Raw genomic sequence first — 69,279 nt, 5'->3', positions numbered from 1 at the left:
AGGCACGTGCAGGAGTTAGATGTGACTGAGCCAGTGCTCATCCCTACTCGTCGTGCAGAGAAGGGGCTGGCTGCCTGTAGGTTGTGTCAGCCTGAGAGACTTTCCAGGCGAAGGGGGGCTCATGGGGAGGACAGAACCATTAACTGAGAAAACAACTTTACCTGGGAAAGAACATTCCTCACTCCTTGCTCCTGCCGTCTTTCCCTCCTCCAGGTCCTGTCTCAGCAAAATGAGTCTGGAGGCCTTGATCCTGAGCGTCGAGAACACACAGAGAGCGCCGAGTCACAGGCCCGCCTGTGGCACATGCAGAGCAGGCCCCAGTCACAGGAGGGGCGGAGGGGCAGTCAGCACCCACCAGCTAAGGCCTGGTTACACGATGTCACTAAGCTCAATTCACAAGCTGGTGATCATTTACAGAGGTGTAAATTCAAGACACTAACTTATCTCAATGTACTTTAAAAAAATGAGATGTGAAACTTAGAAAAGAATAAAGCCATTACAAAGGAAAGAAAACTAAACAGTGAAAATCCATGTTAAAAGGCAGCAGGGGCTGACACAGCAACTTCCGGTCTCATTTCCCCTCCCTCAGGTCAGCACCCCCTACCCGAAAATAGAAGTGAGTGAGCCATAACCGGCTGGGGGGGGGGGTGTCTCCCTCTTCTGGAGGAGAAGGCCTGCAGACAGGGAAGGGAACCCCGGGCGCGAAAATGAGGGAAGGTCAAGCCTAATAAACAGGAGTGTTGCCCGCACTCTCCGCACAGGGGCCTGATGAAGCTGCCTTCAAATTACACTGATCACAAGTCCTCACAACTTCATCACCCACATCCCATCCACTCACCCCTCATGCGGATCTGGGTCCCCGCCCTCCTAGTTCTCCACCACCTGTTCTGCTCCAACTCTTGAACCCCCTTTCACCTCTGCTGCTCTTTCTCCCCAACCCCTGTCCCCATCTCCTGATGTTTCCTTCTCTCCCCCACCAGAGTCCTGTCTGCTCAGCGAGCCCCCAGCTGGCTAAACTCGTGCAGCGGGTTCACCCCTTTCTGTCCCAGAAGGAAAAGCTCCCCTCCTTGCCGCTCCGTGGGGAGTGCTTCGCCCCGTCGCCCCTGCTGCAGCTAAGCAAGGGCCCCTCTCCCTGTCTGCTGCCCCCTTCGTCTCTGAACTTCCTCTCTCTGCTCAGTTTCTCCATTTCCTTTTTCCTCTGACGTCTGCCCCGCGTTAGTCTCCCCCGCGTTAGTCTCCCCCCTTGCCTCTACCCGACGCCCTCGCCGGAGCCTCCCGACCATTTCTGCCTCAGTATCCCTTTCTGCCTGTCCCCCAGGCTCCTCGCGCCGCGCGGGGCCTGCCGGCTCAGGGACTCGGCCGCTCTGGCCTCAATCCTGCAACAGGGTGGTCCCCAGGAAAGGGGGAGGTTCCCTGCCCCACCCAAGGGAGGGTGGAGCTGAGCAGGAAGAGAAGCAGCTGCAGAAGAGACTGAGGAAGGAAGCAGGATGGAGCCAGGAAACCTGGAGGAGGCGCGTGGATCCTAGAGATACGTGAAGAAACTGCGCTTGTCTTTTGGTCGTGGACTGGGTGACACAGATGTGGGTGAGACCCATGGGGAGGTGACCATGGCAGCTTTTATCTTGATGTTGATTTTGCTCTTTTCCTTCCGGGCTTGTCTGGTTGTTTCTGACCCTTTTCTGTGGGTCCCCACTGGAAGATGCCTTAGACGTGTGGCAGGCTTTGGGGCCTTGTTCTGGGCCAATCCCATTTGGATGGACTTTAACCCACGAGGGGACGGGTAACTCTGGATGCTTCATTTAGAAACTAGACTCTTTGCCTTACCTGTATTGTTTCCTAGTTTTATTAAAGTTCCTTCCCATTAAAGTCTCCTATGTTTTGTGTTGATGCGGCGGATGGCAGAACCCATTCAGAATAGGCAGGTTTGCGGGGTTTGGGCTGCCCCTCTCCCTGTCCTGTAACAATCCCGGCCCCCCCGAAAAGTGTGCCCTCCAGGCGCGGGGGTCGCGGGAGGCGGTGGGGACTCGGGGTCGGCGGAACACCGGGGCGAGGGAGCGAGCCGGGAGATTTCCACGCGCGCCCGAAGCCCCGCCGGCCCGTCCGGAGCGGGGTGCAGGCCCCAGGCCCGCGCGGGGCGACCCCGCCCGGCCGCCTCCGCCGGGGCTCACCTCGAGCAGGAGGAGCGGGCCGCCGGCCGTGCGGCGCCCCAGGGCCGAGCCCCTCCGGGCGAACCGCGGAGACAAAAGCTCGCCGGGCGCGTGTGACCCTCGCTCCGCGCGGGCGCTTCCGGGCCCGCCAGAAAACGCGGCGCGCTGGATGGACGGGCTGGGGGCGGCGCCTCGGGCTGGAGCTTCCGGAAGTGGGCGCGGCGTGAGGGGCGTCAGCGAAGCAGCGGGGCGGGGCCAGCCGTGGGCGGGGCTGCCCCTCTGCGGGCTCCCGGGGACTCACTTCCGGAGTTCGGAACCTCTTGAACGTCTTTCTCCTAAGTGGGGTCCTGCGGGGCGCGGCCCTCTGGGATCAGCCCATGTCCGACCCATCTCGTTTCCAGCACCTCGTCCGCCTGCTCGGACAACAGCTGCTCGGGCGATCGGGCACATCCTCCGGTCAGGCAGCTCCCGCCCTGCCGACCGGCCCCGGGGGCTCCTCAGAGATGCAGCCGGGCCCCCCAAAGCTGAGTCACCCCTCCGCCGTCACGGACTCCTGGGGAGGCAGCCCCTGGACCCCTGAAGTCGGAAAAGTCCCGTGGCGGGTACTGCGGTGGGGCCGGTCAAGAGACCATCAAACGGCGCCCGGGTGCCGGCCTGTGTCAGGCCTTCCTGCTCGCCGAGACACTGCTGTCGCTTAAGCAGAGTTTTCACTTAAAGGCACTTAACACGGTCACATTTCACCCGATTGTGAGAAAACTCGTGGGAGACTTCAAAATGAAAGATTACTGGGTTTCTTTTCAGTGGAATGGATGACTAGGGTGCCCTTTTCTGTCTGGTGTTGGGAAAAGTTTTCTTTCACCATAAAATGGTGTACTCATTTTTCACCCTGCTGAGGTACAGGAAGATTTAATTATAATTAGTTTTAATACCCTGTGAGAACTCTTTGTACAAGACACATGTAAATATTGAAAGACTATTTCATCTTAAACTTGAAAGCATACAATGTCAGGGTTTCCAACCATTATTAATTGAGTTAATATAAACAATATACACAGTGATAAAAACTCTGTCACGCATGCTGTAATTATTGTGTGTTAATAGGAAAGTGATATTGTCAGTGTAACTGAATGAAATAGATTCTGGCTTAAGTGCTTACAATAAAATAGCTCTAAGGAGATAAGCATCCCTTTGTGGTTGCCCTAGAAACTTTTCCTTTGGAAGAAAAACAACAGTTTAAGTCAGGGAACAGATGAGATGTAAACTTTTCCTTATTAAAACGAGAAAAGCTGGGAAAGAAAGTTCTAGATGAATTCCCATTCAGTGGGCGAGCATAAGCACAAGTGATGGCGCTGAGGAACTAAACGGGACGCAAAGTTCTTTGGGTCCAGGTACCCTGTGGGAGTTTTCTTGTAATCTTGCAGGGGGGCCCACACGGAGCACCCAGTCTGTGCAAATTACTAAACGCCGACTAAGTGTTAACCAAAAAGTAGCCCTCACTCCACTCCAACGCACAAGGGCCACCCACCCGCAGAGCTAACATCTGGCCAAAAGAAATCTCAGCTGACAGAGGAGAGGCCCTCCAGTCTACCCAGACACACACGGCGCGTGTAGCTCGCTGACAGTGCATGACAGGTGAACAGATTAGAACAATGAACCCAGCAATTGGTTCCTGTTTTTCAAAAATGTTCTTGATCGATGCCTTAAGCTTCAAATGTGTGCTGACTTACAAACGTTTATTCCCGAATGCACAACAGACTCCAAGACGCTGTGTTCTAGCTACTGAGGCAACAGCTGCTGTGGCACGAACCCAGGCGTTTAAATAGGAATCCGATGAGGGCGCCAGGGACTCCCGGGCAGGGCCCAGCCAACCTCTCCCGGGCTTCCTGATTCCCCGTGGCCAGGGGTCCCTTCCATGCGGCCTTTACTTGAGCTCCTGCCCCGCTTCTGTTTCTGCCTGAAGGCCTGAGTGTCCTCGTCCACGTCCTTGGCCTGCTTCCTGGGCTGCTTCAGGGGCTTCTGCCCATCTTCCTGGCCGCCCCTTCTCCCAGGTTCCGCCAATGGAAGGCCTATTTCTGGTTTTAAAAAGTACCATAAAATATCCCTGAATAGATTTCATAACCTCTTGTTCGTTCTCATTTGCCCCATATTACTTTGAGGTACAAAGAGGCAAGACATTTCTCCCCTCCCTCCCCCCCCCTCCCTCCCCGGAAGCAGCAACGCACAAGCAGCAGCCACGCACAGCTACGCAGATCAGACTTTGTGGCAACAGCCTTTGAGCGCCGCCTCGTGGCGACTGCTGGGATTTCCGGTCGGAAAATTTCCGGACGCTGACAGGATACCCGACCTGCAAGGTAATGACTAGCATTGAGACTGCCTCTATGCCCGGAGGATATTCAGATAATATTGAAAGATGAAATACCCATGTTTGGGATGTCAGAAATTCAGTGCATGTAATAAAATGGAGACCTCTTGTACAGGAGAAAGCTACAGGAGAATAAAAGGAGTCAGTCGTGATATACACAAGCGCAGACTCTGTGGAAGCCCCAAGGACTGCCAGAACCTACTGCCACTTGTTTTTGCAGAAAGCTATTAAAGAGGAGAATATTACGGGTTTCTGATAGCCAGTAGTCATCGCTTAGTGAAAAACTGCTCCACCCTCAGACAAGGCAGGCTACATACTCAAACTAGACTTCCTCTAGGTGTAGCTGCTACTCATTTAACTCTCGGTATGGTGAACACACATTCCTGGGTATAAAGCATGTATGATGCATAAAAAGCTGTGGGTCCCTCTTAGTACCACAAAGTGGACGGATTACTGTCATTAAGAATTTGTATATTCATCTCATGAAGTCTTTCCAGCCTCAAAGATGCTCTCCATTCAAATGTGGGAGGGGCAGGATGTACTGAAAAGGGAAAAAAAGGCAAGTCCTGTGATTTGATTTCAAAGGAGGTGCACCGATACAGAAGGAAGCTCATTTACACGATCCTGATTCTCAGTGTTCAGACATTTAAAGGAAACTGCTATATATGAGATGACAAAGTTGCAGTATCAGAAGAATCCCAATTTTTGGTATGATCGTGCTTTAAAAAAAAGATTTTTTTTATTTATTTATGCATACAAGAGGTGGGGTGTAGGCCAGAGGTGTGAAGTGGGGTGAGAAGATCCACTAGAGACAGAGTAGGGAGCAGAACAGGGGGATCCACTGAAATACACTGCTGAGGGGAGCAGCAGGGAGACAGGACAAGTCTGCTGCGCCATGTGAGATGGAACTCGTGCTGCAGTGGCTGCCGACAGCTTCATAGTGCTGAGACTAAACCCCTATACCACCAGGGAGTGCCCTTGGTATGACTGTGTTTTAACTGCCTTTCTCCCGGATCACTGGTAGCTAATAAGGTCATGAAAAACAGGCACAGTGAAAAAATACAGAGGCACAGTCTCCAAGGAAGGAGTTCAAGAATGTGGATAAGCGATTATACAGAAAAAGGGACTTAGGGGTTTGACCTGGATTCAGTGTCAAAGTCACAGGAAGAGTTAATTAGGAGGCTTGAGCTGAGTTAGGAAAGAGAGCTGGACTCTTAGACAAATCCATGATGCCTCCTAATACACTTTAGTGTGATCCTGAAGGGCAGTGACTTGGGGCATTTAATTGAAAGGATAATCAACCTGATTTTTAAGTGCTTAAGGACCACAGTAGTAAAATCAATCATAACTACATTTTAAGGATTACAGTAGGGCTATCGTAATACCCCCACGTTTGTGATGAAGACAGAATAAAGCTAAGGAATTATCTAGCCCTTTGCAGAAACTGTGCCCCAAAGCTTCTGTCTCCCTAGATTTCCAAATCAGTTGCCATGGAGTTATGGGGTTTCTTGTACGAATTTTGTCATTCTCTTCTCCCTCTGATGCCTATTATCTGTTCCCACTGCTCTGCTGTGAATTCAAGGATGGTGCAGTTCTGTGGGCTGAAAATTGGAAAACAACTCACTTTGGGTAACAACCACCATCAAAAAGGTCTCCAGAGAGCAGAGTATCCGGGGGACACATGAGCTGCTCTTTCATCACGCTGGGCCTCGGAACCCCCCCAAATACTGCAGTGACCTCCTTAGCGATAACTAGAAACTTATAATTGTTTGGGGGATAATTAACATCAGCAAAAACTTTTCCACAAATATTCTCAGCTTCCCAAGCCTGTCTTCTCATTGCTATTACAGGTGAAAAGATAATTGCAGTTCTGCGGGGAGGTGAGGTTACAGAATCCCAAACCTACATCTAGGGGCCTCACCACCTCCCAAGCACACACCACATGATGACACTTCCATCATGCTAAGCCTCCTTCGCTCCCCCAGCAGCCAAGGTGTCAGGTGAGTGTTTTTACTGTGAGAGAAGAGGTGTCTGCAGGGAAGGAGCTCTATCAGGAGTCTGGGTTACATGCGCATGAGGAAATGCGATTCTTCTGGGTCTGAAACACGTCCAGTGTTAAAGACACATGGGAAGTACTAATGCCTGAGACTTGAGTGCAACTGAAATATTTTCACTGAATCTGGGTGTAGGAAGTGCTCAGTGCTTAGTCCTTGTTTTCTACTGAAAACACCCATGGTTTGATTGTGAAGGGGCTGTTTTCCATGTCTAAGTTGGGGAGGCGGCCTTTAAGGAAACAGTCATGTCACAGTGGGCCTCCGAGAGCTGCCGTCAGGCACTGGCACATCCTGTGCTTACTTGTCTGGCTTCCACTGACTCTCAAGTCAGTCTCGCCTGTCTCAAGTTCGGTAATAATTGTGTCTCTCACGCTCAATGTTCTGCTTCCTCTCTAGGTCTTATATTTTGACAAGTTTCACAAATCTTCCCTTACTGCTAGTACTCTGAAGTCTTACACAAATACACAGATCCATTTTGATGGAAACCCCAGTCACGGGCCTGCTGGAATGGCCACCAGAGACCTGGCGGTGGGAGTGATCTTTCTAGTGCAGACGTTAGTTGGAATTCTGGGCAATTTCTACCTTCTTTATCACTATCTCTTCTTTTCCTTGACAGGAAGCAGGTTGAGATCCACAGATCCGATCCTCAAGCACATGACAGTTGCCAACCTCTTAGTCATTCTCTCAAAAGGCATCCCCCAGACGATGGCAGCTTTGGGACTAAAGGACTTCCTCGGTGCTTTGGGCTGCAAACTTGTTTTCTGTGCTCACAAGGTGGGCAGAGGCGTGTCCATGGGCACCACCTGCCTCCTGAGCGTCTTCCAGGCTGTCACCATCAGCCCCCGGGGCTCCTGGTGGGCAGGGCTGAAGGACAAAGCTCCCAGGTACCTGGGAACCACCAGCATCCTCTGCTGGTTCCTGAACATGTCACTAAATCTCATAGTCCCTGTGTTTGTGACAGAGAGATCAGGTGGCACAAACGTGACAAGGACAAGAGATTATGGGTACTGTCATGCAGTCACTCACTATAAAATTATAGAGACTCCATATTTAATACTGGCATCGTCCCATGACGTGCTGTGTGTGGGGCTTATGGTCTGGGCCAGCGGCTCCATGGTGTGCACCCTGCACCGGCACAGGCAACGGGTCCGGCACCTTCATAGGAGCAGCGTAGGGGACCCCCGGCACCCCCCCGAGACCAGAGCCACCCAGAGCATCCTGGTCCTGGTGAGCACGTTTGCATTGCTGTGCACCCTCTCTGTTGCCTTCCAGACCTGTATGACTATTTCTAAAAATCCCAGCACGTGGCTGGTGGTGACCTCTGTACTGCTCGCAGCCTGCTTCCCCACTGCCAGCCCCTACATCCTCATGCGCCACGACTCCAGAGTACTGGGGCTCTGCTTTCCAAGAAAATGAGCATGATGAACATGAACCTCCCCCACACTTATCCTAAGTTTGTAAATGGCACATATCTGCAACTGTGCACGGCTCATTCATCCATTCCCCTTGCAACGAAGCACATCTACGAAACATTCACACAAGAGTGTGTGACAAGACATCGTTCTTCTGTATCAAAAATAATAAGATCTCCATTGTATATGATGAAATGGGGTGTAACTGCCACTTGGCTGCTGAGGTAGCTGAGCTGGTGTTTTCAGTGTAAGAGTGCCGTGTCCTTGCTGTATTTAAGCCGTGGTTCTGGAAACAGCCTGGAGGCAATGGAGAAGTCCTTGAGAGTGTAACTTTCTTTTTTTTTTTTTAAAGATTTATTATTTATTTATACCAGAACCGGGGTACATGCCAGATGCGCGCGAGGGTGAGAGGATTCACCAGAGACAGGTGGTGAACAGAACAGGCAGACTGAGGAAATACACTGCTGAGGGGAGCAGCGGGAGAGACAGGAGAGGTCTGCCGCGCCATGTGGGACCCTCGCCGGCCGGCCAGGACCAAACCGGCACTGCAGAGGCTGCGGACAGCTTCACAGTGCTGCACTCAACCACCTGTGCCACCAGGAGAGGCCCGAGAGCATAACTTTCAAGCAGACAATTTCCCCTGACTTTATCGGTGGTTTCCTAGCATGTGCTCCAAAAGCTGGAGAGATCGCATATGAGGTTCACTTAAGAAACTGAAGAAAGCAAGATTCTTCCAGAGGATAATGACTAACACGGATTTCCACTGGAGAGTAAGCAGGTTCAGGCTCAGGCAGAGGGGCTGAGGTCAAACATGAGTTATGTTTTAAATATATTTTGAAGGAAGATTCGGAAATATAAAGGGTGAGAAAACGGAGAGAACAAAAGTATGTTTTTGCCCATTGTTAAGAGACCTCAAATGAGCCTTTAAAAATGCATGCTCTAGGGCATAAAGTGACATAAATTTGGGGACCTGTGAAAGGTTGTTTTTCCGATTCTGTGAAGATGTCAGGTGGGCACGTTAGCGAGACACTGGCTTCCTGGCTCCCTCTTATGTCTCTGGGTGGGGGCAGGAAGTTTATGGCGGAGCCACCCAATCTTAGAGCGGTGAGGGAGCAGGCATGGGAGTGGGGGAGTCATGAATTCATTTTGTTTATGTGGCATCATTTGGCTTGTGTCATTTCAGAAGGGATGAACTAGAGATTTCTTTGATTTTAACAAATATTTTAACATAGCTGTTCCGTATTTACACTTAAAGCTGATGCAATGCATTAAGGAATCACAGTTGAAAAACAGGGTAAGTTAAAACTACTGGATATATATCGAGTCTTAGGCCACAAAATAGGAAAGCGTGTATCTTCCAGTACACATTATGTTAGATATTTTTTTGCGTATTACATCATACAGCCACTAAAACGGTGTTTCTTCACATCGGCATGTGTGTGCATACCTACACAACAGGCAGACAAAGGAAATCGATCAAATGGCGTCTCTTTTCCATCAGTCAGCATTTCTGGAAGAGCAAACTATGGAATCAAACCATACTAACGAGAATAACAAATCGCTTAGAGGGTGAAGTGTGTGATGGGTCTAAGCGGGGTCCCCAGACTCGGGCCACGACTGGACTCGGAAAGGCAGTTCCGGCGAGAGGGGGCCACGGAGCCGACCCCGGCCCAGCAAGCCGCGTCCCAACGGGACCGGCGGGGGAGCCGAGCGGACACGGCGAGCCAGGCGCCCTCTGCCGGCCGCAGGCGGGATCGGGGCTCCTCCCCCGGGAAGTGCGCGCGGCGAAGCCGCCCCTGCAGCTCCGGGCAGACTAAAGGGGTTTGGGCACCAATTTCCGAGGCGGGGCAGGGGTTCCCCGCGCTGGCATAGGCCATGCCTGGCCACCAGCTGGCTGTCCTGTTACTTGAACTAGGTTCTGACATTCTCCGCCTGGCCACCCCACTCCAGGGTCCAGGCTGTGGCCTGTGCTTCTGAGCGGCCGTAATCCAGAGGTTCCCCAACCCCCACCCCTCACCCCCACTCCACCCCCACCCCTCACCCCACCCCGCGGGTTTGATTAACTTGCAGAGCAGAAACGTTTCACTCATCACCGGTTTGGTATAAAAGGATGCGATGAAAGATGCAGATGGAGGCACAGGCAGAAGCGTCACCAAAGGGGGGGCCTTCCAGGCAGCCGGTGGGCTCCCAAACCCCTCCTTTGTTTACCGAGGCCGGACGGCAGAGTCAAGCCCCTGCGGGGCGGGGGTGCGAGCATTCCAAGCCCCGTTCCCAGGCCCTCGGTTCCCCTGGCAACCAGCCCGCGACCTTTTCCTTTTCAAAGTCACTTCGCGCTGAACAAAAGGCTCCCTGTTGCTCTCCGCGCGGAGGAAATTCCAGGGGCGGCGGGAGCTCCGTGCGGGCCGGGAGGAGGCCCCAGCGGGCGTTTCTTACAGTCCCGGCCGCACAGGCCGACCCGGGCTGCGCAGGCACCGCCAGCCTCTCCCGCGGTTGGGTAAAAGCACACGGCATGCGTTGTTTTTTCCAAGGCACTTGGGAAAAGCATCCGACGGGATATACTAAGGTGCGTTTGACATTCACAGGAGCAACTGTGACCAAGCCCAGCTGGGGCTGGACCAAGACTCCCCAAGGTGGCGGCACAAGGGGCCCCTATGTCCTTGTGACAGGAAAGGCAGCTTGTGCAAAGCTGTGCAAAGCTAGTGCAAACTAGCATGTGCAAAGCAACTGCCCTAAAGGAGACAGAGGGGTGAGGCTGTCGCTGTTCTTAGTGGGGGACTCCCTGCTGGCGAGGAGGGTCCTGCTGGCGAGGAGGGTGCGAGGCTGGGTGGAGACGGCATGAAACTGCACGCTCTCCGCACTCGCGGAGCACCAGGCCCACCAGCGGGAGAGGGCCGAATTTCTGGATGAGAAAAGCCGCTTGGTGAGGTTGGGAGGGGGTGAGAAAGTCTCCTGAAACAGCAAATGCTCTGGCCCGAGAAGTGGGCTGCAGGCAGGGCCTCCACTGTCAGGCATGTGAAAGAGGCTGGGGATGAGGGGCGGCTGGGGGCGGAGGGTGGTGGTGGTGGTGTGTGTGTGTGTGTAAGGGTGTGTGCTTTGTTCTCCGCTCACCTCCAGGCAGGAGGGAAGGCCTAGGAGGCCTCAACATTGATACAGAACTTGGAGTGAATGAAAAACAGCGTCAGCTGTACTACACCACAGTCAACCAAAAGGCCACTGAGAAGGGAAAGGAATCCTGTCTGTGCTGCCTGCTGAGTGGCGAAGCTCCCTCCCCGGTAACTCCTGATCCTCCGCTACCAGCAGTTTGAGGAAAAAGCAGGATAAAAGGGAGTTCTGAGGAGGGAAGGCCTCAGATACTGCAGTGCTGTGGACACGACACACGGGGACCCCAGGCATCACCCCCTGAAGTCCTTGGGCTGGGAGCTTCCAGAGTGAGGTGCTGGCAGAGCTGGGGGGCGGGGGGGCAAGCTTAGCGAGAGGCAGGGAGAGAAGGAAGCCCACACTGTGAATTGGCAAGAGCCCAGAGCTGCCAGAGGAGCAGGCGGCACAGCCCCGGGGCGAGAAGGGAGAAGCCCCTCCCCACCCTGGCTGCGCACTCCATCCACCGCGGCCCTGGCATCTGAGATGCTTCTGTTCAGGCCTCTTCTTGCTCCTGCCCTTGACACACACAAGAGCTCAACTCCTGGTCTCTGTGCACAAAAACAAAACAAACGCAAAACGGACACAGACTAAACTAAATGGCTCTTGTCTGTGTGGAATTCACAGGGATGGAAAATGCCAACAGGCCCCCGTGGCACTTCTGAGGTCACATCACCAACAGCTTTCCAGAAACACTGTCCTCAAGCATACTGAAAAGCAGAGCTCAGAGAACTTCAGGTAAACAGGAAGGAGAGCATCACCCCACCAGCCGGGGCGGGGTGCGCAGAGGTGTGCTCTCAGCAAACGGCGGCACCTCTTGAGCTTGCAAGTCGAGTCTTCACGTTGCCAGTGACCACAGTGAAAACCTAATGGACTCCTGCTGGCGCGTCCAGGAGAAGCAAAGTCCCAGGCTTCTGGGAACGGAAAGAACCAACTGTGAGGCGCCTGCAGCCCCACCCTCCCCCTGCACTTCCTAAGTCCGTCTGCTCTCCCAGGAAATGCAGTTTCCCAGGACAAACCACCCGGACGGGGCCCAGCGTGTCCTGAGTAACTTTCCCTGTGCCCTCCTTTCACTACAGAGTTCTGTTTGTTGTCGTTCTCACAGTGCTGGTGGCACATAAAACCCGTTCTTGATTTAAAAAGTTAGCTGATGTCTCCCACGTGCCATGTGTGGTATGTTCACACAGAACAGCCGCGCTCTATCTAGCGTGGCATGGGATATCCCACACTATTAATGCAGGGCATTTGGAATGTTCTAGAAAGGTACAGCTCAGACAAACGAAGTGTGAAAAGTCAATGCAGGAGGCGGGAATGCAAAGGCCCACCAGGAAGCCCACCTGGGGCCAGAAATGTGGAAGCCCACCTAGAAAATTCAGACAATAAGCCTCTCCCCGACCTACGAATCTTTTCGCACCCTACAAACTTTTTCCCACCGTACAAACCCTGTTTCCCACCTGCCCTCTCCTCACCCTATAAAAGCCTGCCTCCGCCTGGCAAGTGCGCAACTTCATGGACCCCACCTTGGGTCCGTGAATTCCGCTCCGGAGCACAATAACTTTTCCATTCCTTTAAGAAAGCTTAGCCTGTCTCTCCTTTTCTTTAAGGCACCCCCAACCTTTCAAAGGGCTTATGGAGCATTAAGAGGGAGGGGGCGGAGGGAGTCACAGTCCTTCCAGAGCCTGTCTGTTTGCCCAAGTTTCAGGTCAATACTCTCAAGGAAAAGACTGAGGCTCTGTCTACGCAGCTATGAAACTGTTTCGACTAGAACACCTGCCCCTATGCCCAGGGGATCTGAATTCTCCACTCGGATCACTTGTAGATCTAGAACCTGACCGCGTCCCATAGGGGACACATCAGAAAACACACCCAACTGGCGACAACCGAGGGGCTCCGAAACCCAAGTTGCGGGATTCACATCCCACCTGCTTCCTCTCTGAGCACGCACACCAGGGCGTCTACACCCGCAGAAAGGGCTGCTGGGAAGGAAAAATGAGATAAAGCGTGAGAGACACTTGGTTCAGTTAAAACGTGGGCCGGGCGCCAGCAGCAAGGAGGAGACTATCCTCATGTTGGAAGGAGATCAGCCAGCGTTCCTTAAACAACAGGGCCTGACCATGCCGGGGGTGGGATCACTAAATACAAGTATCCCCACACAGAAGTCGTCGAAGTGCAGACCACGGATGGACATGGACTCCCCTTTCAGGAACATCCACTCCCGGTTGTGCCACATTAACCCAACTGGGTAACCGTGAGCAAGAACAAGACCAGGGGCCTCCCTGGTGGCGCAAGGGGTTAAGACGCAACCTGTGAAGCTGTCCGCAGCCTCTGCAGCACGAGTTCGATCCCCGGCCAGGGAGCTACCCACATGGTGCGGCGGACCTCACCTGACTCGCCCGCTGCTCCCCCAGGGAGGGTGTTTCAGTCAGTCTGAAACTGTCTGTCTCTGGTGAATCCTCTCACCTCCCACACACCCCCCACCTCTGGCCTGTACCCCAGCTCTTGTAGCATAAATAAATGTAAAAAAAAAAAAGAACAACATGAGGCAGGACCGCCACAGACATGAAATTCCTACCCGGAGGCTCGGATGCTGACGCCCGGTGTGCGCTCCCCGCAGGCCCCTCAGGGGCTCCGCCTCGCGCCCCGCGTTGCCCCCGTTAGCACGAGCACGCGGCGGGAGGGTGGGAGTTGCGACCCCACCAGCGTGAGGAATCCCCCGATTTGCCGGGCGGGGTTCTAGGGACGCTGGCTGCTCCCGCCAAACCCCGCTGGAAGCGAGCCCGGGAGCCCCGCGGGGCCAGGGGAAGAAGCCCGGGCCCGCCCGAGCCTCCCGGTGAGGCCCCCGGCCCGCGGCCGTCCCCGCGCAGGCGCCGAGGCGGTTGCCCGCGCGCCAGGAGCCGCTGGTTCTCACCCAGGTCCGCCGTATGCAAATAAGGGGCCCGGTCAGCGCACTTCTGATTGGTGGGGAGCGGGTCAAGCCCTGATTGGCCAAGTGAGACTCCCGGGCAGTCCGGCGGGCGGGTGTCATCGCCGAGTACCTGGACTCGGGAGCCTGCCCGGGGTCCGGCCCTCATCCCCTCCCTCCTCCGTTTGGTTTTCACCCACGCTGGGCTGGCCCCGTTTTCCTCTTCCTATGTTGTACTTTTAAGCCCCCAGATTGGGCCTCCCTGGTGGCGCAAGGTGTTAAAACGCAACCTTTAAAGCTGTCCGCAGCCTCTGCAGCACGAGTTCGATCCCCGGCCAGGGAGATGCCCACAGGGCGCAGCAGACCTCTCCGGTTTTACCCGCTGCTCCCCTCAGCAGCGTATTTCAGTCAATCTGCCTGTTCTGCTCCCCACTCTGTCTCTGGTGAATCCTCTCCCCCCCCCACGCCCCCACCCCATCTCTGGCCTGTACGCCAGCTGTTGTATGCATAAATACACATTTTTTTAAAAAATCCAGATTAAGGTCCACTTGAGTAGCCCAACTTCACTTTGTGTATTTCTATCTTTTCACGACTCAGTGCTTCCCCTTCGCCGCCCCCCCCCCACCAAAGCAGCAAGCAGCCTGGAAGCTCCTATCGTGTTGCTGACAGAGGTTCGCGCTGGAGAGACAGGATCTCAGAGAGGCGCGCACATCTGCTTTGCTTCTCCCAGGAAAGCCCCACTGTGACGACAGACAGCTGTCGTCTTGAAGCAGGAGTTTCTCCCCCACATTGACAAGGGAGAAGACTAGTGCCTACCAGAACACACAAGTCTGGGGTCAGACACCCCGCATAGCTCAGGCATCACAACAAACTGTTGTGGACTGGAGAGGGGTTTAAAAAAAACACACACACACACACACACACACATATTCAAGGAAGCCCTCCCCTCCGTGCTTCAGGAGCAACTTGGCCATGTGCTCTTATAGGCAAATGGGGTGGGGTTAGGCCTGCTCTCTGCAAATGAGGGCTTCAGTCAGTGCAGTTCTGATTGGTGAAAAGTTTGTCATGAGGTCATTGGGCACCTTAACCACTGGGTGTGGCTTGGCCTGCGCGGAAACGCCTGCGCCCACGTGTCTGGACACCTGCAGGTACCTGGGACCTCACCTCCTGCCTGTCTGGTCGCCTGCTGGACTCCAGCCACCTGGAGGATTGCTTTTATTTTATTTTATTTATCACATGCTAGTGAGGCAATAGTGTTCCCTTTTCCTGCGGTGTTTTTTAACAAAGAACTGCACAAGGTTCAGCCATTCCTGGGTCTGTGTCTCCAACCAAACCCCATTAGCGGGTATGTGGGTATGTGCAGAGTCAGGAGAGTCAGGAGCCAGTTGTAACAATTTTTAAAGCTCACCAGGTGGCCGTGATGTGCAGACAGAGAATCAGCCTGGTTTTGCGCTTGCACACTTTCGGGTACATAAGAAACGCTTACAGTTGCTATTGAGGATGCAGATACTGGTTCGGTAGTAAACTTTTGTGCCTAAAAGTTGGTCTAACTTACAAGCTACAGGTCCCTGGACTGAAACATAGGATAAGGGTAAATAAAATTTGATAAAGAAAAAAAAATTTCAGTTACTGAGTTGATAAATCAAAACGCCTTTAATTTTTCAGAGGCTTTTATTAATACTGGAAGACATTAACCACATATAAAGGACAATGGGTTTTGAATAACAAGATGTCCAAGATATACATATAAAACATGTAAGGCTAAGGGAGTTTCTCACTGAAACTGTCCCTCAGGGTCAAAATTCTGCTCTCAGGAAAAGAGGCAGGCCGTTCCCACACCCGGAGATGCAAATTTCTGTCATTTATTCACACTCAGATGAATTTCATCGCTGTCTTATACAATTACATCTAAATCACAAAGGATGCCATACCATAATGTCATAAGTCCTGCTTTCAAGATAGTATAAAATTTCCACAAGGTAAAGGGAGAGTCTACCCTTGGACCCCCGAAATCATCTGGAGCCCCCGCATTTGCACTGTACCCCCTGGGAATTTTTGATTCACAGACACACCTGCTGCGGCCTCCTTGCCCCTCCTCCTCCTGTCACTCCCAGGTCAGCTGACCTGAGAGGCATCCTCTTCTGGGGCGGGGAGGGCACACTCAAGTCACTCTCCAGCGGGCAGGAAAATCCCAGAAGGTCCACACAGTGGACACTGACGGAGACCTGGGAACCTGACCCCAGATTCCTCTGAGCTGGGGGGCTGAGCAGGGCAGGTCTCTGGAGGGACAGGCAGGGGAAGTCGAGAAGCTGGAGCCCATCTCCTCCCCACTAGTGAAGATACTGTCTTCAGTATCTGGAAGGCCTGGAGGGTTGGAGCTGGGGTCAGTGCAGGCTCGAACGGATCCAGGTGAGGCGAGGTGGCTGAAGGACAAGCCTGACCCAAGGGCTGCTGTCTCGCTGGCTGCGTCGGTGTCTCTTTAGACCCCAGTGCAGGCATCCTGGGGAGAAGCTGAGGACCCTGGAAGATGCCCAGGCCAGGTCCCGGGGACTAGAAGCGACTCAGTCTTGCTTTCTTTGACGGGTCCTGGACAGTTTGGATGGACACCGGGGCAGGCCTCTTGCCTCCTGCCTGGATGCTGAATAGAGAGTTCTGGCCGCATTTGGCGGGGGCAGGCAGCTGGCTGGCCTTGGAGCCCTCCTCAGGACATTTGACCTGTGTCTGGTAGCAGCAGACACGCCCTGGGGCCAGGGCGCTCCTAGCAGGCTGGGGAAGCCCCTGGGCGAAGAGGCCAGGCCTGCCGGCTGTCGACTCAAAGCGGGTGCGTGGGTCTTGGCTGAAGCCCTTTCCAGCTCGGGGGGCCGACTCAGCGACGTCCAGTCTGACGGCTGATCCACAAGCGCTCAGTCCGGGAACTTTCTCAAGCGGCTGTGAAGGACAGCATGGCCCCTCGCTGGGCGTCTTGGCAGGTGGCTGAGCCGTGAGAAGAGGACCCAGGACGGCTCTATTCTTGGTCGTTGGGACCGGCATGGGCCTGGTGGGTCGCTGTGGGAAAAGGAAACTCACCTTTGACACCTCAGGCGTCAGACAGGTCAAACCGTGTCATGGGCACCCAGGCCCTTGGTACATCACCATGACATGAAGCTGCTCGGGACGACGGGAAGGTGGCCGGGAAATAAAATAGTGGGAATAACAACTACACGTCGGGGTTTCCCCCCACCAGGAGGAAAATGAGGAACCCCTGCCACACACACACATAATACACGGGAAATTAAATTTCATAGGGGGCAGGGCGAATAATCCCAACGGCCCCCCTGTCCGTGCCTATCAGCCCTGACAAGCCCCGGAGGCTACTGTTAAGACCAAGGGAGGAAACCACTTCCTCTCACCGTCTAGAAGGTGCAAGTAGCAAGCACTCCCAGCAGGGCGGGGGGGGGGGGGGGGGGGGGGGGTTATCTCTGACTCAGAGGCGCCTGCCACACACTGACAAAGAACAGACCCGGCTGGACACAGAGCCAGGGAGCCCCAGCCCAGGCAGACTTACCCTCAGGCAGACCTCCAGCTCCGGGGGCTCCCTCCCAGCGCTCTGCTTCCTCTCTTGGGGCCTCCCGGGACATTTCTGTGGGGGGGCCTTCCTCTGCTGCTCTTCTTGCCTGTGCACAGATCATGTTAACGATGAACGCTGGGAGCCCTGAACCCCAACGTCCTGCCCACGCTGGTGCCCGGGAGACTGAGCCCTGTGAACCAGCCACACACATCCGCGTCCGTGAGTGGGGGCGCCCGGCTCCCACGAGGCAGCCCGTGCCCCTGGGGACGCAGAGTTAGCTGCCCTCCCCTGGGCACTGCAGTACCTGCCGGCCAGGTGCAACGTTCCAGAATGTTCCCCAGCCCCGCCCCCGGAGCGCCTCTGGACCATTGACCACCCTGGAGAGCTTGTTTATGTCTCCAGAGTTTTCCTGTCTGTGCCTGAGAAGGCAGGACAGAAAATAGCAGGGGACCCAGTCGCCTGGGGTTCCGCTGCCCCACTTACCTCTGTGCCGGGTCCCCCTCCCCGCTGGCCCTGCGGAAGGACCCTGTGGGCTGGAGGTCAGGGGTCTCTCTGCACCCCAGCTTCTCCTGGGTCCTGCTCTCCACGTTCTCCTTCTGTTCACAGGCACTCAAGGGCTGGGGGGCCAGGGTCCCATTCCCGCTCTTCGTGGGGCACCTCCTGCTGCTAGCCAGGCGCCCAAAGGCTGGGGAGTTCCTGCAGCTGACCTGTGGGGGGCAGAGAAGGATGTTCAGGAAGGGGCCAGGTCCGGGGTGGGGGGGGGTCGGCTTTCCCAGGTGTAAGGTAATGGTAGATTTGGGGAGATGGGGTAGATTTGGGGAGACCGCTGGGGGTGGGGGTGGAGAGGGGGCTTTTGCTAGCGAGCCAGTATTTCCAGGAAATTCCAGATGGCAGCCCCCCAGAGACGGCGCGAGGAGGGCCGAAGAGGGGGGAATTGAAGGTCTGAAGTTGGTGAAAACAAACCAACCTGTTGCCCAAGCCTCGAAGGAGCAGCTCAGGCTGCTGCTCAGAGTCGGGCGACAGGGCGGCTCCGAAGGGGGAGCACGACAGAGCGACAGACGTGGAGACGGAAGGCCACGAGGGACAGGCCGGGGCCCCAAAGCCCACTCTCGGGGGGCGCGCGGACCCTTGGATCTGAGACATGCGCGTCCCACTCACCCTGCTCTCCTCCGCACGGGGAGCCGCCGGCTGCCCCGCCTTGGCTGCCCGCCGCCTGGGGCTCTGGGCCGTCGGGGGCCCGCGGGGCTGACCGGGCGTGTGAGGGCCTGGCCGCTGCCGGCGCGTGCTCTGAGGCTTGTCCTTCTCCCTCGGGAGCAGCTCGTGGGGCTTCCTGGTCACAAGAAAAGGACAAAGAGAAAACCTGCTGTAGACGCAGAGCAGACGCCCTGGTACCCCTGCCTCCTGGAAGACGGGAAGGGCGCTCAGGCCAGCACGCCACCCGAGGGGACTCGCGAATCCGCCGTCTCGGACCGTCATTTCCTGCTCCCAGGACAGGACAGGCCCGAGGAGAGACCCCCTGAGAGGGGGTGGTCCCAGCTGCCCCCTTGAGGGGTTGGTCCTGTTACAGGTCCCACCCCCTGAAAGGTTAAACGTAGAGGGCACCTGTGTTCTAGATTTTTCTCCCGCCATCCCTCCAACCTCCAAGTTTCTGTGATCCCTTTAAGAGTCTACACACAGGGGCCTCCCTGGTGGCGCAAGGGGTTAAGACACAGCACTGTAAAGCTATCCGCAGCCACCGCAGCACGAGTTCGATCCCTGGCCAGGGAGGTGACCCACATGGCGCAGCAGACCTCTCCTGGCTCGCCCACTGCTCCCCTCAGCAGTGGATTTCAGTAGATCTGCCTGCTCTGCTCCCCACTCTGTCTCTGGTGAATCCTCGCACCCACAGCATCTCTGACCTGCACCCCGGCTCTTGTATGCATAAATAAATAAATCTTTAAAGATTTTTTTTTTAAAAAAGAGTCTATACACAGGCATCCCAATGTACTGATTTTTCTCCCCACGTATTTCCAGGAAGTCACAATTCCCACAGAACAGTCTCTTAGTGGGAAGAGCTGAGAGTTCCCTTCGCACAGATTGGCATTAAGCTGACAAGCACCTTTGCCATTTCTCTCTCACTCTCTTTTTAAAGATTTATTTATTTATGCATATAAGAACTGGGGTGTAGGCCAGAGGTGTGGGAGGTAGCTGTGAGAGAATTCCCCAGAGACAGAGCGGGGAGCAGAACAGGCAGATCCACTGAAACACACTGCTGAGGGGAGCAGCGGGCAGACAGGAGAGGGCTGCTGCGCCCTGTGGGTCACCTCCCTGGCCAGGGATTCATCTCAGGCTGCAGTGGCGGGCGATAGCTTGATAGCGCTGAGACTTAAACCCTGCACCACCAGGGAGGCCCCACCTGTAACATTTCATGCAGGACTCCAGGTCGGGCACCTGTCCACAGCAGAACACCCAGGCCATCATGGGAGGCGAGGGCCGGCTCACGCGTGTGTGCAAATTCACACCAAGCACTCAAAACAAAAGCCTGTGTTAAGGTGAGAGTCCAGTGAGACAGAAGACCCAGGCAGAAATCTACAGCGCCCCATTACGTTCCCCACAGGACTCCCCAAGCCTCTCACCTCCTGTTTTGATCTCCTGGTCTCTGTGAGGCCACGTGGGGTCGCAATGGCTGGAACTTCTCCCTGGAGACACAGCGGACGCTTGGGTCCTCTCCTGGCCTCAGAGGAAACCGCAGCAGAACCTCCACTGAGGCGATGACAACCCACTTCTCTGTCATCATATCAACCTGCGAGGAAGAGAGGAGCTGGGATCCCTAGGGTGTGCACACAACAGGGACCCCACAGCAGCCGAGGATGAACCATCTCCCTTCTTGAGCCCTTCACGCCCGCCTGGTGGAGCAGAAACTTCCTTTGCTCCAACCCCACAGTGAGCTTGGATGAGCTCTGGGTAGCACCAAGGGAAGGTTCGGGAAGGTCAGTGGGCCCTAGGGTGATCCACTTTGTCAGTCACTGAGTTCCACCCCGGGGGAGCCGGCCTCAGCCTGACATGGTGTCTACCTCCTCCCTCCCCATCTCACCCCCACCCCCATAACTGTCCAGCACCCCACCCCCCACACTCACATCTCTCTGTGGAATCCCGAGCTGCCTTAAGAAGGCTTTGCCCTCTTGCATTGAAAGCTTGTTGGGGTCCATCGGCTTTGGAGTGTCCAAGGGAGGCGCTGGCCCTATGAGGGTGGAAAATGAGGCCAGTGAGGGCTCCTCATCCTGGCGTCTCCCACAGGGGGATGTGATCAGCCCCACTCACACTCCCATGTTTCACACTTGTTCCGGCTACAAGTTCCTGTGCTTCCACTAAAAAGGAGACACCAACCACAATGGGAAAGTGTAAAAGAAAGAAAGAATAGTTTCTCCACTCCACCTGAGATGCCTCAGTGTATGAAATGCAGATTCCTGACTTAAAGACCTTATAGAACCGCCATCCCTTACTGGGAAAACTGGCGCCATGACCGACCTCAGAGAAAAGTCGGCATATTAGAAAACAGGCTATTTGACAGCCCATGCCCCCCCTCCTTCAGTTTTAACAAAATCTGAAATATCTACACGAAGTATTTTTATGTATTTATTTATTCTCAGGGTGCAGCAACAATAGGGCTTATTAACAAAGGGGATATAAAGTATTTTTAAAACTAGGAAATACATCCCCAGAAATTCTCGCAATCCTCTCCTTAAAATCAAAAATGAACTTCAAATGAGAATGATCGAGAAGAAAATGGAAGATAAAACTCCATCTATCCAGCAGGCTATGAATAAACAAAATGTGTGCGCCTGTGCGTGTGCAAATTAGGGGCAGCAGCCTGAAGACTAGAGAGGAGAAAAGAGGTGGCACTGGCTGATCGAAACTTGGCAGGCCCCAAACGAGGGGGCAGGCACACCGGCGGGAACATGTGTTTGTTTCTAGGAAAAGGCACCCTGAGCAGTGAGCTTTGTAGGGCGCCATGACACCAGGCACAAGGGAGGCTGAGGCTGCCCGGAGGCCCTAGACGGAGGCTGAAATTGCCGGAGGGTCATCTCTGCGCCTTCTGCTCAACTGTTTGTGAGCCAAAACCTGCCATATTTAAGAACAAGAAGTCCAGTCGTAAAAATCACTGCAGCATATGCCAACACTCTGACTCATTCTGCACCCTGGGGGTGTCCGAAGGCCGAATCCCCAGGGCCAGGTGTGCAAGCTTGCAATTGCAAAGGTTTTGACCTAACACGGCTGGTGACAGGCAGCGGGCGAGAGGAACTTGGCCACCCACCATATTCTACATGGTCCTCCTTGGCCCAAGCGTCACTATGGAGCGCGTGACTGTCCATTGAGAAGGGCAGTCTAGAGACATAATAAACTTTATCTTAAATTCCACTAGAAAAAAGACAGTTTTACTGCAGGACAGAGCCAGGCAACACTACTTCATCCTGGGCCAGACACGCAGAAAATCTAGACTCAAATATGTCTTCCTCCCCCAAGGTCAAGTGACCGGAGTCCAGTACTGAGTACTTCCCTGACTACAGATGAAGCAGAGCTGGACTGACGTCCTGCTCCCTCTTCCTGGTGGCGGACAGAGGGGCCTGAAGTTCCAGCCGCTGCTCACAACACCTCATGAGTACGCTGGAGCACAAGTTAATTCAACGACTCAAGCCCACTTTTTAAAGGCCCTGGTCTGAGGCACCCCGCTCCCAGAACGGGTGTTGGGGATCCGTCCTTCCACAGGAATTTGGATTTCGAAACGTTTTTGAATCAGCGTTTCTGCTAAGAAATACGATGAAACCAGGACCTCAGCTTCCCTCACAACCCAAACCACTGAGTACAGACTCCCCCATCTCTTATTTATCTGAAGGAAAAACAGCCTCTGTCCAAACAGCTAATGGAAACAAACCTGAGGTTGGGGTGCCTGTGGTTGCCCTTTTGATAGGCGGAGGCTGGCGAGGGCACCTGGGAGAGAACCCTCCAGGGAGACTGAGGAGAGGGGACTGAGGAGAAGCAGGCTGCTGCTGGCCTTTATACTGGTTAGACGCCCCCTCCCCCAGCCCTCACTTCCTTCCGGTAACGCCCACACCTACACTAATCCCTGACCACCGGTGTCCTAATCCTAATCCCCTCTGCTCTGCGGACTGGGTGCCATCCTCCCTTTCCTTTGCACTTCCGTTTCATTTGCTGCCCACACGGCTGAAACAACCCATTCCTAAGGATTTACAAAGGTGCACACACGATTACAGTTGTGGCAATACCCACTGTGTCTAAGGTAGCCCTACCTAGGTTTCCACGGGGTGGGGGGTGGGGGAGGGCCAGGATGGGCATCTCTGTGCCTTCTGCTCAATTGTTTGTGAGCCAAAACTTGCCATATTTAAGAAAAAGAAGTCCATTTGTAAAAATCACTGCAGCATATGCCAACACACCGACTCATTCTGCACCTTGGAGGTGTCCTAACGCCGAATCCCCAGGGCAAGGCGTGCAGGCTTGGAAATGCTGACCTTCTCGGGGTGGGTGAAAATCAAGCTGAAATGGGCCTGGCTGTGTGTCCAGGGATGAACTAGGAGTTGACTGAGCCGGGTCAGGCCTCGCCCTTGGTGCCCTGATTGGCGTTGTTGGTGTCAAAGTGCAGCTCAGAGGCAGAAAATGCCAGGGGCCCGGACTTCAGGGCTGGGACGTGACACGATGGCTGGAAAGCACAGGGGAATGTTGCTCTTCAGCCCCGGGTGCCTGGAGCAAGCGCCTGGTCAGGGGGACGCAGGGATCCTGGAAGCCAGGGAGCACTCGGGGTTGGGGATGGAGTTTGGGAACTCTGAGACCGTTTTGGGGAGCCCTGCCAGTCAACCACCTTTGGTGTGTGGGAGGAACTGGAATTTACAGAGAAAATCCATGCAGACATGGAGAGAACAAGCAAAATCCACAAAGATGATGGCAGCCTGCAACCCAGTGCTACTTTCTAGCGGGCATTATATCAAAATGACATCACCCCAGGACCTTGCCTGTGTGTTTGTGTGTAGATGTGTAATATCTGGCTTATATTTATGAAAATATATAATATATATGTACTTATGTTAATATATATCATACAACTATCATATATATGTGTAATGTATATGAACATATATATATGTGTGCGTGTGTATGTATATATGAGTGTGTGTTTGATCAGTGTCCATGCCCCAGTGCTGACTGGAAGTGAAAACAGACCATTATCTGCAAACGAGGAGTTTATAAGAATTTCTCACAAATAGACCCGCCAGGATGAGAGAATTAAAAAGGCAAATTCTGCAATTCCATTTAATCTCATACATTTATGTTGCTTAGTCATTTAAAGAGCATTGGACAGTCACCAGTTTTTTTAAAGATTTATTTTATTTATGCATACAAGAGCTGGGGTATAGGGCAGAGGTGCGAGGGCGGGGTTGAGAGCATCCACCAGAGACAGAGCGGGGAGCAGAACAGGCGGATCTACTGAGATACACTGCTTGAGGGGAGCGGTGGGGAGACAGGAGAGGTCTGCTGTGCCATGTGGGTCAGCTCCCTAGCCGGGGATCGAACTGAGGCTGCAGTGGTGGGCGATAGCTTCATAGTGCTGAGTCTTAACCCCTTATGCCACCAGAGAGGCCCAGCTGCCATTTTTTTTTATGCTGAAATTTTCAGTTATCAGCTAGGACTAGGGCTGTTTTTATATTTAATGAAGAAAACTAAAACATAAGTCTCCACGGATCCATTGCTTTTTTCCTACACACAGACACACAATGGCTAGATCCAGGAGCAAACACTTCCCCAAATCCAGTCAGGGATTGGAGCCACAATCGTGGAAACAGACCCACTTCTCGTGACTCATTCTTTTGCTTCAGGCTTCATGAGAAAGTACTCGACTATTGAGTGAAATGTTCATCAAAAAGACCCTCATAACAAACCCAAAATAGTAAATGATGTTCCAGTACCAGCTGTGTGTCCCCTAATTCAAGGCAATTCTGACACTAGTTTCCCTGGGACGCCACCAGCCGGACTGACCCCCGGGCTCCTTCAGATGCCAGCTCCCAGGACAGCTGTCACCCTGGGCCTGACCAAGCGGCTCACCCGAGGGTTATGTGCTACCGGGCTCAAGGGACTTAGAAAAACGTGTCCACAGCAGAGGAGCAGTTTGCTGTAGAGAGGGAAATGACCCCTGAACAGCCAGAGGGAAGAGATTTGCAGGGGCAAGACTGGGGAAAAGGGAGCTCAGCTTCAAAGTCCTCTCCAGGCACAAAGCTCTACCCAAATCACCGAGGAACCCGAAGTTTCCCTGACCCCCATTTTTTTTTTCATTATTCCACCGGCGAACGCAGTGAACTCAATCTCCAGCCCTGGTGGGTCTGTGGGGTGGTGGGGGGGGGGGTGAGGTGTTAGGTTTTCCACTTCCCAGCCGCTAATCCCATCCTGGGCCCGATGACCCACCCTCCGCTCAGGGCCCAGCGAGAGATAATCCCTCATTAGCATAACAAAAGACACCCCCTTCTCTCACCCCTCACGCAATTCCCAGGGATTTCAACTTCTGGGCCAGAAAGGACACCCAGAACCAAACAGGGATTTCTTTTAATAAAGGGCAGCAGGTTCTTGAAACAGAGCTACGTTTTCAGCCCAGAAGCTCGTTATAGTCACTTTGACCTTTGCTTTGACAGAATGTCCGCGTTCTCGGTCCTTCACCCTCCCGCGCCGAGCTCTTGCATCTGTCGGCAGCTGTTCTAATCAGGGGTCACCCGGAGAAAAACAGACACTATTCCCTGAATCTCAGGGGTTCACACTCAGCCGGTGGTTAAAACGGGTATTTACAAGCCCCCAAATGCGAGTGTTGGAATCCTAAACCCGTTCCCCGGGCAGGAGGTGGGCCTTCGGCAGGTGGCTGGATGAGGAGGCGGCGCCTGGTGGGTGGGATTAGACCCTCGGAGGAGAGCCGGGGAGCGGCCCCGCCCCGCCCCCAGAGTGAAGACCCCCCCAAGCGGGGGCGGCCCTCTGAGGCCACGCCCCTCGGCGTGGGCGCCGCCCTCTCGGGGGCTATAAAAGGCAGCGCCAGCCGGCCTCTCCTCACTCGGAACCTGGGCCTGTCCCGGCCGCACCTCTGCTGGGGAGGTCGGGATGGAACCCGGAGCTGAACAAGTAGGACCCCCCGACCCCCCTAGCCCATGCTCACCGGACATGCCCCCCGCCCAGCAGAACGCCCTTGAGGAGCGGAGCCCAGAGGTGGAGGCGACAGCTTTGGAAGAAGGTGAGAGACGAGTGGCAGGCTCAGAGCGGGCACCACCCTGGCCGAGCTCGGCGCCGGGGCTGTCCTTTTGGGTTTTATTTTCAGGTTTGAGAAGGAAATGTGACCCAGCGCTTGGCCCGGGCGGGGAGGCTGGGGTGCCGGCCTAGGGAGGGAGAAACGTGGCGATGATCCCCTGGAACCACGGTGTTCGCCTCACACCTGACGCTCCTGAGAGCCCCTCCCTTTTGACCAGCCCCGTCTGGTTTGCTGCCCCTGCAGGTCCCCTAAACTCCCTCTTTTTTCTCCAGGGTCAGCCAAGACTTGTGAACAGAATTCCAAGGAAACTGAACTCAAAGATAGAAACGGCTCGGTGGAACGCTCAGGTGAGACTTCGTTCTCCTGGGAAAGTTGCCCGGGACATGGGTGACTCAGTCTCTAGGGCACAGGGATCTGTGTGCCGGGGCCTTCCAGATCCTGGCCCCCAGGACTGCTGGGAACCCAGTGGGTCGCGACCCCAGCTCTGTCTGTGTTGAGAGGGGAGGGTGGGGGGACACAGCGGGATTTCCTGGTGCCCCATGGTCGGAAGTCTCTACAACTCTCCCTTCCTTCACAGAATCTGAAGGCAACTCCGAGGCTCGCAGCTCCAGGAAGCGGCAAGTCAGCCCCAGGGACAGCTCCCTGGATGGTGCAGGTAGGGTTTGCATTCCTCTGGTCAGACAGCACAGCAGGACAGTATTTGGTGCCGGGGGAGGGGGTGGTGTCACCAAGGGTGGTGTTGGCTGCTGAAGCCAGTGTGAGCTACAGGGATCCAGGCTGCCAGGACCCAGGGTGCACGCAGTGGGGCCTCCTGAGGAGCAGGGCAGGGAAGGAGGTGGGTCAGGTTACAAGCTCAGGAAGGGGTCCAGGGCTGCAGTGACCTGGCAGGTGTCTCACTCACGTGCTTCCTCAACAGGGCCCTCCTCAAAGGATGAGCGCACTGAGGCGCCACATGGGGAGGAAGGAAAGGTCCCCGAAGCTGGTAACAGCAGGGACAGCAGCGACAGCGAGGGGACCCGGGATTCCCACCGCAGGAGACCCCAGAGGAGGCGGCATGCTGGGCGCAGCAAGAGGCCCAGGTCCCCGGGGGACCAGCCACCGCCACTCCGAAAAAGCCTGGTGACCTCGCTGCGCTCGGTGTCCGAGGCCATTTACCAGGACGTGGTCCAGATGCAGAGGCAGCAGGTCCAGGCCCCGCTGGCCTGGGAGCACCTGGCAGTGCTGGCCCAGCTGCGGGCACCCCTGAACGCCCTGGTGCACAGCGTCTATGCCATGGCCTCCCAGGCAGCCTATGCCATCCCTGCGGAGGGCTGGCTTGCCCCGTCACCTCAACCTGGCACCCTGGGCCAGCGGAGGATGGAGGATAAGGCCAAGGTGTCCCCCGGAAGGGAGAGGAGTCCACCTCCTCCCCAGGACAGGAGAAGCTGAAGCTGTCAGTGGAGAATACTGAGCACCCGCTGAAGGGACCGGACCCCATTCTGCACAGGACTGGGCTCTGCCAGCGAGAACAAAGCCTGGCTGCTCCCCACATTCCTCTAGATGACCTGCAGCAGCACCAATTTGCGGCAAGGGTGAACCAGAGAACTGGGGGAGGGGTCACAAGAAAGCAAGCGGACACACAGGCGCAGGATGATGGGGAACCCAGGCTTTCCTTGACGACCAGGAGCATGAAATGTCAATCTCTTATGAGACTGTGTTGAACGCTGGACGCAGGGCAGCGTGACTTCATCATGAGGCAAATACGGGGTGTCCTTCATGTCTATATATTCTGCAGAACAGCAGAGCAGGCACATTGGGATGTTCCCTCTAGTCTGTGCAGGCTGCACATCTCCCCTGTGCTCCCAGCCCATGGAGGAACCAGATCCACACACTTGTAGCCTCCTGTATTGCGAAACGTGTGTTTTTTTCAGTTTGACATCCTGCTGAAATGACCATTCTGGTTGTTTGCTCTTATTTTATAGAAACCCTGTGTCAAGATACATGAAGTGCTTGTTGACAGTCTATATTTATTCATTAGCTGACTTAGATTTTATGCCTGTTTTTAAATTTTCTACTGTATTAAGTGTAATTATGAATTTCAGCTAATTCCAGTTTACTAGCAGATACCAAGTCTAATAGGATAATTTCATTTGTGTGCACACTGCAATATTTGACCTTTTATGGTTTTCCCCAGGTCATTTTACCGGGGACATGAACTGTTAACACATAAATATGTAATTTATATTTGACAAAAATTAAAGGTAAAGCTTTCGGATATTGTGTTATCCTCTTATTTCAACATCAGTAGTGATGAGATAAACACTACCACGTTTACACCCTATATGTTTAGATAAACATATGTCTCGTCCTACAGAATTTGAATGCAGGGCTGGGTCAGAAGACTAAATCCTTTTCACTTTTATTTCAATCCACCTTGACTTTCCTACACCAAGCATTGTTGCATGTGGGATGGCAGATGAACATTCCACAGAGCAGGGTCAATTCAATGATGAAGCATCATAAATCACTCCACCCAGGGATGGGGCTTCAAACTACACAAAACCAGTGTCTACAAATGCACAAAGATGCAATATACAAGCTGCACTGCGGCTGGGGTACAATTCCAGTAGAATAAAAATGAAATACAACCATGAAAATAAAATACCCAGGAATGTAGAGTATATAAGAAAAACAGACTTGCTAGCATTATAAGAAGAGAGACAAATATAAAATCTTGTCTCATCTTGGGTACAACATTTGTGTCTCAAGCCATCAAATCCCTAAGCTGACTTGTTAATGTGATTTGTTAATGTGACATTATCAGTTCATTATTGGAGCCTGGCATGTTAGGGCCGAATAAAAAACCAAAATCTATAAATGAAAATATAAAAATATACTCCGGTATCAAACCATCAAGTATCCTTAAGCTAATTTCACATTCAGTTTGCTCTTGCTACAGGTACTGTTGGCTCACAATTGGAGCCAGGTGAGCTACCACAAAAGATAAAATCCTATAGGTGCAAACAGGAATATAGAGAGTTAAGACAACTCTGAATTGGCGAAAGCCATTAGCCCTAAAGGTCACTGCAGGGGGAGGTGCAGCAGAGGGGACAAAACAAAACAAAAAAAAAATCAATTTCCCTTAAGTAAAATGAAAATTATTCTGAGATCTATAGTATAACATGCGTCCATAGTTATCAATACTTTGGACACTTAAAGGTCTGTTAAGAGCTCATGTTAACTGTTCCTAATGGTAGAAAGGAAGAAAATGGGGAAAGAAAACAAACCAAATAAAATGTGGGGTGGCTATCTCTAGGAGAGAAGCTTACTCATGAGAGATCAGTGAAGTTAAAAAGTCAGAACTATGTCAACGTGCATAAACTAAAAACAGCAAAACCTACTATGCAGACATTATTGTTAATACTTGATATCTGAGAAATGAAAATTCCTATCAAAGATCACATATATGGGCTTATTCTTCACATGTATAGCAAGTTAAAGGTCTAACGAAAGAAAAATTGATGCGCCAAAATAATGTTAAAATAGGGGTGAAGCCCTCTGTAAGGGCTGGTCCTCAGGCTCCTGACTGTACACACTCCTCGGTCATCGTCTCCAAAGGAGGCCCTGGGAATTGGCCAGAGGTGTGACCGGGTGAGAAGATTTCCCAGAGACAGAGTGGGGAGCAGAACAGGCAGATCCGCTGAAATACACTGCTGAGGGGAGCGGCAGGGAGACAGGAGAGGTCTGCTGCGCCATGTGGGTCAGCTCCCCGGCCTGGGATACCTTGATAGAGCTGGGACTTTAACCCGGGAGCCACCAGGGAGGCACTGCCCCTCAGGGACTTTTAACGCAGGCTTGCTTTGTGTGTTCACAGAATGTCCAACGGTGAATGAATACTGCCTCCTCTCCTGGAGTATCTTCAGGGACCTGTGGATTGGCCCCAGGAGCTGCGAGATGATACAGATTATAATAAAGGCTCCCCCGGGCCTCCTAACAGCCTGGTAAATATCACTTTCCCCTGTTATGTGACTGACAAATGAACAGCAAAACACCAAAGAAATTTGAAGGGGGATTATAAACAGCCAGAACGGGCTGGTTTGGGGGCTCTGGGGTGCCCCTGCCCCTGTCTTGTAACAGGAACCAATTTTAAGGAAGGAAAAATAATCCATGCAGACAAACAGCCGTTTTTGTTCCTGAAACGGGGCCTCAGATCCACAGAGCCTCAGACCCACCCGCAGCCAGGCACCGGCCCAGGCACACAGCCCAGGGCACACAGCGCAGAGAGGCGCAAAGTTACTATAAAGTCGCGGTTGGGTTTTGCATCTCTTCTCACACCCTAGTTTTCACAATCTACACGGACGTTCTTCTTTCATGTAAACAAAGAGAAACTTGACAGGACCAGGGGCTCCGGGGAGCAGGACTCCATGGCCGCGCCCCACTCCCGGGGGGAGGGGGGGTGTCCCAACGCCCTTCCCGCCCGCGCGGCCTGAACTGGCACCTCTCTCCTCGCGACACAAACTAACAAAACACCAAGAAGCGTTTTCCACATTAACCGTTCACATTGGTGCAGAGGAAGCTAATTTGCTGTTTCCTGATGTAGGGACCGGGCCTTGCTACAGAGGACACCACCTAGTCCGAGAGCGAGTCGGGGAGCTGCGAGGGTCCACAGGCCCGAAAACCTCCAGTCAGACGACGCCAACGCACGGGCCGCGGCCCCCACAAGCCCCGCTCCTGGGTCGGCGTCCTCGTCCCGCCCCTCACAAGCCCCGCCCCCGCGTCAGTGTCCTCTCTCCTCACAAGCCCCGCCCCCGCGTCAGTGTCTTCGTCTCGCTCCTCACAAGCCCCGCCCCCGCGTCAGTGTCCCACTCCCGCCCCGCGTCAATGTCCTCGTCCCGCCCCCTCACAAGCCCCGCCCCGCGACAATGTACCACGCCCCCTCCCAAGCTCCGCCCCCGCGCCCGCCCCGCGTCAGCCCCGCGCTGTCCACGTCCCGGTCGCCTGCGGCCCCGGCCCGGCCCCGCATAAATGTCCTACTCCCGCCCCCTCCCCCGAGTCAATGGCCGCGTCCGCCCCTTCCAAGCTCCGCCCCCGCATCAAAGCCCGTTTTTCGCCCTCAGGAGCCTAGCCCGGGCCGACCTGCGTCCCTCTCCTCGCAGCGCCCCCAGGGCCCCGCCCCCCAGTGGCCGAGTCCCCGCACAAGCCCCGCCCGCAGGCCGGCCGCGCCGACGCGCATGCGCACGCGCAGGTCCCTGCAGAGGCGACGGCGGCGGGAGCGGGGTCGCCGCGGCGCGGGCGCGTCCCGGTCCTTCTGTGCAGCCGGCCCGCTCGCGGCCTCCAGGCCCCACCTCCACGCCCAGCGCGCGGGGCCGCCCCGTAAGTTAAGCTCCGTGTCGCCGCCCGCCCCGCCGGCGGCGAGCTGGTCTTCGCGCGGCGCTGGCCGCCATGGCGCCCCCGCGTCCCCCTGCGGTGGGCGCCGCCCGGCCGGCGCGGGGACGCCCCTGCCCGTTGTTCCCCCCGGAGACGCCCTGCCGGTCGCCGCGCCCCCGGACTCTGCCCCTGCACCGGGCCGGCTCGGGCCTCGCCCAGCTGGAGCGACGGAGAAGGGGCGAGGGGTGGGGGGGGGGCGCGCGGGCCCGGCCGGAGGGGAGCGGAGGGTCTGGGGGGCGGGGGGAGCCCGGCGGGCATTGCCGCAGCGGAGCCCCGGAGCTGCCGCCTCCACCGCGGCCTAGTCAGCACCTTTGCTTAGCGGGCGCCGTGTCTGCGCTTCCCCGAGCAGTGCCGTGGACTCTGTCCGGGGAGAGGAGCGGAAGGCAGGGAAACAAAATGACGGGGAAAACGGAGGGGCGGGCAAGAAATGGACTTGGTTGACTTTCAAAACTCACTTATAGGATCTGATTGATCAATGAATTCATGAGTCCGGCATCATCCCTACTGGCAAGTAAAAAAGGCTCTTTCGGGGGGTTGAACAAAATGGAAGGATTTCATAGACAAAAGGGGGGTGGGGTGGGGTGAGGTAGGTCGAGAAAGGAACATATGACCAAAAGAGAGGATTGCTTTAGGCAAGGTCACCTACCTCTGGGGTGTGAAAATTTGACATTGTGGAGCCATTTTGAAAATGGAGCCAGGCAGCCTTTGCAGAGAAACCGCATTACCTGTCTTGTTTGAACTAAGATCTTTGGACTGGGCCAGAAAACAACTGTTTCAAGAAACTTCTAAACAGCTGTTGAAATCCACTGGTTCTTTTTTTTTTTTTTTTTTTTTTTTTATAGAGGCATGTTTTTATTTATTATATTTATTTGTTTTGTTTATACATGCACTGGGTACAGTCAGAAGCGCGGGAGGGTGAGAGAATTCACCAGAGCCAGAGCGGGGAGCAGAGCAGGCAGAAGGGCTGAAGTACACTGCTGAGGGGAGCAGCGGGCCGCAGGAGAGGTCTGCGCGCCATGTGGGACCCTCCTCTGGTGGCCGGGGAGCAGCCGGGGATCGAACCGGCGCCGCAGAGGCCGCGGGCAGCTTCGCAACCCAGCGCTCAACCGCTGCGCCACCGGGGAGGCCCTGAAATCCACTGGTTCTTGAGGACTAATGATTGTGGCCTTTTTGTCAGAGGAGGAATCAGTAACCAACTAGGTATGGCCAAAAATAGTTGAGCCTTATCTAGTCTTAATCAGTTCTATTTTCTAACCACTTCTTTCTCGTTTCCTCCCATGAAAAATCCTAACCCCCCCACCCGCGCCCCACTTTGGGGCACTTTGGATTTTCTACCAGAATCTATGTCCTCAAATTGCACATCTTTGATCCTAAGTAAATGTGCTTGTATTTTTAACTGCCTCCTGAATTTTTAGGCTGACATGGGGAAGTGCAGGGCTTTATCTTGTAGATTATCTCATAGTGCAGATCAGAGGCTGTTTGAGGGAGAGGCTGAAGACACAATTGTAAGTCTTGGTTGACTGGGGTTGGACTTGGCACAAGTGATTCAGTTTGAGGTCTATCACTCCACTACTGCTCCTGCACCCTTCTGTCTTCTGTTTCTGGCAAAACTCCGTGAAGTTGCCTTCCACTTACTAGATGTGATGCTGCCAGTCAAAAGCCTGTCAACTCCTGAAATTTACTTGGTTGGATTCTGGTTTAACAGGACAAGAAGACAGTAGAGAAACAGGACAGAGAAAGACAAACGGAGAATAAACCCATTGGTGGACCAGGCAGAGGTCCTGGGTGAGTATTGAGTTGACTGGATATGGTTTGTTGTACTGTGAAGCACTAATTTGGGGCCTGTAATCTAATTAATTAAAAACTTGGTTTATAAATGGTAAAACAAGGGATTGAGACGTCAGTATTTTCTAATTATTGCATGAGAAGATACTTCCATTTGCAACCCCTATCATCAAGAGGGCAGAAACAGGTTACTCAATACCAGGTCATCCTCTTCCCTTTCAAGAAATGGGGGACAATCTTCTGACAAAAATGGGGCTTTTGAAAATGAACAGAGGGCCTCCCCGGTGGTGCAGCGGTTGAGCGCTGGGTTGCGAAGCTGCTAGCAGCCTCTGTAGTGCTGGTTCGATCCCGGCCGCTGGTGAGGGTCCCACATGGCGTGCAGACCTCTCCTGCCGCACTTGCTGCTCCCCTCAGCAGTGTATTTCGTCAGTCTGCCTGTTCTGCTCACTGCTTTGGCTCTGGTGAATTCTCTCAGCCTCCTGCGCTTCTGACTGTACCCAGTGCTTGTATAAATAAATAAATAAATCTTTAAAAAAAAAAATGAACAGAGTCCAACATTCACAACTTGTCTAAACAGTTGACTATTCAGCAGCTTGTCTTCCTTTTAGTGGCTTGTTAAGTTTGGTGCGCTTAACTGAAGTCTCCGGAAAGGGGGTTGTCCCTCAAGTCCCTGTTGTCATTCCTGGCGCAGCCAGGGCGGGCTAGATTGCTGTGGGATTTTGGCCCCTCAGCTGTTGCTAAAGAGACTGCACAGCTCTGCTCTCCACAGGCAGCCCACTTCCATGGTTTCCAGGACCACCTTACTTTTTCTCATTTTGTTTTATTTTTTTCTGGAAGAGGAGTTAAATACGTGGGTTAATTAAACCTATGAAAGAGAAGCTTCTCTTGCTCAGGACTGTGAAAAGTAATCTGGAATCGGACAAACCTTTTCTGCTCAAACTTGTCCAGGCCAAAATTTCAGAATCCACTTACACCTAGTTTCTGCTCACTCATCTTTTGCTGCTTCGAGGGTTTCTTGGTAATATCTACCCCCCACCCCACCGTGCCCACTTGTGACACAGGTACTAGAGAGTAGCCCAAGAGGTCTGAGACTAAGCAGATGGGATCCCTGAAATGATATTAAAAATTGGGCATATGTTTGTTGGGCAGTTTTCTGCGAGAGACTGCCCAGTTATGACAAGAATTTGGAATGTGTCCCAGTCCTCCCGAAATAATGAAAACTGGTGAGAGACACGGACATGCCACTTCCAGCTGCGCTCTCTGTATCCTGGGTGAACTTCAGGTTTAGTTGAGTCAGCTCCTGGCATTTGATCCTCTCATGGCTCCCACCACACCCTGGGCCCAAAGCCAAAAGCAGAGGAGCCACAGTAGGGAGCACTGCAGCCAGGGTGGCCCTTCCTAGTTGGTCGAAACTGAAGAGAGGACAGGCTACCAGACCAATCACTGGCTGCTGAGGGAGGAGCCAGGAGCTGGATGAGGCACTTTCCTTGGCTGTGTGCCAGGGGGCAGGGCGGGCTCCCTGAAGGAGCAGCAGCACTCACTGGGTCTCCACATTCAGTGGGTGTCCCTGCGCCCCTCCTGTTGTGGTGAAAGCAGAGGTCTGTCTTCCTGTATCCTAGCGCTCCCTTCTGTGCACTTGAGGTGGGGGGTGGGGGGCGGGGGGGGGTGTTCTCAGCATTAAAATGAGCGTTTCTGTCACACAGAATAATCTCACCTAAGAAGCCCAGAGGAAGAGGAAGGAAAGAAGAATGGCTCTTTCCCAGGTAAAATAATTCTTATTCTTAGTTGCTCTGTTCTCCTAAAACAATGTCCTGAACTGGACTTGCTACCCGTCTGTCTCTGAAGGGCCCTGCCTGAAGTGTCCATTCACAAACAGGCCTCCCCCGGGCTCCTCTCATCTGTATTCAGATTGCTCTCACTGCGACCAGTGACATGCAGCCCAGGAAGAAGCTCCTCTGAGGGAATTGTCCTGGGAGGGGATCGTCCTCGGGATGGACGAGTGGTCGGTGTGGCGCTGTGGTGTCAGAGACTGGTGGGCAGGCCAGACACAGCCCCGGGTGGGCCCCATGGCAGCCGGGAATAGAGTGTGTGAGATGTGCTGATGTGCCCGAGTTGCCCCATCACTCTGGAAAGAAAACTGTCAGAGGACACTTGCTTTGTATGATTTTATAAACACATCTGAAGTTAAAATAAGTGAGTCACTATTTCTGACTCCAAAATATGAACATTGACACAGATGGGAAGTTTAGAAACAAAACAAGGAATAAAGAGGGAATTTTATTTTGCCATTTGTTTTTTTGAGATACAGATCCGACCCAACTGTCTAACAGCAAGGGTGCTTTAAATTCACTGCACATCCCTCTCAGAGTACATACCGGTGTGTTCTGTTAGGGACTGGTGCGCAGCAGGAATGTTGGAAAAAGATGGTTACAATTTTGGCAAATTATAGGAGAATTTTCTGTTGTCAGACTAGAGTCAAATTCTGACTCTACTAGTTAAGTATTTTTTCTATTAAGCATCTCCTGTGTATATTTTTGAGGTCAACTCCACACAAGTGATGCAGTGTATAGAGTGAGAAGTAAAATACTCCCTTCCCTGTCGTGTCTTCCACTATCATACACTTTCTATCAGGAGAAAAATACAGACCAGAAAATGAAATAAAAGGTATCAAAACTGGAAAAGAAGTCAGACTGTCTCTAGTCTTGAACTAATATTTAGAAATACCTAACCAATACTGTAAAAAAAAAACTTAGTAATAATAAATCTACCAGTTATAGTATATAATAGAAACACTCAAAAATCAGTTGTATTCAGATGCACTAGCAATGAATACATTGAAATTAAATTTAAGCGAACACTTATACAGCATTAAAAAAAATAAATTTAGGGCCTCCCCAGTATCACAGCAGGTTTAGCGCCACGCTGTGAAGCTGTTAGCAGCCTCTACAGCGTGAGTTTGATTCCCAGTCTGCCAGGGAGAAACCCACATGACGCAGCAGACCTCTCCTGCCTCGCCCACTGCTCCCCTCAGCAGTGTCTTCAGTCCGTCTGCCTGTTCTGCCTCTAGTGAATTCTCTCACCCTCCTGTGCCTCTCCTTGTACCCCAGTTCTTATATAAATAAATCTTTAAAAAAAAAACTTACTAAACTTCTTTAAAAAAAAAAATAAATTTAACCAAGGAAATGACAGATTTACACATTTAAAACTACAAAATATAACTGGGAAAAAAACAAAGAAAACCAAGTAAATGTCAAGATAGCCCAAGTGTGTAGGTCAGATACATACCCCAACAGCAAAATCTCAACATTCCTTTTTGGGAAAAGCTGATTGTAAAGATCAAGGAAACAAGTAGGAAAACTGATACTAAAATTAACAGCAAACTGGTAATGAGCCCAAATACTCAAAGGAAACATAAGAACAAACTTGGAGAGCTTAAAGTTCCCAATATCAAACCTGGAGTCATCAAAACTGTAGTTCTAACTCTGGGATAGGAAGAGATTAACACAGAGCTAGCACACATACACACCCATTCATTTACAGTCCATTCCTGTTCACCAGGGGCTCAAAACACTGAAATGAACACTGAAATGGCACTGTGACAACTGGAAATCCACGTGAAGGAAAATGAATTTGAACCTCTCTACTTGTCATCCTATAAATAAATTCAAAATGAATCAAAGACTAACTATGGGGCCTCCCTGGTGGCCTAGGGGTTTAGTCTCAGCGCTGTCACTGCTGAGGCCTGAATTTGATCCCCGGCCAGGAAGCTGACCCAGAGGACGCAGCAGACTTCTCATGTCTCATCTGCTGCTCCCCTCAGCAGTGGATTTCAGTAGATCCACCTGTTCTACTCCCCACTTTGACTTTGGTAAATCCTCTGGGAAATCACCCTGCACCTCTAGCCTACATCCCAGCTCTTGTATGTATAAATAAATAAAAAATAAAAGGCTAAATATGTAACACTCCTAGATAAAAATAGGGTACATATTTATCCCCTTGGGTTTGGCAGTGGACTTTTAGATATGACAGAATACAAAATAAATTGGTGTTCATCAAGATAAATGTTTGTGCACTGTAGGACACTCTTTTCCATAAGTGTGAGTCAGTATTTGTAAATCACACATCTGGTAAGGGTGTGGTATCTAGAATATATGAAGTTCTACAACTCAACCAAAACCAAAGATTCCAATGAAAAAGTCATCAAAGAACTCTGATGGACATTTCTCCAGAGAATAGAACAAACAGCAACGAGCACATAAGAAGATGTTCAGTGAAATTACTCATTAGTTAAAATGCAAAAGCAAAATTTTAACTAGATACCATTTCCCATCCAGTAGGATGACTAATAAAGTAAGAAACAGGGCCTCTCCAGGGGCACAGCAAGTTGAGCGCCACACTATGAAGCTGTCCCGCAGCCTCTGCAGCGTGGGTTCGATCCCGGTCGGCCAGGGAGATTCCCATATGGCTCAGCAGACCGCTCCTGTCGTGCCCACTGCTCCCCTCAGCAGTGTCATTGGTCCATCTGCCTGTTCTGCTCCCTGCTCTATCTCTGGTGAATTCTCTCAGTCTCCCGTGCCTCTGACTATACCCCAGTTCTTGCATAAATAAATAAATCTTTAAAAAAAGTTTAAAAAAGTAAAAAAAAAAAAAGTAAAGTAAGAAACAAGCAACACTGGTAGACACCAAGAAATCAGAATCCTGTTACGCCGCTGATATGGCCACTGGGAAAGTGGCAAATCCTTAAAGAATTAAAGCACATGACTCAGTCATTTCACTCCTAGGTATACAGTGAAAAGTCCTGAAAACAGGTATTCAGAAACACACTTCCACCCAAACACAGCAGCACGACTGACATCAGACAAAACAGCTCCAACACCCAGTAAGAGATGAGTGAATCAGTACAATGATACAGTCACACAGGGGGATGTTATTCTGCTGTAAGAAAGGAATTTATCACTCATAGCAGGAATCTAGAAAAGCTAAATAAGAGACCAGGAAAAAGAATAACTGTAAGAAAGAAAAAATCAAAATCAACAACTATGAACCAGAGACACACTATGGGGGCGGGGGGAAGGAGGGATTGGGGTCAAAATAAGGGAGTCGCAATTGTATGGGGAATATAAAAATAAAATTAAAAATATAAATTAAACATTGTTTGGTCTGTTTAGAAACTCAGTTAATTAAATGCTTCCACAGTTCAAACATCAAAAAAAAAAAAAAAAAAAAAAAGGGCCTCCCCGGTGGCGCAGCGGTTGAGCGCTGGGTTGCGAAGCTGCCCGCAGTCTACGCGGCGCCAGTTCCATCCCCGGTTGCTCCCCGGCCACCAGAGGAGGGTCCCACATGGCGCGCAGACCTCTCCTGCCGCCCGCTGCTCCCCTCAGCAGTGTACTTCGGTCCTTCTGCCTGCTCTGCTCCCTGCTCTGGCTCTGGTGAATTCTCTCACCCTCCCGCGCTTCTGACTGTACCCAGTGCTTGTATGTATAAACAAACAAACAAATAAATAAATAAATCTTTAAAAAAAAAAAAAAAACGAAAGGATTTTAGTTGCTACAAACTGCATCATGGACAATCCACATTGTGAGGGGAAACCCAGACATAAAAGATCATACCTAACATGGCACTATCCAAAAGAGGGGAAATGGGAAGCCACTGCTTCCTGGATAAAGGAGTATCTTTGTGGTTAAAATTGTTTTTGAACTCAATGGAAGTGATGTCCTTTCAACTCTGAATGTAAACGCCAGTACCGGAAAATGGCTGACTTCCCATGCGGTGAATGACTTCACATGCGGTGAATTTTGCTTTAGTTTTACGAAATTAGAGAACGCTTGTTCAAAATTATCTTACCTTGGTCAGAATACTCCAGCAAAGTTAATTCTCACACAGCCGAAGCAGTTTTTATTTTGTGTTCAAAAAACTCTCCCCGTCCACGTGGTGAAATCTGCTTTCCTTTCAGGGACAGCTGACATTGGAGGACGTGGCCATCGACTTCTCCGAGGAGGAGTGGGCGTGCCTGGGGCCTGCTCAGCGGGCGCTCTACAGGGACGTGATGCTGGAGACCTGCAGGAGCCTGCTGGCCCTGGGTGAGGGTTGGTCATGTTGTATCTTTGCAAGTCTCTTGTGAGCCTCTGTTGTTTTACCCTTGTGCTCCTGATTCAGTAGTTCCGGAAGGGAAACTGGGTATCTGCTCCCTTAAAGTAATACCATTCATAAAGAGGCCATCAGTGGACTGATTTTTGAAATACTTTTCTAGACTCATTCTGTCCCCCTTTAGCTCAGTGAATGTCTGGGAGTTTATTCTGGAAAAGTATGGCCTATTCCATTTTTGGTTGTAAGTTGAAATCTCTCTTGAGCAGAATATTTCCACTTTGGGGCGGGGCGAAGAACCCTGAACCATGGAAATTGAAGTGCAAATCGGGGGAAATGCAGGTACATAGCATGTGTCAAGCCAAGTCCAGAGTGAGCCGCTCCATGAAATACTGATTGGGAAACACCTCAAAGGGAGAGCTCTGTGGGGAAATACATGTGTATTTCTCATCAGCTCTAGTGGGAATTCATATTCCTTCTATTTCAAATATGTAAATATCTACACTTGTCCTCCACCCTGTGCCCCAGCTCATTCAGAGCCCAGGGAGACTTCACCATGCCATACAACACCCTGCCTCGACTCTGACCAGTTTGCTGCTGGACTTGAGAGACAAGATGATGGCTTTTAAGGAGTCCTCTTTCACCCACTCTCACTCCACAGAACTAAATCCTGTGCAGATATCACCCCAGGACCTATTCGGTTTCCATTCCCATTTTATGTCCTTGGGAGAACGTCTCGGGAATGGAAAAACAAAATGGCTGCTTTCCCATTGCAGGTGGGGTTCCATGAAACTTCATGGGAACGTTAGGCCTTTTTTCCCCTGTTCAGGTCCCTAAGCCCTATCTCTGGGGTTTTTTTTTGTTGTTGTTTTGTTACATCCGTCAAAGAGGAATGAAGTGGAAGTTTTGAGGTTGTTACCCAGTAGTGATATAAAGACCTGACACGGCGACCCATACTTGCTCCCCATGGCCACATGGAAGCATGATCTCATTTCAGGCGCTCCCCAGAGTGTCAGTCTGCGTGGGTTGACCTCTCTGTCCCTTGGCAAGAATGCTATTAAATTGAACTCTTATTCCCTGTCATGTATTGTCTCCCTCTTCTAGCTCTTCTGATTTCTTATGCTTAGAGTTTGCCTACAAAAGCTTGTTTTTAAAATACAGATTCAAAGGGTCTGAAGTGTGAGCCTCTTTATCTGCTGTATAGTTAAAATATAGCCTTTAGTTCTGTTTATCTGAACTTGAGGTTTCAAAATCCAGTGATTCTCAACATAGTTTTCCTTTTTCCTATTGTATTCTTTCTGAACTATAAATTTTCCTCTACTTCTTAAAGAATAATTCTTTAGAATTCCAGAGACCATTATTTTCTGTAACTGGTGAAAACTTACCTGCTACATTTATCATGCGTTGCTGAAGTGATTTTATTATTATATACAGATTTTTTAAGTAACTTTTTTCACGCATCATAGCCTCACACATTACTAAAAAGACTCAGAATTAGGGGAGGCAGTCTGAAATTTCAATTATGATGTCATGTCTGCAATTATACATATTCTAAACTATGAAGTATCATTGACTAACCCACTTATATAGACCAAAAAATGTGTAATATGTAGTGCACACTATGGAAATTTTACTACTTAAGAAAATATTATATACACAAAAATTATTTATCACTATAATGTTTGAAGATGATGCTTCAGTAAATTCATTATGATGTGCATATAAGTATTTTTTATGTACTTCATATTTCATTATAAGCCACCTTCTGATTCTATTTAACAGGAAGCCTTTCTGCTGGAGCTTTAATCAAGGAACTATCACAGGACATTATCAAAGGAAAATTACATCATCTGTTGATGTTGGAAAATAAAAGCCATGGCCTCAAGGATTTGGACCTCATGGAAATCTGGGAAAATATGGATGCCTCTGAGAGTGCATGGGAATATAATGGAAGAGATGATAAAACAGTGCCTTTGACCCCTAACAGTTGCCCCCATAGGGAAGAACAGCATGACAAATCATCAGCTGATGTTGCTCAAAACCAGAGTGTTCCTGCTGGAGACAGTACAGACCAATGTTTTGAGGACAAGCCACTTGTAAGGAATTTATTAAAAGTGAACAATAGTGTAAATGATACTCGAAACAAGTATATAAAATGTTTGGAAACGAGAATTGGATCAAGTTTGCAGGCACACCTGACTGAACTGCCGAGCTGTCCGAGTAAGGAGAAAATTTCTGAAAGCAGCAAAGCTGAGAAGCCTAAGAGCAATGGCCCCTCAGTTCTGTCCCCTCAAAGGATTCCTCCAAGTGTCAAAAACATTTGTAATAAATACAAGAAGATGTTAAAATATCCTTTCTTACCTGCAAAATACAGGCGAACACATGCTAGAGAAAAATGTTACAAGTGTAATGACTGTGGAAAGACTTTCAGCAAAAGCTCCAACCTCACAAATCATAAGAGGATCCATTCTGGACAGAGGCCTTACAAATGTAAGGAGTGTGGCAAAGCCTTTATCCAAGGCTCACACCTTACGAGACATCAAAGTGTCCACACAGGAGAAAAACCGTACAAATGTAACATCTGTGCCAAAGTCTACAGTCGAAATTCACACCTTAGAAGGCATCAGCAAATGCATGGGACGGAGAAACCTTACAAATGCGGGGAGTGTGGCAAAGCTTTTACCCAGTCTTCGAATTTTACTCGCCATCAGAGAATCCACACTGGTGAGAATCTTAACAAGTGTGAGGAATGCGGCAAAGCCTTTGCTATCCATTCAAACCTCGTGAAGCACATGAAAGTCCACTCTGGAGAGAAACCTTACCTGTGCTTAGAGTGTGGCAAAGCTTTCAAGCACAAGTCAGACCTCACGAGTCATCAGACATTACGTCCTGGAGAGAAGCCACACAAATGTAGCGTGTGTGGTAAGGCTTTTCTCCAGTGTGCACGACTGACAGAGCATCACAGGATTCACACGGGAGAAAAACCCTTCAAATGTAGTAAGTGTGGTGACGCTTTCATCATGCGATCGCAACTTTGGGGGCATGAGAGAACGCATGCTGCGAAGCCTTACAAGTGCAGTGAGGCCGGCTGTGGCCAAAGCTTCCTGCATCAGTCACATCTCGCGCAACACAAGATGAGCCACACAGGGCAAAAGCCTCACAAACCCGACGAGAGCAACAAGGACTCAAGTCACCGCTCAAACCTTACTAGACACCAGAATGCCCAAGCTGGAGAGAAAGCGTACAAATGCCCTGTGTGCGGCAAAGTCTGTAGTCGGAAGTCACACCTTGTACGACATCAGAGAAGCCACTCAGGTGGGAAATCTCACAAAGGTAGTAAGTTGGGTAAAGCTCTTCCCCAAAATCCGAGCCTTTGGAGTCAGGAGAAGACCCATGCTGGAGACAAGCCTTACAAATGCAATGAATGTGGCAAGACCTTTGCGAAACGCTCAACCCTCACTACCCACGTAAGAGTCCACACTGGAGAGAAACCCTACATATGTATCGAGTGTGGCAAGGGCTTCAAACAGAGGTCGCACCTCACTAACCACGAAAGCACACATTCTGAGGAGAAGCCGCACAAATGCAACGTGTGTGGCAAGGCTTTCATCCAGAGTTCAAGGCTGATGGAGCATCACCGAATTCACACGGGAGAGAAACCTTACAAGTGCAGTCGATGTGATAAGGCTTTTATCAAACGCTCACAACTCTGTAGCCACGAGAGAACACACACCGGAGAGAAGCCTTACAAATGTAAGGAGTGTGGCAAAGCCTTCAGTCACGACTCCAACCTTATCCGACACCACAGAATCCACACGGGAGAGAAGCCGTACAAATGTAATGTGTGCGGAAAAGTCTGTAGTCGAAATTCTCACCTCGTGAGTCACCAGAAGATACACGCTGGAGGGAAACCTTACAAATGTGTTGAATGTGGCAAAGGCTTTACAGATCAGTCAGCCCTCATGGCTCATAAGAACATCCACACTGGAGAGAAACCGTACAAATGCGATGAGTGTGGCAAAGCTTTCGCTCAATTCAGAAATGTTACAAAGCATCAGAAAATACATAATAAAAAGAAACGTTAAAATACATGGCCTTGTTTTCCTGCAAAATGGAAACTTTGGGCATCAACAGAATTCATGGCAGGGAGAAACTTCAAACAGAATGATTGAGACAACACTTACGTATTCAGGCTCAAGCTGAACGTCCCCGGCAGAGAGAAGCCCCACAAGACCATGCACGTGGTAAGGCTTATCCCCAGGGCGCCACCTCACTAGAAATCAGCATATACATATTTGAGAGAAACCACACAGGCATAATGAATGGCAAGGCTTATGCCAAATTTACACATTGTGGAATGTAACAAAATTCACCCTGGAGAGAAGCTTCACATATACAATGAAGATGATCTGCCTTTGCACAACTGTACAACTTTCAGTCACTGAAAAATTCACGTAAAATGGGAAGCGGACAAATGTGTCAAGACCTTTAGGGAGTGAACTCAGGATACGCTTAATTGATTCTGGACAGAAGCATAATGAAAGTGACTTTAATTCTGTCAGTAGACAACACGAGAAAATTCATATTAAGGGAAACTAAATCTAGTACTTTCGAAGATTCAACCCACCTCAGATGTTAAATTCCACAAAGCAGCATTAAAACTAGTGAAAACACATTAGGTAACATCGCTAATGGAACAAGGACATCTGTAGAAAGGTCTAATATTCAGTTTGTTTTCACTCAGTTACTTGAGTCTTCTTGAAAATGCTGTACTGACAACTCACAGCTTGAAGTTTTAAATCTGATGTTATACTCACTGCATGCTTCCCATATGCCACTGGTGGGAAGGGACTGGTAAGAGGAAAGGACCTAACTCAGTAATGGGGTTACTCACACCCATGTAACCTCAAGAATAGAACACTAGCTTGTAGACAGACAATGGTCTAAATCTGAGGCCTTAGGGTGTAGCAGACAATAGATGTAAAATTATGATATAAATGAATGTTTTCTGTGGTTATGGCCCCAGCTCTAGAGTTGCAGTGTGACTGAGCACTTCTGCTGCCAGTCACAGGAAAGGATTACTCTGCCAGATGATCAGGACGTTCAGAGAAAGAGGTTTTCATGTGAGTAGACGGACTAGCTAGTGTGGATTACTAGGTATAGCATGTTTGGTAGGGGAAAAAAACAAAGAGGAATGATGATAGTATTAAAAGGTAATAGCTGCTATAGAATCACAGATTAGTGAAAAGTAGCTTTTTGGAAGCTGAATACACAGTTAATACAGGACGGTGCTTGCAAGGGATTCAATGCTGACAACTGAAATGCATTTTGACACCATTGTACTTGAATATACATGTCATGTCTAAATAAGTAAATACTTTTTGTAACTGGATGATCATGTCCCTTCTATTAATCTAAAAATATCCTACTTCATTGGGGGTACTTACTGAACAAGAGTAAATCGTATGGTTCTCTAGATTGTTCTCTATAACAATGGTATCTGTAATAATTTCCACATTAAATATGAGCAGTTTGCATCTGAAAATATGTATTTCTAACTAGCATTTGAGCTATCACTCCACAGCATATCCCAGATTATTTGTGGCTAGAATGACATTACCACAGCAGTTCAATTTCTGCCTCCCCAGTTGTGAATATATGCTACCTGCTTAGATTTATGTGAACCCTTATTTGTGGTAAAGTAAGACCTATCATTTGCACCCTTACATGAAATACACATAGAATTTTTTTTTTTTTTTTAAATGTCAGAAATGAGGGGGAGAAATTATGTGCCTGCTTTGCCCTGGGACACGATTTGAAAAGACCAGTATTCATGAGAATAAAATGATCACAATGGGAACTTGAAAATATTGCTGGTGAACTAGAATTCTCATGGATTCACCCTCCGAGATGTTGTTTTGTTAGTTTACACTCAATAGACAGGATGGAGCCCCACTCAGAGCTCCACGTGATGTCAGAGCTGATAGTGCCATTCGCTCAAGTGTTCAGAGTGTTTATTACTTTCAGGACTTTCCAAGTTGTTCCAAAAATGACTGATGTGTGACCGCCGTGTTATGGCAGAGACCAGATGGGGACAGAGTGGTGGAACTTGTCAACTGACTGGAGGAAGGGAAAGAGCATTTCGGCTTTATCATCAAGGTGCCTGTCACATGGGCAGAGCAGAACGAAGTTGTGTTGAGGCTTAAAATGTCAGTCATCACATTTGAAGATTCTTTAAAACATAATGCTTACTCTCGAAACTCCTGACTTACTGGTTGGGAAAAACTAGTTTTCATCATGCTAATAACAGCTGAAATGTCATCATGCTAATAACAGCAAAGAAATGTCCAATCTGCAGCATGAACATACATGACATATGTAACACAGCAATCAAAAGAAAGCAAGAATGTCTATATTATGTCAGATGTAATTGTTTTCAGAGGAAATAAAATTACTGAGGGAAATTACAATATGATAAATGGGTCATCTGCCAAGATGACATAGAAACCCTAAGTGGCTATGCACTAAAGAACACATGTCCACCATTTCTGAAGAAACAGTTCATAAAACTCATGGGAAAAATAGACGATTTCATAACTGCAGTTTGTACTTTAATGTATCTCGATAACTGAAAAAACACAGAAAATCAGCAGGGCATGGATAATTCAACAACACAGGGTCCGATCAACATTTTTAGAACACCGCACAAAAAATAGCAGATTACATATGCTTTTCACTGACATTAGCAAGCTAGGTCATACCCTCTGCCATATAATACCCCTCAACAAATTTAGAAGACTGGGAACAACACAGAACACGTTCTTGGCCTACAACGGACTCCAACTACAAACCAAAAGTAGCAAAAAGGGACCTCTCCAAATACTAGAAAACCAAACAGCATACCTGTTCAGGAAAAGTCGTCATCAATGTGGGTTTCATGCCAAATTGGGGTGGGGGTGGGAGGGAGTGGGAGCAGGGCAAGCATGGACAATAGGTGTTTCTGTAGTTCCTCCCTTTCACATACATCATTTTCTCTTCTTTATTTTTTGTTGAAAACATTAGTTCCTAAAGAGCCTGTAGAAATGTTCTAAAATCAGACTGTGGGGATGGTTTCACATCTCTGTAAATGTACTAAAAATTAATAAATTCTACAGTTAACAATTTTATGATATGCAAATTATATCTCAAACCTACTTACTTTTTAATTCAGTTTCATTCTAGACTCACAACAAATCTATTATTTCAACTTCATTTACAGTTTGCATAGCTTTTGGATACAATTTTACATGTCTTTTGCCTCTATTTCATGACATTATATCTAACTGTAGCCCTCTATTAATAATTATATGATCTGCAATCAATAATAATTAAGTCTCTACCATAAAAGTTTTCTTATTTCTCTATTTAGCTAGTCACAACATTGTTATAATTACTTTAGTAGTTGCAGTACAGCTGATGATTAATGTGAAATGTGTTTCTGTATTCACCTTAAAAGTGAACCATCCTTACCTCGAGAAATCCAGCCCCATCTTGCAGAATCTTTCTTGTAGGTTGTGAGGAGAATCAGTGTTTCAACATCTTATTTAAATATCCAGTCACTGGTAATACTGCGTTATGAAGTAAAAATATTTAAATATGGGCCTCCCCGGTGGCGCAGCGGTAGAGCGCTGGGTTGCGAAGCTGCCCGCAGTCTATGCGGCGCCGGTTCCATCCCTGGTTGCTCCCTGGCCACCAGAGGAGGGTCCCGCATGGCGTGCAGACCTTCCCTGCCGCCTGCTGCTCCCCTCAGCAGTGTACTTCGGTCCTTCTGCCTGCTCTGCTCCCCACTCTGGTGAATTCTCTCACCCTCCCGTGCTTCTGACTGTACCCAGTGCTTGTATGTATAAACAAACAAATAAATAAAATAAATCTTTTAAAAAAAAAAAGAGTTTAAAAAAAATTTAAATATAACATGTAAAAAAGGCAAGCAGGGCCTCCCCGGTGGCGCAGCGGTTGAGCGCTGGGTTGCGAAGCTGCCCGCAGCCTCTGCGGCGCCGGTTCGATTCCCGGCTGCTCCCCGGCCACCGGAGGAGGGTCCCCCATGGCGTGCAGACCTCTCCTGCCGCCCGCTGCTCCCCTCAGCAGTGTACTTCGGTCCTTCTGCCTGCTCTGCTCCCCACTCTGGCTCTGGTGAATTCTCTCACCCTCCCGCGCTTCTGACTGTGCCCAGTGCATGTATAAACAAAACAAGCGAACAAACAAACAAATAAATAAATAAATGAAACATGCCTCTATTAAAAAAAAAAAAAAAAAAAAGGCAAGCAATAAACATGAATTTAAGTACAGATGTTGAGTAGTTGAAGGATTGAAGTAATTTGCCTTGTTAAGAGCAGTTAGGAGACTTGTGGCTGACACCAGACGACGTGGACTCTAGTCCTCATTTGGCCACTTACCTGATGGGATTAAGTCCTTATGCCTCTTTCTGTCCTAAATTCCTTTACCTGTAAAATGAGAATGACATCAGTCCTTACTTCAGAGCTGAAGATTTAATCAGTAACGACACCTAAAACAGTATTAACACTCGAAGTGTGATGGAAATATAAATGTGGAACAACATTAAAGGGAGATGTATTTTGAGATACGAGCAAATTCTAAGGGGGGGGTGTTATTGGACAGCTGCCATAGTAAATGTAGCACAAACTATTTCTCCTGCCAGTTAAGGAGCCACTTGTGCCCGCTGCTCCCCACAGCAGTGTCCTCCATCTGTCTGCCTGTTCTGCTCCCCGCTCTGGCTCTGGTGAATTCTCTCACCCTCCTGTGCTTTTGACTGTACCCAGTGCTTGTATAAATAAAAAAATCTTTTAAAAAAAACTGGTGAGTCTCACCAGTTCTGGATCTGGCCACCCACCATGACAAATGCAAACAAAAGGGCCTTTGGAGCAGCAAAAAAGAAAACACAGTTAACAGGAGCCAGCACCTGCCAATGCTGCTAAGGTCAGGGGCTCCTTCTATCCGCCCCCCCCCTCCCACACACAGGTAGCAGGGTAGCTGTATTCTGTAGAAGCTCCAAGGGAAAAAAGCAAACCCATGTGAAATGTCAAGTTTATCTACTAAGTGTATATTGTTCTGAAATTATTTAGGTTCCTCTAAGATCCAAACAATGAAACCATTATTTTTACACTTACTCAAAATTTCATTTACTTCCTTTGTGTTTTTTTTTTTTTTACTGTATTCCTATTTTCATTTCATTCATAAATTTCCACTCAGCTTCAAGTATCTGCAGTTCATCCATCTCCAGAGCTCCATTCTATTTTCAGTAGCATTGTCCCCCTCCCATACCGGCTACCACTTGATCTGTTTTTTCCAGGGAGACTTTTTTGTAGGTTACAGGCCTTTCTATGTGGTTTCTTTCACCATCTCTCCACAGACACTCAAAGTCATGCATATTTTCCAGGACATCTTTGAAGAAAAATCCTTGATTTCGCAGCTTTCATGTCTTCCCAACATCAATATTTGTAATATTTCTTCTGTAGTACTGTTCTCTTTTGCTTATCATTTCTTGACCATATACACGGCAGAGATATCTATAAAATACAAACAATCATAGGTATCCTGTTATTTACAGCTAGGAAAGAAATGTTTCATAGCGAAAACAATGGGACATCAAAAGTAACTTATACTGAACATAGCTGTGAACATTCCCAACCATGATCTTGACATTTTTAGAATTCTAAAGAACAGGATTCTTCCCTAAAGAAAAGTAATCACTTACCATTCAATTAATTGCAGGGACATCTCGTTTCAAACATGCTATGACAATAACATGTTGTGCAAACATGTTAGCTCTGAAATCAGAGGTATTCTTCTATATGGACTCCAAAGCACAAATAAACTGATAGTGAACATCTTACTGTCTCATATCTGAGGGGAAAGGAAGTGTGTACTTTTGGCATATAACACACAACACACTAATGGTAAATAATACAAAACAAACTCATAAAAATGGCAATTGAGAATTGTAATCACACCATTTAGAAGGATTTTAAAAATTGCCAAAGAATATTTTTCTAAATACTTGTAAAAAACTGTAGACTCAGGGCCTCCCTGGTGGCGCAAGGGGTTAAGTTTCAGCACTATGAAGCTATCAGTAGCCATTGCAACATGAGTTTGATGCCTGGCCAGGGAGCTGACCCACATGGCGCAGTGGACCTCTCCTGTCTCCCGCTGCTCCCCTCAGCAATGCATTTCAGTGGATCCACCTGTTCTGCTCCCCACTCTGTCTCTGGTGAATCCTCTCACCCCCCTGCACCTCTGGCCTGTACCCTAGTTCTTGCATGCATAAATAAAAAATAAATCTTTAAAACAAAACTGTTTTAAATTCAACTGTTTTAGACTCAAGAAGAATATGATTTTCACAAAATTATCATATCAATTCTATTGCCTTACATATACTGAAAGACCATCCATAAACCATAAGGGTTAATAAAACATTCTAGTAAACTATGATAAAACCAGCAGTAAATAACATATAACCATATTATAAAAAATATTTTTTAAAACGTGAAATATCTACCGATACGAAGAAAACACTTATCCTCTACAAAGAGCACACAATATAAGAGCTGCAAAATATGTTGAAATCACTGAGTTCTGAAATATCAGTACAGAAAAATACCTAGTTTTAAAGAAAGAAGTCACAAATATGATATCAGAACAGTGACATTAAATACAGCAAATCCCTACCTATGCAGTGCCCTCAACTATCCAGCTCAAGATCTCAAAATGTACATACAACAGAGTGCGTGCTTTGAAAATGTATTCACTACAGCCAGGAGACAACACTTTTCAACAAAATCCCAAAATAAAAACATCCAAAACAGGGTACTGGGTGTTTCCAAGCAAAAACATCCAAAAGGACATTGAATAAACATGACAGAAAGTTACTAAGTTGTATAAATAAAAGTAACTGTGATCTTGACTTTATTGCATGCAATCTGAAATCTCTAACAGCAGTAATGTGTTTCAAGAGCACACGAGATGAAAAATGCAGTATGAACAATAGTTATTTACAAGCCTCAGAGCTATGAGGAACTGAACTTGGGCAAAGGCCTCCCTAGGAGAAATACCTGTTACGTTTATTGTGGCATAGAGGGACGGTCACTAGTGTAGAGATTTTCGGAATCAGTTATAGCCAGATACACTTAGTCTTTCCTGATACCGTCTATCTCAGCCTCCTGGGACATGCCGTCAACTTAAGAGCTTCTAGAGGTGCTTCAGGGACGTAGCAGGGTGATCAGCAGCGTTAGCTAATGAGTCCTGCCTCGGGAATTTCAGTTGCCAAGTAAACCAACTCGTGGGAAAGTCCACCAGAAGCTGCGCCTCACCCAAAGGTGAACTGAAAGAGCAAAACCACATGAAATTTCAGACGCTAGGAATGCGTGTTAGCAAAGCAAGTTGGAGAGGCACCACCATGCACACTCGCACGACCGTGCGTTCCTAGACCCGGCTGGAGGGAGCAAGAGAGGAAAACACTAGACGAGGGGCCAAGCCACTGCAGGACCCTGACGAGGGAGGATGCGGTTTACGCCGAGCGCCGAAAGACTGGACTGGGGGGCAAAGACAGACGGTCCTCGACGCTGCTGAGTGCGGTTTTGCTAAGTCACGATTACAGACGCCCCTACTAGGCCCCCCCACGCACCCCTCAAATGCGGCAATGGCGGAAGGCAGGCGACGCGCGGTACAAGCCCATGCTCCCGGGCGTCCTTCCCGGTGGTGCGGCCACACCCGCCGCTCACGCCAACCGCGGCGCCGTGTCCCGGACCCTCCGGCGGGCACGGTCCTCGTCCCGCCCGAGGGGACCAGGGAGCGGGGAGCCGGGAGGCGCGGCCCGGCGCTCCAGGCGGGCGACTTCCGCCTCCGCTGCTCTGCCCCTCAGGGCTCTCGAAGCCGGAAGGGAGAACCAACCAGCGCTCTGGGAGGAGGGAGACGTGAGTCCCGTTCGACACTTCTCGCGATGCCGCGCAAGCCCCGCCTCTCCGCGCCCCGCCCAGGCCCCGCCCCCAATCGGGCAGGCACCTCCCCGCGCGTGCGCAGTTCCCTCTGGTTGCTTGCAGTCTAGACTGGTGTCACGGCGTGGGGAGCGGCCGCCCCGAGCCTGCCACTCCTCGCGCCCGCCCCACCGCCCAGGTATTTTCAGACGTCGCCATGACAGACCGGGGGAAACTTCTCTTTGGGTTAAAATATGCCAGTTGGTCCCGCCCTGTGCTGGTCTGCCCTGCCCTTGAGAGACGACTCCTTTCCAGACGCTTCCGATGGTCCTTGGCACCCCACCCCCACCCCCGCTCCCAACCCACAATGGAACTCCTGAATTGGAAAAATTCTGCCAGAATTGTTTTTGGCGGTTGAAACGCTGGTGAGGAGGGGATGTCTGTGGAGAAGCCACCAGTGCCGTGTATGGCTTCCGTTTGCATTCTGGGGTCTGCCCAGCGGACGCTATCTGAGCTAGCACAGGGCATCGGGGCGCCTGCCAGCAGGTAAACTTCCTCTCTCCCTGTGTAAATAAATTCCGTAAATGATTGTCTCACAACGTGTCTGCTTCCCCGTCATGTCCTGCAGTCCTGTGTACACGGATGGAAACCTACCAGCTCAGTCAACCCTGGTCCCTCAGTTTTGTCCTGTTGGAGAATTATCTCAAAATGCTTTGAAACAATGCAAAGATACGTAAGTAGACGAAAAGGACATCGTACAGAATTGGAGAAAATAGTCACACATGACATAACTGAAAGGTAAACATACAAGATATTTTTTAAAAATATTCAATTTACTAATATAAATTCATTTACTAGAGGGTCAACAGATCTCAAGAGGCAAGTCACCAAAAAGGACATCACCCCCCCCCAAAAAAAAAGGTAATAGCTAGAAGGGAAAATGTCATTTTTTAGTAAGGGAGAAGCAAGTCAAAACCACAGTATCTCACGCCCATATATATGGATGGCAAATATGAAAGAAACACTTCCAGTAAGTTCTAGGGAGCATGTGATCTAAGAACCCTAGGGCCTCCCTGGTGGCCTAAGGATTGAGTCTCAGCACTATCACAGATATGGCCTGAGTTTGATTCCCATCCAGGGAGCTAACCCTGGCATTTATTAAGGCATTTCCAGGACATGTAAGCTGCCCACACACCTAGTCATCAAGCACTGGAACAAGAGGATGTGGTATATCCACACAATGGAATACTGTTCAGCCATAAGGAAAGACAAAATGCTACCATTTACGGCAAATTGGAAGACGAAGACATTAGAGAAATTGTGTGTAGTGAAGCAAGTCAGAAGGCAGAATGGCAATGTAGGACGCCTGCACAGCAGACAATTCAAAACGGCGGAATACTTATCAAAACACTCAGACTAATGAAAATGAGGTGTGTGAGGGTGAGGATAGTGAAGAGAGAAAAGGGCTTAAAGATACTGAAAAATCAACTACAAAATCCTTTGCATCAGTAAAGTTCCTGCCTGTAAGAATTTCATGACTCACAAGGTGTGAATTTACATTACAGGTTTTGTCACAGGATAGGAATTACAAAGTTGATTTTCCTTAACTTTGCACAATCACATTTGTATAGTTACTTTTGAGAATGGTTTCTCTTCTGATTTGCAAACTGAAATTTCAAAAAAAAAGGCTTTACCAGCCCTTTCCTTTCAAGGGTTTCTCTTTAGCATGTATTTTCTGATGATAACAGGGAGTGACATTTGACTAAAGACTTTTGTCACATAAATTTGTATGTTTTCTCTCCAGTATGAATCCTGATGATTTACAAGGAAGTGAACTATGACTAAAGACTGCCACACTGCTTAGTATTTGTACACTTTCTCTCCTTCAACTCCTGGATGTCTTTCTGGGTTTCCGCGTCTCCTAAAGTGCTTGCCACACTCGTTACATCTGTGAGGCTTTTCTCCAGTATGAATTTGATGACTGCAAGGCTTGAATTTACATGAAAGACCTCACCACACACACTGCCTTTATATGGGCTTGCTCTGGTGTGGTCTGGTGTCTACTGAGGTATGCGCTCACAGTGAAGGCTTTACCACAGTGGTTGCACGTAAAAGGCCTCTCTCCAGAATGAACTCTCTGATGATAAAGGTGTGAATACCTACCATAGACTTTGCCTCACTCGTTACATCTGTATGGTTTCTCTCCATTATGTATTCTTCTACGCACTCTAAGACTTGAACTTCGACGAAAGCACTTACCACACTCATTACATTTGAACCGCTTCTCCCACTATGCAGTCCTTTGGATGACAAGGCTTGAATTCTGACAAAAGCCCTTGCCACACTCATTATATCTGTAAGGTTTCTTTACAGTATGAATCCTCTCATGCTTTGTGAGTTTGTACTTAAGACCTTGCCACATACATTTGAATTTCTCTCATGTAAGGGTCAGCTGATGACTACAAAGGGGTGATTCTATAGTAAACATTTTGCCATAGACATTACAGCAAGGAAGTTTCTCTCCAGTATGAATTCTCTGATGAATAGTAAGGTAAAAATTTTCAGTATAACTTCTGTCACACTCATTGCACCTAATATGGTTTCTCTCCAGAATACCTATGCTTGACTAGCAAAGTGATAGTAACAGTTTTTGAAGAAACAGATGACTCCATCTAAAGCATCATATGGAATTGTAAGGAACCCTGAGTAGCAAAGCAAACTTGACAAAGAACAAAGCTGGAGGCTTGCACTTCCTTATTTCAAATTTATTACATATCTAGTCAAAACAGGCATAAATAAGACATAGGTCCAGTGGAGCAGGACAGACACAAGAACGGATATTCTTGTGTATCTGGTCAACTGACATTTAAAGAGATTGCCCAGATGCCTCAATTAGGGAAGAAGGAGAGTCTCTTTCTAAATGTGCTGAGAAAACTGGATACCATATGTAAGACTGAAGTTATGCCGCCACCTTAGCTCAGATACAAAAATTAACTCAATGTGGATTACAGGGGATCACTGTCTGTCACTACACTCTTCCTAAGTAACAGTCACGAGCATCCCTCGGAGCATCCCTCAAGCATAGCAAGAGCAGAAGAGCTGTGGTGACTGACAGGCCTGAACAATGGGCAGGCTTGAGAGCTCCCCTAGCATCTGGGGTGCCGATGAGACAGGCCGGCAGCCAGTCTCCCCAGATCCTGATTAGTTCTTCCAAATACAGCAAACGGAGACTGAGGAGAACAAGTCCAGGGGTGAGGAACACAGAGCCCTCAGCTCTAACCTACATGAACTGAGAAGCAAACACCTGAAAAGCCAAGAACAGAAAGAGACTAAAGGGGACGGTGAGTTTTAACATTGCCGGGTCCTAAGGTCCTGGTGCTCAAGGGCTCATAAGGACACAGCAGGGCGCTGCGGGTCACCACGAGGACCTCGGCCGTTGCCTCTGTTCAGCTGCAGCATCAGTGGAGGGTGAAGGATCGAGTTCACACGCAGAAACGTAGAGCGATAAGCTGGGGGGAAGGAAAACTCAGAGCTCAATAGGAAGTTTCTCTGCCCACAGAACTCTCCCACCCAGGGCGCATTCCCGCCCACCACACACGTGCTGTTTTTTTCCCTGCCTCTCTTGTCTCCACAGCTTTGACACGAGCGCCTTTTTTGGCTTGGTCCCTCTTCACTTCCCTCTCCACAGTCTGGGGTGCCTTCCCCTCAACCACAATGGAGAGTATGCGGACCACAAGCAGACATTTTTGCCAGTAAGAAAAACATGGGCGGCTGTGTCTTTTCTACAATCCCAGCTGCTTGTTCGCTCAGCTAAGGATGACACAGATATTTCTAGAAAAATATTTCACTAGTATCTCCATTGCCTGCCTGCCCCTGAATGAAGACGGATCAGCGTAATGTGCAGAGGCCTAGCTCTCGGCCAGATGGCGGAGTCAAAAGCACAGGAGGAGGAAACAGAGCACTGGCTACCTTAACAGCGAGCCCTGGAGCTTTGGAAATCCTTATGCTGGGGAACAGGCCCCCATGTGCCATGGAGGCAGCAGGTCATGTGAAGAAGGGGCAGACGCCACACGGCAACGTTCAACACGTCTCCCTCAGTGGGGCTCTGGTCATGGCTGAGCAATACAGGTGCTCTCAGGTGTCACACAGGGAAAAAGCAAAGTCACTCAAGGCAGACCCCGGCTGCGCTCCCTCACCCAGAAAGATCAGGCTCCTGCGGGTCTCCAGCATCACCTCCCTGTACAGGGCCTGCTGAGCAGGCTCCAGGCGCTCCCACTCCTCCTCGGAGAATTCAACGGCCACGTCCTCAAGCATCAGCTGTGCCTGAAAGGAAAGCAGAGTTGACCAAAGGGCCACAGGGACAATTCTCATCCCCTCACGAACACAGGAGAGCAAGTGAGGATGAATCTGGCTGAAGTCTGCGTGGTGACAGATGCATTAAAGGTCTTTGGAGCACATTAGCTCTCCGTTATTTGTTCAAAATACTCTTTTGCTTTCCACAGAACATGGCATCCTCCAATCACTGTGGTTTCTGTGTACCGGGGGACAGGAGGGGAAACACACACCTCACTATCTAAACCATGGGCATCTACCCTGACCGTAAGGTTCCGTATTCTACACACCAAGAATTTTTAGCAGCGAATGACCCGGAGCCTCCGCCGTGTCTTCAGAGCCAAGATCCACCGTGTCTTAAAAATCATGAGGCTGGTGACAGCAGCACTGACCAAAGAGCGTGAACCCCCTTCCTGTGAGCAGATGTGCCACCCACGACCTGCCCGCTGTTGGCCCCAAACCCAACAGAGAACAGTCCACCCTAGCTTGCAGAGAAAACAGAGGCACAGACACGCCAAGGAACTGGCCTCAGGTCGAACAGCTGAGAAGCTGCACCTGAACCCAGAGGGCTACTTTCAGGCTGAATCCAAAGAACCAAAAGGATACCCAGCGGCCTCGCGTGACCAGCCCACAAAGGGCTCCCCAAGGGGCCTCGCACACTGCGTGAGAGGCCACCACAGATGGAAGCAGGGGCAGGCTGCAGCACCCAACTAGCCAGAGTCACCCAAGCAGGCCTGTAGAGCACAGCTGAGGGAACGGAAGGTATTCACATATTGTTTCAGCTGCTACACCATGAAGTTTATATACGAAAATGGTGATCTCGTTCACAAAAGCCAGGAGTGTGTGCAACTGAAGGGAGGAGGTGACAGGCGTGTTACCTCAGATGACGTGTTCTAGAGTCTTCCCCACTCCCCTTCCCCTTCACCTGTGCCTGAGCATTGACGCTGTATCAATTATTTAAGTTGCTCTATCAATACTATTCCAGAGGTGGTTAGTAAAAACTATTGCAGAAATATGAAAAAAAAAACCAAACACTTGAAATGCAACATCAATAAAGTGCCTATATTCAAATACGCTAGTGCTTTACCTACTTGTACGTACGTAGGTATGAACAAAAGCCAAACACGTTTTATGTTAAAGCTGACGGAATAAACACCCGCTAGCACTGACGTCCGTTTCTGGACTGCCCACTGCATTTCCAATCAGGGAGATTTTGAAGCCAGTGACTCAGTCATTAAGTTTCAAGCCTACATGAAAGTCAGAACTGATGCCCCCTCCAGGCTCTTTCCCAGAATCAACCAGGAATTTCTACATATTCATATCCGCCCGTGCAGCTGCCTTTATCCTGATTGAAGGAGAACACAGTGCACCCAGATGGGCCCCTAACACCCCGCTCCCCACCACACTGACCCCACAGCGCCTGTGCCCCATCCCCAGCCCACCCAGGGTGTGGCCTCCTCTTGCATGGTGCCCAGAAGGGCTTCCTCACCAGCTCGTGTCCCTAGGTAAGGGTGAGCTGGTACCTAGGGTGTGTGAGGGGCATTGTGGGGGAGCCCTGGGCATGTGAACCCTCAGTGTCCCCCAGCAGGTTCAGAGTAGCGACCAGCAAGTCCAGACAAGGCCTTTCAAGAGCCACAGCAGTCAGCTGAGGACTTCACCTGAGAGAGCACCTCTCCTGGCTCCTGTCCTTGCCTCTCCCTCCTCTTGGGGCTCTCCTCCCCAGGCACCCTAAGTCTCGAACGGTCCATCCTGAAAGAGAAAAAAGGGCCATTTCATGCTCACAATCACCACACTCACTGTGCCCCCCTCCGCAGGGCAGCCTCCCATGGGGAGCAGACCCTCGGCTGCCCCTGTCACAGGAGGGACTCAGGGACCACCCATTGAGTCTCACCCCTTTCTGGGGAAGCCCTGACCTGGCCTGCGGCCCAGGCCCAGACGCAGTCCCAGGTGAAGCAGGGCCTGTCACCCCCGCCCAGACCTCAGCCCAGGCTGGAGGGCAGAGCTGGTGTCTCAGGGCAGATGTAGATTCCAAGCACCAGACACACTTGAAATATAACAGGGACGACCCAATCCCAACTATTTGAAGGAGAATCTCTGGTCAGAGCAAAAAAAGATGCATCTGCAAAATGTCTCTGCACCCTCACTGGACACTAGAGCTGAGAAAACGGGGTGGGGGGGTGTGGTCAGCCCAGCACACTGCTCACACTTTTTTCCAGTCTTATAATTAATTGACAAGTGTAACCGACAAGTGGAAGGTGTACAGCCTGGTCCACTGAATGACACAAATACTGAGAAATAACCATCACCATCAAGTCGTCACATTTAGCACCCCTCAATTACCAGCTTCTGTGAGCTGAGAACACAGATGTGCTCTTGGCCTATGTCAAGTCCACACTACAGCATTCACTACAGTCCCCACACCGCAAATCGGTCCCCAAGGGCCACTCATTCTACCACAGGAAGTTGATGTGCTCTGACCAACACCCCCCCCACCTCCCAGGACCGGGTCAACTGCCATTCTGCTCTCTGGTTGGATGAACGTGACATTTCGAGGTCCCCCATTTAAGCCAGATCCTGTCTTTGCCAGTCTGGCTTGTTTCACTTGGTCCTCCTGTTTTTGTATGTTGTAAAAGGCGGGGTTCCCTTCATTTTTAAGGCTGAATACCATTTCGTCAACAGGCACCCACGCATGAGCAGACCGACAGATGCGCGGAAGCTCAGGTCTCCCCTCAGAGCACACCCCCAGGAAGGGCCGCGCTGTCCCGGGAGGAGATGAGGCCTCTGCCTCCGTCCGCAAAGAAAACAGGGGAGAGAAAAGGTGCAACTCCTAATGCACCACTCCTGCGGGGGGGCCCCCCCTTTCTTCACGACTGTGATTCCCTGTGTCAAAGATCAACGCCCGAAGCCAACACCCGCCCCCTTACTCCCCCCCCCAAACGGGGCCTTCACGTGCCCTGAGGTGAGGTTCTCAGAAACAGCAGAAAAACGCCTGGAGCCCCCTCCTCAACACAGAGGCCAGCTCCCCATTTTGCCCCCTGCTCCCTCGCAGGGTGTTAATAAACGCGCCTTTTCGGTTCCCCCTTCAGTCTCAGGTGAATTCTTTGGGCCCCACCACAGCCCCCTCCTGGCTCCAGGGCAGCCCCCCGGCGCCCGGCCGCCACCGCCCTCCAGCCTCCCTCCCCGGCCGAGCGGGGCACGCCTCCCGCCCCAACCCGCCCCCTGCGCTCCCCCAGTCCTCCTCCCCGCTCCGGTCCCTCTGGCCCGGCACCTTCCCACCCAAAGGAAGGACTGGGGCGCAGGGGACGCTGCCGGGGCTGGGACGCGGGCCCGGTCGCCGGGGGCGGGGGGGGGGGGGGAGAGCGGGGCGGGAAGGCCGCGGGCGCGGGCCCGGCGGCGGGGCCTACACGCGGCCGCCCGAGGTCGGTACCGGAGCTGAAGCGAGACACGGTGTCGACGACGGCACAGGAGCCGCTCCCGGCGACGCACGGATTCCCAGGGCGGGGGGTGAAGTCCGTAAGGGACCCCGACCTTGAGCGTGTGGGCGGCGAAGCGCGCGCTCCCCGCGGAAGGATAAAACCTCAGGCGCCGCCGGTGCGACCCTTGACCCCACCTCGCCGCCTTCAAAACTGCGCTTGCGCGGAGCGGCCAGCGCTGGGGGCGGGGCCTGGCTGGGCGGAGGCGGGGCCGAGCGGGGGGCGGGGGGCCTGTGAGAGACTCGCTTCGTCTTTGTTTCCTGCGTTCGCGAAGATTCCACAAACCTTTCAGTGTTAGGAGCAGTTGCTTCCTACCCATTCTGCGTTCATGTTTCTAAGACTTTTAAGGGAACGCTTAACGTTGTGTGGGCACTTGGGTTGTACACTAAACTGCCTTCCTCAAAATAAGTTTAAAAACTGCTTAAGTCGCAATAGGGAAGGGTTAACATCCAAGATGTACAGAAAAAAGAAAACTTACTCGATTTAACGACAATAAGCCAAACAACCCAGTCCATGGTCAGCAGATGTCGTCACCAACGATATCCACCCGGCAGGAGGTAGCTGGGAAGACGTTCCGCGTCGCTCTTCATAAGGGAAATGCGGATGGAAACCGTCGTGAGGCCCCATCTCACACCCGTGAAAACGGCACGTACTAAGAAGGCCCCCCCACAATTGCTGGAGGTGATGAGAGGACGAGCCCCCTACACTGCTGGTGGGAATGTGGAAACGGAGCCACCATTTTGGAATGCGCTCGCCTTCTTAGAAACTTAACATGGGGCTGGCACAGGACCGGGCAGTCCCAATCTGGACATTTATCTGAAGGGCATGAAGCCCTGAGATAAAGAAAATTTATGCTCTACAATATTTGTCGCAGCATCATTTACAGTAGCGGTTCTTGTAACAGTCTACGTGCCCTCTGTAGAGAAATGGGTAAAGATGGGGTTGGGCCACACCCGATACTACTCCAGTCCCAAGGGAAGATGTCATGTTACCATTTAAAGCAATAGGAGTTTAAGAGAATTCTATGTTGTGAAGCAAATCAGAATGAGAAAAACAAGAAGTTTATGTGGCAGATGACTCAACAAAGCACAACACAAGGACCAGCATATAAAAAGTGGGTTCTGAGGATACGAGTGAAGGGGGCAGGTAGTGTCAAAAGGGTATAAAGGACGGTGGTAAGGTTGAAAAAAAAAAGAATTTCTACCTTGGCATGTCAAATAACAGTCTACGTTGTTATCATTACAAAAGAAACAGATTTTGGCACTTGGTTACACACAATCCAGTTAGTGAAGTTGAAGCCATTCAGGCATCTGGGAACTGGGATCTTGGCAGAGGGTGATGTAAGGCACTGGAGGGACCCAGGAATGTTTCCTGCAATTATGACTAATTTAAGCAGTTAAACAAGAAAGGGAGGTCACAAGCTAGTACATGAGATACGAAACTGGGAAGACTACACAGTTTAATACAGACCCCCAACAGAACACATCCATTTCTATCGTACTTTTGACCCAGACACCAAGACATGCTGCTCAGTTCCAGACATTTTCAGGACAAGCACTGGATGGTCTTTGATTCCACCATTGAAAGAAATTGCAATACCTCCCTTCAACCTTGAGATTGGTGGAGTGTTAGTTTTTATGATGGAGGACCTTAAAGAAGTGCAATAAAACTCAATTGGTAGAAAGAGTAATTCAGTGTTATGAAAAAAATCATTAGATTTTATTAACTGAGTAAAAGAGAAGTAAATGCACTGCCAGCAGTTAAATGGGAGTCGTATACAATCACATACTATTCTGGTTCTTTCCAGTAAACTCCCTTCCCAGATAACTGCTCTCCAACTTCCAAGAATAAGACTATTTTTCATGAATCTATGATAATACCAAGCTATTGCCATTCAATGGAGAAGTGACCATTTCCCCTGCACTATTTCTACCAAATAATCAGAAGCTAGTAACATACCCCTCTCCTCCAATGAAAATGCCACCCACTAAATGTACTGGCAGCTCTCATTCATGGTCATTTGGCAGAACATTCTTTCCTATCACCCACAGTGATCTCTCTAGAGAAGGGTGCCATGAACATAAGAATGACTTATTTCATAGTTTTATGTTGTCCTGAAGTTAATTCACACAAGACTGAATTTGATGATTCAGAGTCCTTGTTTTCCCAGGGAACAGGTGAGAAAACGAACCACATCAAATGATGTAGGTTGTTTCATCGTATGATACCTTCCCAGGTATTACAGAAGGTCTGTGAGGAAGGCAGAAAGTCAACAGGTAGTTCAGGTACAAAATCAGAAATACTAATGGTGCCTCTTTAGGAAAAGTCAAGATAAATATTCTATAGACTGAATGATTACTTTCACACGTATCATTGGTCCCTGTGATATGCAGCAACATATCGTGAATTTTAACACATTCAGGATTACAATTATTCTCTACCTTAGAGAACAGACATTTAGATTAGTAGTATAAAATGTCTGGTCCAACATGAGAATTCTCTCGTTTGAATTCTCATTACTCAAAAGACAAAGGCATTCAATAAGCTTTCAGATATCCGTTACTCTTGTAAAAATGCTTTCCAGTGTAAGTCCTCAGATATTTCATGACCTTGATCTTTGGACAAAAGCCTTAACAGGCACATTATTTTCCTGTGATTTTTCTGAAAGATGCCCAGATCCTGATGTCTCATGCATTGCATCCTGGGTAAACCCTTTGACACAAACCTTTACAGGGTTTCTCTTCTATATATCCAGTTTTTGCATATTTGAGCTCAGGGTAAAGTGTCCGGAGCATGCACAGTGTTGTGCGGCACTTAGGTTTCACTTTACAGTTTCGTTTTCTGAGAACCATTGCATTTCTCATAAATCGCGTGTGCACAGGAAGTAGGCTGGGAGGAGCTACCGCATGTATAAATTGGAGTGTTGCGTTAGAGAGACGGATAATAAAAAAAAAGAATTGAATTCGCTAGCTGCATTTTGTCTCGTTGTCCCTCATTTTAATCTTCAGCCCTTCTCTTCTCGTGCCTCCGATTCCCGCGGGTCGGGACAGTTGGCGCCCAATGTGGGGCACGAAGAAGAATGAGGGAATTGCTGAAGGACCAGCTGTGGTGAGCTGGCAAAGAATTAAGGTAAGTAGGTGGGATCATGGGCAATTCGATGTCCAAGGGGCAGTTAGTTATTTCTCTAGATGCTCTCCTAAATGAGTTTGGAGTTCCCCTTAGGAAAAAGATTCTTATAAGATTTGTAGAGACCCTTAGTGTCACTAGTAAGTTGGTTTCTGGAGCAGGATCAGGTCAATAGTGCCAACTGGAATAAGGTGAAAGGAGATAATCGTCTTACATCAGCAATTATATGGTCTTGAGTCTCTTCCTGGCACTACTTTGACGGTCTGGGGAGTGGTGGGAGATGCTCTTAATGCCGGTGGAACTGCTGCCACTCAGCCGCTGAAGCTGTCAGGACCGCTAAACAATTGGAGGAAGAAGGTAAAAGTTCCATTGTGGGTTCTACACCGGTAAATCCCCCTTCCTCTACTCAAATAATCCAGGCCCCTCCCCTGGATTATTCTACTGATGAGTCGGGAGGAGAGGAGGAACAGGATGAGGAAGGCCACGGTTGTTATAAGCCAGGGAAGCGTAAAAAGAAGTGGAAAACACTTGGGGAGCCACCTCCTGAGGCAGGTAGAACACTCGACAGGGTTGATCTTCCGTTAATGGAAAGACCATGCTCTATGATGGAAAGAGTCCTGGTTTCCCAGGCCCCTAATTATGCTTACCCAGTCTTGGAAGAGACAGATCCTCAAGGGGTGCGTACTAGAGTACATGTCTCCACAGCTTTTTTTTTTTTTTTTCAAAGATTTATTTATTTATTTATACAAGCACTGGGTACAGTCAGAAGCGCGGGAGGGTGAGAGAATTCACCAGAGCCAGAGCGGGGAGCAGAGCAGGCAAAAGGACCGAAGTACACTGCTGAGGGGAGCAGCGGGCGGCAGGAGAGGTCTGCGCGCCATATGGGACCCTCCTCCGGTGGCCGGGGAGCAGCCGGGGATTGAACAGGCGCTGCAGAGGCTGCAGGCAGCTTCGCAACCCAGCGCTCAACTGCTGCGCCACTTGGGAGGCCCATGTCTCCACAGCTTTTAAAGATTTGAAGGCATTAAAGGAAGCAGTTACTCAGAATGGCCTCCAGAGCGCTTTTACGCATACCTTATTGGATAGCTGGATCGGCATGAATCCCACTCCAAACGACTGGAAGGCGCTGGTCAAAGCGGTGACTTCCCCAGGGGATTATTTGGTATGGAAGAGTATATTTTTAGAGAACTGCACTCACACAGCTAAACTCAATGCTGATGCTGGATTTCCAGGTAGAAACAAGGATATGTTAGCAGGAGAAGGGCAATACGACAGTAACGACCGACAAAAGGATTATGATCCGGCTGTATTCACCCAAGTCGCAGCAGCAGGAAGGTCGGCCTGGAAAGCAATAGGAGATAGAGGAGGCGCTGACATTCAATTAACAAAGGTCCTTCAAGGGCCGACAGAACCATATGCGGAGTTCCTAGCAAGATTGATGACCGCACCTGGCCGAATTCCAGGTAACACTGATGCCTCCCTACCGATAGTTAAACAGCTTGCATTTGAAAATGCTAATAAGTGGTGTCAGGAAGCTCGAGCTAGTTTGGATGATTATGTGAGACTTATGGAAGGATATTTGTGAAGCTCAAGTTACCGGTGCGGTGATCGCTCAGGCCTTGCGTGGTCCAGTCACTGGACCATGAAACAGTGCCTGTTTCGCTTGTGGTCAGCAGGGGCATATAAAGGCCTCCTGCCCATCTTTGGGGCGGAGCGGGGGCGCTATGGCACCACAAACTGCTAACCCTCAAAAGAAACCAGGAGTGGGCCTCCCCGGTGGCGCAGCGGTTGAGTGCTGGCTTGTGAGGCTGCCCGCAGCCTCTGCAGTGCTGGTTCGATCCCTGGCCACCGGGTGAGGGTCCCACATGGCGCGCAGACCTCTCCTGCCGCCCGCCGCTCCCCTCAGCAGTGAACTTCATCAGTCTGCCTGCTCTGCTCTCTGCTCTGACTCTGGTGAATTCTCTCACCCTCCCGCGTTTCTGACTGTACCCAGTGCTTGTATAAATAAAGTATAAATAAATAAATAAATCTTAAAAAAAAAAAAAGAAAAAAGAAACCAGGAGTTTGTCCACGGTGCCGAAAGGGTAGCCATTGGGCGAACGAATGTTGGTCTAAGACAGGTTATCAGGGAAATCCGCTGATAACCCCACCCCCATGGGAGGGCAGCCAGGAAACTCGTGGGGGAGGGCGCAGCCCCGGCAACCCTCTCAGCCCATCATAGGGGCAGTTCAGAACAATCCCCAAATAAGGCAAAGTTTTTCTCTCACCTCTTCCGCACCTCCACAGGAAGTGGCGGATTTGATTTGAGTGTCTCCACATTCACTGTTCTTACTGCTAGCATGGGAGTGCAGTGCTTACCTACAGGCCAATATGGTCCTCTCCCCGATGGAATTGTGGGGCTAATAAATGGCCGCAGCTCCAGTGCCCTTAAAGGCCTTCAGGTCATCCCAGGCCTCGTTGATACTGATTACACTGGAGAAATTAAGATTCTTGCGTCTGTCGCTCACGGAGTTGTCTCTATATCCCCTGGTGACAGAATAGCTCAAATTATACCATTACCAAGATTAGCCAGTGGTGGAAAAGTCCACCACGTAATTCGCGGTGCTGAAGGTTTTGGCTCTTCAGGCAACCCTCTTGTGAATTTGGCTCTGACATTAGATAAGAGGCCTCTAATTGAATTGATAATTAATGGCAGAATATTTAAGAACCTTTTAGATACTGGGGCAGACACTTCCATTATATCCAAGGAGCACTGGCCTTCACAGTCGCCTGTGGCTACCACCTACACCTCCTTGCAGGGTCTGGGAATATCCCAAAATCCTTCCAGGAGTACTATTGTGCTCTGCTGGAGAGACAATGAGGGCCATAGTGGGCAATTTCAACCTTATGTCCTCCCTGGAATCCCCATGAACCTCTGGGGACGAGATGTTCTGGTGGAGATGGGGGCTTCATTAGTCATGGATAGTCAGGCTGGCCAAATGATGATTAATCAGGGCTACGTGCCTGGACAAGGTTTGGGTAAACAGCAAGGGCCTCCTTCTTTTAATCTACAGGAAGTGACAAGGGAAGCGGGGGGATAGATGAGGGCTCAGTTACCCTTTTTTCTAGGGGCCACTGTGACTAGGCCTCCACCCACGCCCATTCCTATCACCTGGAAATCAGACACAGCTGTATGGGTACCACAGTGGCCCCTGACGAAAGAGAAGTTAGAGGCCGCAAGAATGTTAGTGGAAGAACTACAGGCCGGACACATAGTCCCGTCTACCTCTCCCTGGAATACTCCCATCTTTGTTATCAAAAAAAGGTCTGGAAAATGGAGACTGTTACAGGATCTTAGGGCAGTGAATGCAACCATGGAAGTCATGGGACCAGTGCAACCTGGCATTCCCTCTCCAAGTGCCATTCCACAAGATCATTATATCTTGATCCTAGATCTTAAGTACTGTTTTTTCACTATTCCATTCCATTCCATGATCAAGATTCCAAACGCTTTGCATTTTTTCTTTTTTTTTTTTTAAAGATTTTATTTATTTATTTATTTATTTATACGAGCACTGGGTACAGCCAGAAGCGCGGAGGGTGAGAGAATTCACCAGAGCCAGAGTGGGGAGCAGAACAGGCGGACTGACGAAGTACACTGCTGAGGGGAGCAGCGGGCAGCAGGAGAGGTCTACGCGCCATGTGGGACACTCACCGGCGGCCGGGGATTGAACCGGCACTGCAGAAGCTGCGGGCAGCTTCTCAGCCCAGTGCTCAACTGCTGTGCCACCAGGGGAGACCCCGCTTTGCATTTTCTATCCCGGCCATTAATGCTGCTGCCCCGCATGATAGATATCAATGGGTGTGCCTTCCTCAGGGTATGGCAAACAGTCCCACTATTTGCCAAATTTATGTCTCCAGAGCCATTGCTCCTGTTAGAGTCAAACATTCGCAGGTGCATGTATATCATTATATGGATGATTTGTTACTGGCAGCTCCTACGTCCAACCTGCTGTATGCCTGTTTCCAGGACCTGGAGAATCATTTACTGATGTCAGGTCTAAAGATTGCTCCTGAGAAGTTACAAATGGCCGAGCCTTTTCAGTATTTAGGATACCATTTGAGGAAAGGCAGTTATGCTCCAGCAGTACCAAAACTGGCAGTAGCTCACCTTTGCACCTTGCATGATTTCCAACGCCTATGCAGCGATCTAGCATGGATACGCTCTTCGCTCTCTATTACATCGGGAGAGCTGAAGCCCCTTTTTGACATGTTGAAAGAAAATGCAGACCCCACTTCTCCTAGAGCCATTATGCAGGAGGCTCGTGAAGCGATCACTAGAGTCGAAAAGGCTGTAGCCCAGGTGACCTTAAATAGGTTGTCTGTCTCTCGCTCTTTTGATGTCTTGGAATTTTGTAGTAGCTTTACTCCCACAGCGCTTATATGGCAAGATGGTCCCGTTTATTGGATCCACCTTAACATCTGTCCAAAATGAGTCTTAGAGCCTTATTTTCATTCGGCTGCCAGAATTGTACAAACGGCTCTGGACTCCAGTCTACATCTTTCAGGTACTCACCCGCGAGCGGTGATTCTCCCTTATAACAAAAAACAAATTCAGTGGTTAATACGCCACGATGAAACATGGAGTATCCTTTATTTTACCACTTCAGTGCTATTTGATTCGCATTATCCTAGCAACCCTTTATGCAAATTTTTACAAAATCATCCAGTCTGTTTCCCCAGGATCCTCGTTACTGAACCTATTGCGGGGGTGTGGACAGTGTTTACAGATGGCTCTGAAGGGGATCGGAAGGTGGTCTCGGTGCCCAGTGGTTCAGCCCAAGTCGTTGAGGCGACCACCGTCCTCTTGGCTCTCGAGACCTGCTCACAAGAACCTATCAATTTGTACTCTGACAGCAAATATCTGGTGCACGCTTTAAATGTCTTGGAAACTGTTGCTCATATTTCTGCTCATAGCTCCATCGCACCCCTCCTTCATCAGTTGCAAACACTGATTCGTAAAAGAACTCATCACCTTTTGTGGGTCACATCAGAGGCCATCTCCCATTGCCAGGACCTTTAGCGGCTGGCAATGCCGCGGCTGATTCTCTTACTAGAGGACATCCAATTTGTCCAGTACTTCAGAGTGCTATGGAAGAACACGCAGTCTTGCACACCAACGCCACGTCACTTAAGGGTTGTTACGGATTGACTCATTGTCAAGCTTGTAACATTGTTAGTGCCTGTCACAAGCGTGCACCCTTTGCTCCAGCTGCTGTGCTGCCCCCAGGAGTTAATCCCCAGGGCATCCTCCCTAGCCATATTTGGCAAACCGATGTGACTCATGTACCCTCTTTTGGACGACAGAGCCTGATCCATGTCTCCATTGACACATTCTCTGGTTTTCTTTTCGCCTCCCCACATTGCGGTGAATAGACTTCTGATGTCTGCTCACATTTGCTACAAGCATTTGCGGTAATGGGCCGCCCACGTGTCATTAAGACAGATAACGGTCCTGGTTATACCAGTAAGGCTTTTGCCTCCTTTTGTGCGGTCCATCGCATTGTGCACAAAACGGGAATTCCATACAACCCACAGGGGCAGGGTATAGTTGAATGTGCCCACGGTTCTCTGAAGACTATGCTTTTAAAACAAACAGGGGGAGAACACTCCCCCAGGGATCGTTTGACTACAGCTCTCTTTACCCTTAATTTTTTGACCCTGGATACCCATGGGCGGTCAGCTGCTGATCAGCACTGGTCACCAGACCCTCAGCAGGTCACGATGCTCCAAGCAAGATGGAAGGACCCAGTCAATGAGTGGCAACCACCCGCGCCAGTGTTAATACGGCCGCCTGGCATCATTTGTCTTTTCCCACAGAATGCGGAAGCGCCCCGATGGGTTCCTGCTCGATTGGTTCTATTTGTCGATATACCTGAGCCGGCTAACCTTGATGACACGCCTTTTTTGCTCCCCATTGATCATCATGATTCCACTTTTCCACAAGTATTTGCCACTAATTTTACTTTTGGTCTGGCTTCCAAGCCATTGGATAGAAGGTATGGTAATTTTTTAGGTACAGTATTCTTGAATCAATCGCTATACTTTGACCTGCAAAATAGTAGTTCATGGGATATTGAAGACATGATCACATCCCCATGCTTGGCGCTAGTTAATGCTAGCATAGGGGATTTCCAAGGAAATGGATCCACTGGACACATGATAGGTCTTACAGGTCTGCTTATGCCGCTCAAAGCAAAGAATCACAGTGTTGTTGGGTTCTTCCCATCAGATCCATGTTGGGGCACTGAGTCCCGACACACCCTTTTGCAACTTCCCTTGCCATGGCCGTTAGGTACCTTTCCTGGGAGCCAATATCACACAAGGGAAGGTCTTATATTCTGGGGTCCCCGGCCTCCCTCTTCCAATACTTCTCAACCCCCACTTTCTTGGGCCTTTAGAGGACCTAACTAGCACATGGCACATACATTTACGGGGTGGTTTTTATGTAATAACCATTCATGTCTGGACCTGCGCCCTTTTGCTCTGTTGGGCCAGGGTGAGGTGAAATTATTTAATGGCACTTACTCTGCAAACAGTAGCTCTACCTTTGAACAATCCATTAGTATCCAGACTAACAGATCAGAGTTTGTCTACTGCTGTCTGCCTGTCCCCTCCCTTCTTTTTTGTCCTCTCCAATAACACAGGAAATTCAACTGTATTGAACTGTTCAGCGGAGCCCTGCGCCCTCTCTGCCTGCTGGACCTGGAGTGCAGAGAGGGTGGTGATCGTTCGTCTGCCTTCTACTTTAATCATGCCTGTGGATGCTTCTGCACATCTTTCCCCTGTTCTATTTAGGAGACGTGATTTTGGCATCACTGCAGCTGTTGTCGCTGTTTCAATAGCGGTGGCCGTGGCTGTGGCTGCTGCCGCCGTCACTATCACTCAAGCTGCTGCAAATGCTGACACTATATACAATTTAGCTGCCAATGTTGCTTTTGCGTTAACACAGCAAGATATGAATGAACATTTACAAAATGGACTTTTGATGCTCAATCAGCAGATAGCTCTAATGCAAGAAGAGATAGACACACTTCTGTTAACTGCTCACATGCCTTGTAACCCTCTGTACCGCTTTATTTGTGTAACTCCTGTTGCGGTGAAAAATATGTCTATGGAAGTAAATAGGTTAAATAATGTAATCAGAGGACCCTGTAACCACCAGTTCCTGAACCTGACTGCTCAAATGGCGAGACAGCTCATAACTGTTAACAATACTCAGGTTACCCCTGTTACG

The 69,279-nt window shown here is 50.0% G+C and overlaps 5 protein-coding genes and 2 long non-coding RNA genes across 13 annotated transcripts in view; 3 read left to right on the top strand and 4 right to left on the bottom strand.

The window, feature by feature from the left end:
- LOC119249698 (uncharacterized) overlaps positions 1-2,201 on the bottom strand; it is a 6,719-nt gene extending 4,518 nt beyond the window's left edge. The window contains exons 1-2 of the long non-coding RNA XR_005126204.2: positions 2,169-2,201; positions 162-250 (exon numbers count right to left, since the gene is read on the bottom strand). This is a non-coding gene — a long non-coding RNA (uncharacterized LOC119249698). The remainder of the gene's footprint in view (positions 1-161; positions 251-2,168) is intronic.
- Positions 2,202-7,070: 4,869 nt separating this feature from the next.
- On the top strand, positions 7,071-7,979 carry LOC119248713 (vomeronasal type-1 receptor 4-like). Its single transcript, XM_037515588.1, has one exon. The coding sequence runs from the start codon at positions 7,071-7,073 to the stop codon at positions 7,977-7,979; it is 909 nt and encodes a 302-aa protein (XP_037371485.1).
- Positions 7,980-25,737: 17,758 nt separating this feature from the next.
- LOC119249662 (protein FRG2-like-1) lies at positions 25,738-28,028 on the top strand. The gene is made up of 4 exons (XM_037517118.2): positions 25,738-25,816; positions 26,104-26,178; positions 26,409-26,486; positions 26,748-28,028. Exons 1-4 carry the CDS (start codon positions 25,747-25,749, stop codon positions 27,257-27,259), a joined length of 735 nt encoding a protein of 244 aa, XP_037373015.1. The 5' UTR covers positions 25,738-25,746; the 3' UTR covers positions 27,260-28,028.
- A 3,085-nt stretch (positions 28,029-31,113) lies between these two features.
- Positions 31,114-46,060, top strand: LOC119249612 (zinc finger protein 677-like). Of its 3 annotated transcripts, none has more exons than XM_054697313.1 (5): positions 31,114-31,183; positions 32,943-33,022; positions 34,726-34,785; positions 38,976-39,102; positions 40,889-46,060. In XM_054697313.1, the coding sequence occupies exons 3-5, from the start codon at positions 34,771-34,773 to the stop codon at positions 43,189-43,191; spliced, it is 2,445 nt and encodes an 814-aa protein (XP_054553288.1). In that variant the 5' UTR covers positions 31,114-31,183; positions 32,943-33,022; positions 34,726-34,770; the 3' UTR covers positions 43,192-46,060. The 3 variants fall into 3 exon arrangements, with proteins under 3 accessions (XP_054553288.1, XP_037372935.1, XP_054553289.1); XM_054697314.1 differs by lacking the exon at positions 31,114-31,183 and adding an exon at positions 32,357-32,437; XM_037517038.2 differs by lacking the exon at positions 32,943-33,022.
- On the bottom strand, positions 38,534-50,857 carry LOC119249685 (uncharacterized). 2 transcript variants are annotated; one of them, XR_008552573.1, is made up of 7 exons: positions 50,784-50,857; positions 48,858-49,006; positions 48,271-48,669; positions 47,539-47,586; positions 46,616-46,713; positions 46,010-46,180; positions 38,534-39,210 (listed from the first exon to the last, which is right to left on the bottom strand). It is a non-coding gene; the product is annotated as an uncharacterized LOC119249685 (long non-coding RNA). The 2 variants fall into 2 exon arrangements; XR_005126189.2 differs by lacking the exon at positions 48,858-49,006.
- Positions 50,858-53,787: 2,930 nt separating this feature from the next.
- LOC119249680 (zinc finger protein 41-like) lies at positions 53,788-59,196 on the bottom strand. Its single transcript, XM_037517147.2, has 5 exons — positions 59,193-59,196; positions 58,832-59,030; positions 57,063-57,153; positions 55,269-55,395; positions 53,788-54,581 (listed from the first exon to the last, which is right to left on the bottom strand). The coding sequence occupies exons 1-5, from the start codon at positions 59,194-59,196 to the stop codon at positions 54,460-54,462; spliced, it is 543 nt and encodes a 180-aa protein (XP_037373044.2). The 3' UTR covers positions 53,788-54,459.
- Positions 59,197-65,556: 6,360 nt separating this feature from the next.
- LOC119249614 (zinc finger protein 883-like) overlaps positions 65,557-69,279 on the bottom strand; it is a 17,975-nt gene continuing 14,252 nt past the window's right edge. For all 4 annotated transcript variants that reach the window (XM_054697315.1, XM_054697316.1, XM_037517040.2 and 1 more), the window contains one exon: positions 65,557-69,279. This exon is cut by the window's right edge and continues 3,274 nt beyond it. The gene's annotated coding sequence lies outside the window, so the exon portion shown is untranslated.

The sequence above is a fragment of the Talpa occidentalis genome, unplaced genomic scaffold (genome assembly GCF_014898055.3).
Source record: "Talpa occidentalis isolate TD23 unplaced genomic scaffold, MPIMG_talOcc4v2.1 talOcc4.17, whole genome shotgun sequence".
Lineage (NCBI taxonomy): Eukaryota > Metazoa > Chordata > Mammalia > Eulipotyphla > Talpidae > Talpa > Talpa occidentalis.
This window is presented reverse-complemented; position numbering and strand designations above follow the sequence as displayed.

Bases quoted from the DNA above. Each gene is read 5' to 3' on its own strand.
- LOC119249662 (XM_037517118.2), top strand. From the start codon at position 25,747: ATGCCCCCCGCCCAGCAGAACGCCCTTGAGGAGCGGAGCCCAGAGGTG. The intron at 25,817-26,103 runs GTGAGAGACGAG...TTTTTTCTCCAG, and splicing joins GGCGACAGCTTTGGAAGAAG to GGTCAGCCAAGACTTGTGAA. The intron at 26,179-26,408 runs GTGAGACTTCGT...CTTCCTTCACAG, and splicing joins CGGCTCGGTGGAACGCTCAG to AATCTGAAGGCAACTCCGAG.
- LOC119248713 (XM_037515588.1), top strand. From the start codon at position 7,071: ATGGCCACCAGAGACCTGGCGGTGGGAGTGATCTTTCTAGTGCAGACG.
- LOC119249612 (XM_037517038.2), top strand. The intron at 39,103-40,888 runs GTGAGGGTTGGT...TCTATTTAACAG, and splicing joins CAGGAGCCTGCTGGCCCTGG to GAAGCCTTTCTGCTGGAGCT.
- LOC119249680 (XM_037517147.2), bottom strand. The intron at 57,154-58,831 runs GTACCGACCTCG...TTTCTCTTTCAG, and splicing joins CGTGTCTCGCTTCAGCTCCG to GATGGACCGTTCGAGACTTA. The intron at 55,396-57,062 runs GTGAAGTCCTCA...CTTTCCTTTCAG, and splicing joins CAGGAGAGGTGCTCTCTCAG to GCACAGCTGATGCTTGAGGA.